Consider the following 72,089-nt stretch of genomic DNA (forward strand, 5'->3'; position numbering starts at 1 on the left):
TAGTGAGTATGCATTAGATACCCTACATGATAACATTGAGAATATTTTCTCTACTTTCCCAAATTTATCTAAAGTATTAGCCACCATGTGAGATGATTTTGATAAATTCATGACAGAGACTAGCCTTAAGCCCAATGCGTCATCTCTCAAAAATCCTCCCATCATTATTACCACAACATCACCTATTGTGACTACTACTTCTCAAGAGAAAACACATTCCTCTCAAGATTTAGTCATAGGTATTGATGATGATTCCTCCTTGCCACCATGGTTGTTCTCAAATGCTCCTAAGAGGAAGTAACAAGTTGTTTCTCCAGATGATTTTGATTTCAGTCAGGTCATCTCCACCAAGCCTAAGACTACCAAGAAAGCGAAGACCATATCAAGGGTGAAGGTGGATAAAGCTAGAAACAAATATGTAGAAATTGTCATTCCTCCTCCTGATAAAGACATTGATTAGATCCATGACTCAAACTATATTATCAACAGGGTTGAATTGGGAAAACAAACTCATGATTTTGTCGTAGGAGATGTTCAAATAGCTTTGGATTCCCTTGTTTATTAGAGGTATGATAAAGAAAAAATAAAGAAGGATAAGCTCAAAGTACATGTTGAGAATCTCACTACTGTGCTAATCAAGGTGACTACGTCTTTAGAGGCCATTGAACCAGTGACTTCATCACTGGATGAACAAGTTATGAAGAGAGCCAACCAAGCAACTTCACATAGTAGAGCAATCGACAAATGGATGGATAGAATGATTAGCCAAGTTATACTGATCTTGAGTTTAGTAGTTACCTTTGTCAACAATCTTGATACTGTGAAGACTGAGGTAGATAACACTATAGAACTCTTTTCTCGAGAGTTGGAAATACAAGAGAAAGACTTTGATGCAACTCAGATGTTCTTGTGGAAAATGGTGTTATTCCTTCTCAAATTATGTATGTTAAGTAGTGAGAGGCATTAGAGCATCAAATGTATACTCTAGGGCAACTTATCAAAGACATGAGAAATACTCAAAAAGAACACAGATAAAAAGAAAGAAATTGTTGATAAGATATCATAAATTTCTTGTACCTTCCTTTATAAAAACTTGAGAGTGCTTGATGTTGATGAAATAATCAAAGAGTTTAGTTTATTAATAACTACTGGAATTGAGAGAGATGACTTCTCTTTGTCCTGCATTGACAAATTGGTTGATCTATAATTTATCCTAGATTTTCTGGATTCTCTTCTCAAGAAACATAAGAGATGTTGTGTTGATTTAGGAGATTCTCTTACATGGGTCAAGGTCATCACCAATCGTATTTAGGTACCCGATGAAGCTCAAATGAAGATTACTCTACAAAAGCTTGAAGAAGTCCCAAAACAGGATCAATGTGAAGAAAATGAAAGTCATTTTTTATGCTTTTCCAGTGGCATTTTATAATTCCAATTGACACCTTTAGTTTCATTTCATATATGGTCTATCACACATGTAGGACTAAATGTGTCCTAAGTCAAATAGGTCCTATATGCAGGAAAAGTGGGCTGGTAGAATTTAATATGTGAAAATATTGTAAAATAAGTAGTCCACACACACACACAAGACTTCTTGGTGCAAGCTATGGAGTAATAACATATTACTCAGCTTCCCAAGGAGGGTCCCATGGTTCTCTATCTCACAATGTCCCTCAAACCAATGTTTTGCTCTCAAATCACTCAGCAAAATGGTTCAGGGATGGCAAATGTGAGAACGAGGGATGCTCTGATAGATTTTAGTATGAGATGCGTTATAGGCTAGGTATGATTCTAAAATGCAATAAACTAAATGATAAGATGACAAGATTAGTATGAATACTATCCTAGCATACTATATTTAGTCTATGATAGAACTAAAATGATAAAGAAAACATGCATATTTAATCTAATTCTTGATCTAAAAGAGGCTAAATGATGAGCATATATGAAATGAGAAAGCTTGAAAGAATTTGAGCATAAGTGTAATGCTTCAAATTTGAAAGATGATTGTTAAAAATGGAGGAATGAGAGCTCTATTTATAGCATAAACAGGGCAATGGATGGTCAAGATTGAAAGGTTTAATCAAGGGTTGAGTTTGAAAGTTGGGGATCCATGTGCACAATTGGCACCAATGAAATGGTGACAAGTGTCAACATAGGGTTGGGTGGAGAGAAGAGGTTGGAGGCATTAAAGGCCTGAGAAGACCTCATGGTTATCTAGAGGCTAAGGGTCAAGTCTAAATTAAGATTACCCACTGGATTAAGAGTTAATCCAAGGATACACCTTTGTGCAAATGATTAAGAGATAATCATGGTCAAAGAATTAATGGCCTGATGAGACCTTTGGGTTGGGTGGAGGTTGAGTCAAAACAAATGTTTTAACCATGTAGGAGGGTTTGAGTTAACCATTAATGGTTATTGGAGACTTTGGGGATTAAGTGGTTGAAGGTTGAAAGCCTTCAATGGTTATCAAAGACTTTGAGCCATTTAGTGGTTGAAGGTTGAAAGCCTTTAATGGTTATCAAAGACTTTGATGGTTTGAGAAGTGACTTCCCTTTGCTTAGGGATGTGACAAAGTTTAGAGTAGGGTTAGGTTAATTAGAAGTGATTAGAAGATTCTAGAAGGGATTAGGAATAGGTTTAGGATTTTGCAAGTGGATGGAGGGATAATAGGATTTAATTGAAATAATTTAATTCAATTTGGTTGCCATTTGGGGAAATTAAATAAATTAGATTTATTCAATTTAGGATAACTATTTAATTAAATTTTGAATTTAATTAAAAGTGGATAGGGGGGATTTAATTGAATAAAATGATTTATTCATTAAATGGTATAGTGAATTTATTTAAATAAATTGAGTAATTTATTTAATTAAATAGAGGAATGTGGATAATTTAATTAAATTGGATTTAATTAAATAGAGAAATGAACATAAAATATTCATTTAGGAATATGGTCATTTTTATATGTCTACATTTTGCCCCTCTTTGAAGTGACGTGTTTGCACATGTTATTTCAAAGAAAATGATGCCTTATCATGATTTATGGTCAAAATGCAATTTTTGTGTCGTTCTTTTGATTTGCCAGTCGTGCCCCAGATTTGATGTGATGCTCCAGATTCGATATTTGATGGTGATGCCCCCTCGGGAGATGAATCAATATTTTGAAAAAAAAAATAATTTTTTTTGATTTAATGTGATGAGTTGCGTATGATGTGTATGATTTCGTGCATGTAAAATGTGTGTGAATCAATTCATCTCCTGATAAGTTACAAATTTTATGGTATAGAGGAGACCGTGACCATATTACAGGTCCATTGGGCTAACCCTAATTTCATTTTCCTCCTATAAAAGGGGAAAAGGGTTTGATTTAGGTTCATTTGTGCTTTATTGACTTTGGAGAAAGAGAATTGGTCTTGAGAGAAAATGCCTATTCCTTACCACAGACACTGTTTCGAGTGCGTCCGGAGATACCAGAGACCTGTAGCGCGTGGACCACCAGTAAGTCAACGTTTTTGACCCTTTTTTGATTTTTTGTTTTGTCATTTTTAGTCAGTTTTTGAATTTTAAAGTTCGGGTTTAACGGTTTAACACGTCTAGGGTTTAGTTTAGCACATACGAAGTTTAGAGTAGCGCATCAATGTCAAATTTAGGGGTCGCGTCCGAAAAAGATAGGTTAGCGCATAAAATTATTAGGTTAGTGCGTGCATGTAGAATAGCGCATGGAAAGTGTTGGGTAGCGCGTCGCGTCAACAGGTTAGCGCATAGGGGTGACCTAGTGCATAGGGGCCCCAGGGGTTCGCATAGGGAAGGGGGTTTAGCGCGTAGGACTAACCTAGCGCATAAGGCTAAAAGGGTAGCGCCCAGGAGGGGTAGATTAGTGCGTAGGTAGAGTCTAGCGCATGGGGTGGATTAGGTAGCGCATAGACTGAATCTAGTGCATAGGTTAGATAGAATAGCGCGTAGGAGAGACAGCCTAGCGCGTGGGGGTTTTTTAGCACATTGAAGATCTGTTTTAGCGCATCTGAAAAATTTTGTATTGGTCGATTTGAAAATTTGTATTGTTTGCCTGTCGTGTTTTGATGAATTTATCCAATATGAGTGTTTGTATAACTTGTTTTGATTTGCGATTTGCCAAGTTATGTATAGATATCAACGTGTTTTGTTAATCAGAATATGATGTATTTGCGTGTTCTGTTTCAAATTCAATGTGTGGGAAGCTTGAGTTGTATTACAAGCCAATATGGGTTGGAAACTTGAGTTGTTTTACAAGCTGATATGGGTGGGAAACTTGAGTTGTTTTACCAGCTGATATGGGTGCGAAACTTGAGTTGTGTTACAAGTTTTGATATGGTTTTTTGAGAACTTGAGTTGTTTTACAAGTTGATATGAAATGATAGGATTTTGAACTTTGATAGAGATGAGCAAATTGTTTCATGTTGTTGATGTAAGTTTGATTTTGATATCTTTGTGTTGATGTGGAAACTGATATTGGATATGTTTTGTTTGTTGACAGGAGCGATTGGGTGTTGTACAGTCAAGGGAGAGATTCCCGAGACTGTGGACATTGATACCGCGGTTGTCACAGGCAGATTTGGACATTATTGAGAGATTTGGATTGACTTCTCTCCTGGATATGCTTCGGTTCACTGTGAACCGAGTGCTTTTGATAGCTTTGGCAGAGAGGTGGCACAGTGATACGAACACCTTCCATTTTGCCACTAGAGAGATGACAGTCACCCCGGAGGACTGTTACCGGATTTTGCGCATCCCTGTAGTAGGGGCACTACTTCCCTATGAGTAGTCAGAGGAGGGTGGCACAGAGGCACTGTGTTGCATATTCCAGGACGATACAGTTTGTGGTTATGAGATCCCCTGGCAGGAGTTTTTGGATTTGGATTATGCACCGCTGCCATCTGTATTGGCAGGATTCATTGGGGGATTCCTTTGTCCTGATCGTAGGTCGAAGGGATTCTCGGTGGGATGGGGACTAGTTTTGGAGGAGATGGTTACTCAGGGCAGGAGGTTTGCATGGGGGTCAGCGATGCTGGCTCATTTATACAGGAGTTTACATGAGGTAGTATACCTCGGGTACGACAGTTTGTCAGCTAGTGTGACCCTATTACAGGTATGGTGCTGGGAGCACATTCCAGCAGCGAGGCCACTGGCAGACAAGGACAGGCCCGTAGGTGCAGCATATGCCTACGGTTATAGAGGGCTAGTTGTCCAGCGTAAGCTGGGCAAACTAGAGCATTGGAGGAGGGTTTTTGATGACATAGATACGATCACTTGGAGACCGTATACAGGCTGTGAGGTATGGGCAGAGGATGGGCTGGAGATGCCCTTTGTATTTTTGACGAGGTATCTGATTGGGAGGACCCCATTCGTCATTGAGCGGTTTGTGGTGACCCGAGTTTTGAGGTAGTTCGAGTGCCAGCAGGGGATTCCTCAGGGAGCATGCCTGTATGCATGGCGGCAACAAGATGTGGCCGATTGGGGGTCGACTATTGACAGTGCGGTGGCAGTGGAGGAGTTTGTGGGGTTGGCTGGGCAGATCTGGGATTATGCCCCAGAGATTCAGGATGTAGGCATGATAAACGAGTTCGCTCGATTGTTTGCGGCGCGGGCGGTGGCTAGGATCTCTAATCCTGAGGAGATGAGGCCATCGTTTGATTTAGATGAGGAGGAGGGAGACGGGGGAGATGATGGAGATGATGGGGAGGATGGAGGAGGGGGAGGAGTTAGAGGAGCCAGAGGAGCCAGAGGGGGGCGGGGAGGTAGAGGTGTGGAGAGAGCGGTGCGGCAGGGGAGGATAGACAAGGGGAGAGGTGGATTGGCTATCGGAGCTAGGAGAGAGGGGAGAGTGGGGGAGGTGTTAGCTGCAGTGGGGGGTGAGGAGGAGGTCATGCGACCAACTCAAAGGAGGAGGACAGATGTGCTCCCACCTCCAACACTCAGGACAGGCCGCGTGGGAGGGGTTCCTCCAGAACAGGTACCGCTGCGAGTTCGAGTGCCAAGTCATGTGGAGGATGCGCAGATCCGGACCTTGCAGATTACCATTTAGCAGCTGCAGGCGTAGATTTTGACCTATCAGCGGTAGATTTCTCAGTTGACCACTGAGAGAGATACCGAGATAGAGCGGCGAGGACGAGCGGAGGAGGTGGTGGCGAGTGTGCAAAGAGCAGCGACGGGTGGTCCGATGAGAGACACCCTTAGAGAGTTGACGCTGAGAGTGCAGGAGGCAGAGTATTATAAGCAGCATTATGAGGCTACAGTACCCAGGGATCGGCGAGTGGAGAGTTTTGCTCAGTCAAGATCCAGCCGATCTCGAGCTACTGGGTCACGGTCGGAGAGCCGAGGTGTCACTGGTCCACCGAGACAGGACCCTCCTGGAGATCCAGGGGCGGGTGCATCTGGAGCGAGACCATCTCCGTCAGGAGATAGTCATACTTGAGAGACATGGTCTCTGTTGTATTGTTGGATCATTGTTATCCTTTGGACTGGACACAGTGTTTTTACACATTTTGTAGATGTTGATCATTTTTGAGATATATATATGGCACCATTTTTGATCTATGTGATGTGTTTATATGGATGCATGTTATGTGGGTTATCTTATGTGATGATGCAATATATGATGTAATGCATGATGCAGGATGTATGTTTTTTATATGCTGTGAGATGTATCTTGAAAATGAGATGTATGTTTTAATATGCTGCTAAATGTATCGGGATATGTAAATGATGTTAAAATGATATGCAAACTACTTGTAAAATGATAGGCAATGATGTTAAATGATATGCAATGATGCTTTAAATGATATGTAATGATGATATGCAACTAATTGTAAAATGATGTGCAACTAATTGGAAAATGATATGCAACTAATTGTTTTTGGAGCATCCCTCATTCTGTATTTGCCATCCGACATAACCATATGTTTGCTTTCTTTTTAGGTTTCATCATTGAGAATTGATTTGTTTTAGGATATGTTGAAAATTTATATAAGCATAATGGTATAATTGAACCATAATGACCTGAGAAAAATTTACATGATATTTAATTTTGCAAGATAGCACAAGCGTCAAGGTATAATTAAACCAGGATGACCTGAGTGCGTATTGCGTAAACAGACAAGATTAGATCATTTGTATGCGTGAAGTGGAATCAGGCCTTCAGTGATATTGAATGTATCACGTCCCGAGGCATGTATCCACACAGTACAAGTGAGTGCCTCCCAGACAAAAGACTAAGAAAAAAATTGGAAGTTCCCCTTGACCTCTAGCTATGAAGCATTTAGTGAGACAAGGAAGAGAATCCAAACATTCAAAAAGTTCAAAATGCAAAACTAGCTAAGATTTTATGCTAGAGTGCAACATTCAGTACTTCAGAAAATCATCCATCCTTGGTCTTTTTGTGATTTGTTTTGTTCTTGTTTGGCTATGAAGCGTAGTTTGTTTGGTTTTTGTGGTTTGTTGGATGTCATGTTTTTGAGTTTTGCATCTAGTCTTAATGTTTTGAATGTTTGCAATATTGATACGATTTACATGCCCCTAGCTGAGTGTGCCTCTTGATGTGAATATATACAGTGATTCCAAGCCATGGTGGATTAGTGGTAAGAGGATATACATAGACAAATCAGGATAGTGACTATGCTAAGTATGTCCTGAATGGATATTTGCTAAGTGTCGGGCGATGGCCGATAGTGTTTGTAGGGATAAAATGGTATGGATATAGATGGAGGAGCCATTCTTTCACAAGAGCACCTGTTTACCAGGTTTTTAGCCTTTGTTTTTATTGTACTTTGTTTTTGCTTTTTCTGGATTTTTTGATTTTTTTGTTTGTTTTTGGCTTTTTCCGTGCACTAGGCTACTTAAGTATAGTACCTTTTCAGATGGATGTTGTTAGTTGTTCGTCGAGCACATCGCCTTTAGAATTTGTTAGCTGATAGGCACCTGATCCATAAACTGAGATGATGACATAGGGACCTAACCAGTTAGGCTCAAATTTCCCTTTCTTTTCTCGATCTTGCTGATTTCTTGGATTTTCTTTAAGGACTAGGTCACCAACTTTGAAGTTGCGGGGAATGACTTTGTGATTGTAGCTCCTGCACATGCGTTGCTGATATGTTTTGAGATGAGTATAAGCATGTTGGCGTCTTTCATCTAATAGCTCAAGTTCTTGCAGGCGGTTAACTCGATACTCTTCATCTGGGATTAAGCCTTTCAAAGAGACTCTGAGAGATGGGATCTCTACCTCCAGTGGTAAAATAGCCTCTGATCCATATACCAATGAGTAGGGTGTTGCTCTGGTAGGTGTGCGGATGCTGGTTCTGTATGCCCAAAGTGCTGGATTGAGTTGTATATGCCAATCTTTGCCTGCATCATTCATTGTTTTCTTGAGGATTTTTAGTATCGTTTTGTTAGATGCTTCCGCTTGACCATTGCCCTTTGGGTAATATGGTGTAGAGAACCTATGTTGGATTTTGAATTTTTCACATACCTCCTGGACATCTTGGTTTTTGAAGGGCCGTCCATTATCTGTGATGATTGAACTTGGAATACCATATCTGCAGATTAGATAATTGAGGATAAAAGAGGCAATTTGTTTCCCTGTCACTGTGGTCATGGGAACTGCTTCTATCCACTTGGTAAAGTACTCTGTTGCTGTTATAATGAACTTGTGTCCATTTGATGATGAAGGATGAATTTTGCCAACGAGGTCCAGTCCCCACTGACAAAAGGGCCAAGATGTTGTGAATGGCTGCAGTTCTTGGGCTGGTGCATGTATCAGATTGCCATGGATCTGGCATTTAGGACATTTCTTGGCGAAATGATATGAGTCTTTCTCCATTGTAGGCCAGTAGTATCCCATCCTTAGAAGCTTTTTAGCAAGAGTAGTGCCACTTGAATGTGTGCCACAAATACCTTCTTGAAGTTTGTGTAAAGCAGAATCAGAATCATTATGATCAAGACAACGAAGAAGAGTACCATCGAGACCTCGACGATACAAAGTATCGACGGTGAGGGTATAACGGGTAGCTTGTCGGATAAAGTTACGTTTTTGGTTACGGGATTGGTCAATGGGTAAGATATTATGCTTGAGGTAGTTGTATATTGGTCCATATAACGGAGAATCTGAACCAGTCAAGGCATAGATAACATGGGATTCAGAGTGGTCATAGGCGGGGGAAAATAGTTGTTCTACCAAGAACTCATAACGACTTTGTTGCTCTGGAATTTGTAGTAATGAAGCGATTGTAGCCATTGCATCGGCTGCTTTGTTGTTCAACCTTGGTAGTTGCTTGAAAGTGATGTGTATAAAATACTGTTTGAAGTCATCCACCATCCACTTGTAGGGTAGTAGCTTGTCATCCTTTGTCTGATAGTCATTGTTGATTTGATGGATGACCAGATGCGAGTCCCCATAGACTTTTAACTCTGTGATTTTCCATTCGACAACCATTTTGATGCATATGACCAATGCCTCATATTCAGCCACAAGCAAAAAGAGACTACACCACCACTGAGTGAGAAGCCCTAGCCATGGTCTATGCACTACATAAATTTCAAAACTATTTTCTGTCCACTCCCTTCACATTTTATATAGATCAGGAGCCCTTAAAATTCATCCTAAACAAGTCGTTGATATAAGGACATATATTTAAATGGATTTTATTATTTCAAGAATTTAACTTCACCATAACAGTTAAACATGAGAGAAATAATCAAGGCCTAGACTATCTGTCAAGGCTTGATATTGGAGAAGAGATCAACAAGGCTGATGAAGAAGACTTGTCTAGGACATACTTTTTCAATATCACAATAGTTATAGAGGAATTACATGATGTTGTTGAGTTGCTTTCAGTTGGAACATAACCTTTGGATATGAATGTCATGAAAAATAGTTACTACTAAAAAAACCATTGTCGTTAACTCTAATTGAGGGTGTTCTTTACAATAGAGGAAGAGATGATCTACTTTGAAGAGTTGTCTATGCACTTGAAAGAGAAAAAATTCTGAGGGAGGCACATGAAGACATAGTAGGAGGACACAACAATGGATATGATACAACTCAGAAAATTATATTAACAAGATTATGGTAGCAAACAATATAAAAATAATGAAAACAATATAGAAATAAGTGTGATATTTGTTAGAGAATTGGACACATTACAACCTAGGATGAGATTCCTTTACAACTATAATCTGCACAAAATTCATTTGAAAAATGGGCGATTGATTTCCTTGGCCCCATTGACCCTCTAGCTAAGCTATCCAAAGCAAGATTTATTATTACTAGTGTGGATTACCTAATTAAATGGGTAGAAGCAGAACCAACTAAATATTGCACTACAGATGGCACTACTGAACTCCTCTACAACAATATTATCACTAGATTTGGGTGTCCCTTAAGCATCATGAGCAGTCAAGATAATTATTTGTTAACAAAACTATCAAGGAGTTACTATAAAACTTTATGATTACATATAATTGAAGCACTTCCTACCATTCACAAGAAAATAGGCAAGTGAAGCCTTGAATAAGATCCTACGCACAACTCTCACCAAGATATGTAATGTAAATAGAATTGATTGGGATATCAAGTTACTGATAGTAGTTTGGGCTTACTAGACTACATATAAAAGGGCTACTTCACGTACACCCTTTGACCTAGTTTATGGCATAGAAGCTATCTTATGAGTAAACTTCATAATCAATAATTTGAACATGACCCTCACTCTTAGGCTAACTAAATAAGAATATGTCAAACACTAACTAGAAGAATTAGACAAGTTGGATGAAGAAAGACAATTTTCTAAATCACACCTATGGGTATAATGTAGATAGAGGAAACCCACACGATCAGAACCCATGGACAAGATAATTTAAGATTAGACATATTGTACTTTTATATTATACAAATTTAAAAAGAAAGGCAAACTCAAAGTTTGATGGCTAGGGCCTTACAAAATCAACAATATTCTTGACTCTGGAGAAATCTAATTGAAGACTTTGTATGACAAGATCCTATAGTGCTATATTAAGAAGCAAGGTTGAAACACTTTCATCATGACTTTGGACAAGGTTGACTTGAGTGCAAATTAAAATTTCAACTTGGGGATGATGTTGGATGGAAAATGGTATATAGACACCAGTCCAGAGATATGTCATTGTAAACAAAAATGAGGATCTAGAATATGTGCTTTAAAATCTATAGGTCATAGTTCAAGGATAATGTCTAAGGGCCACACCCCTTTTAAGAGATATAAGTGGATAAGATAGATTCATGTATCATAATAGATTAGAGATATATGAAGATAAGATAAGAGATAGATAAGATATATTTATAAAGGAGATATAAGGAATGTAATGATAATGCATTGATATATGAATGCAATTTTTTATTTATTTTGGGTCTATTATATGTATGTGATATATTATTATAATTTACAACTTAGATAGGATCTAAAATACCTTTCTTTCTAGCTTAATAGGAGTGGGTATAGGTTATCAGACTACAACATAAAAAATCCTTTAGGCATAAAAAATCCAGTCTGTATCCCTTAACTTATTTCTAATAATTGTTGTAGATGAAGAAATGGAAGCTTTGAAAAGAATGATACATGGTATTTAGTACCATTGTCGGAAGGATATAAAAACCTATTGGTTGCAAATGTGTGTTCAAGAAAAATATTAGTTTAGATGGAGGTATTGATAAGTGCAAATCAAGGTTTGATGTAAAAGGCTACTCTCAAGTCGAGGGTGTTGATTATGGGAAGATATTTTATTTTGTTGCAAAAATGATAACCATTAAATTTTTTCTCTTTGCAACTATTGCTTATGATTTAGAGGTTGAGAAAATGGATATGAAAACTGCTTTCCTTCATGGTGATTTGGAGGAGGATATTTATATGACATAGGCAGGGCACTACATGGTAAAAGGTAAATGCAATTTGGTTTGTAAATTGAAAATATCTTTGTATGGCCTCAAACAAAGTCTTAGGATGTGGTACAAACAAATGATACATATGTGTTGAGTTTGGGATTTAAGTGTTCCAAATCACATCACTGTGTTTATTATATTTTTTATGGTGATAATTTTCTATACATTGGATCATATGTTAATGATATGTTATTCATTGGTAAAGGGAAAGGAATTATTTTAGAACTAAAATCTTAGCTTGTAGTTAGGCTTGAAATGAAATATCTTGGTGCAACTAAACACATTCTTGGGATGGAAATTGGAAGTGACAAAGTGAATAGAAGGTGATGTATATACAAGAGTAAGTATATGAATTTGGTTATATAAATTTTTGACATGCATGATTGTATACCACTATATATTTCTTTTATAATTAGAACAAAGTTATCTACTTCAAATTGTCCTATCCCCATCAAAGATGTAATATATGAGTAGAGTGCCTTACCAAAGTGCACTAGGAAGTTTGTTGTATGTTATGGTTTGCACTAGACCAAATATTGGCCAAGTAGTTGGAGCTCTTTCTAGATATTTGTCTAATCCTAGTAAAGTTTATTGGGATGTTGTTAAAAGAGTCTTTAGATATTTTAAGGGTAACTCAGAGTATTCTTTGTGTCATCATTGTAATTTGATAGGAGACAAGATATGGTTGAGGGTGGTAAGATGAAGTTGGTTAATGTATGTAGATTTTGATGAATGCTGCAGATAATTTAGGTAAGCCTATGAGCACAAATAAGATCATATCATGTTTGTAGTTTATGGGACTCATGGCAACTAACAATTAAATTATGGTGTAGATACTTCCTTTTCTCTTGCAAGGTGTTCAACAGGTGGGAGAATGTTAGGAAAATGGTGTTTCAACCTTGTATTTAAAAAAGGTTACTATTTATAGTACTTTTACATCTAAGCATGGATTGGTCCAAAATTTCCCCCAAAGCTACGAATTGGTTAAATAAGTATGTTGATAAATTTTCATTACAATATCATGTTTATATTTGAAGATATTTAAATAATTTATATTTTTGAAAGTTTCAAAGTCAATTTTGAAGGCCTTAGGCATTTTTTTTGGCATGAAAGTGGTTGTAACTATTGGAATCAATGAACATTGAGAGGGGAGGGGGGTGAATCAGTGTTTTTCAATTCACAAACTTATTAAACTGATTCTTTAACCACCAGATGCATAGGGATGAAAGTAAATTGCATAAACATAAACCAATCAACCACAAAACCATAACACCAAAATTTTTACGTGGAAACCTAGAAAGGGAAAAACCACGATGGGATTTGAACCCACAATATTATTATACTATGTCCAGGAGTATGATAATATTACATAAGGGGAAAGCACTTGCATTCAACCACACCGGGCCTAAAGGTCATTGCTCAAATACAAAGGAGGGATACAACCTAGAGGAAGGCTCACTGCCTTACAAGTGATCATAAATGATTACAATAATGAATGAACTAAAGAATAACATCTACATATGCCAAATAGCAGTTATGATTAGGCTCAATTTGACTTCTGCAACTGTTTTGTCTCTCTGCTCTATTTTCTTGCTCTGTCGTATATCGAAGCACCAAGATCTTCAATAAAATTCACCAAAATTTGCACATTCTCTCATATCGACTTCTCATACTCATGACATCGGCCAAAATTCTCAACCAAATCAATCTTATATATCAACACCAACAAGATAGATCAATTCTCATGTCGACTTCCAAAAACTGCATAACACGCAACATGAAACGTGTAACCAATGAGTCGGCTCAATCCGTCCACAAATCCATATTCATACATGTAGGCCCAATCCCCTCAAACATGAAACCGATCACCAAAATCATCCCAAAGACTCTACAACACACGTTACACCAAAATATCTTTGTTCTAACTGAATTATCGGATACCAGACCTTCAATCTTCCTCATGAATCAACACCAAATACCAGGATAACAAAATAATCTTCCTCAAATGTCAAATCATCCGCCTTTATCACCACAACCAAAATCAAGATATGCACACTATACACGTGTTCTGCTAGTTACTATGTTCCACCTTTCAGACTTATGTCTCATGAACAATATGACTCCCGGTAAATCAAATCTATGTACACAGGATATGATTTCTGAACTGAGTTACCATTAATGACAACTCCTAATCATTCCTCATGCATCAATCTTCATTAGAACAATGTCTCTTGCCAACAATATCCCCCTTTGGAATTGATAGCGATACTTTGAAAAATGAACTGTACACTCAAAGCTGCAAAACTTCAAAACTTCAAAAATCTCCAAAACTCAACAAACTCAACAAGCTCCCCCTGAGAATTTGCACCATTTTTCACTTTGGTCTCTCCCCCTTTGACAACAATTCCAAACATAGGAATCCACCAAAATCTATATATAGGGATATATATATACAGTTGCTTACAAAAACTCGAAAATATCTGCAAAAATTGTCCTTAGGGAAACAAGTGATTATCCCAATCCTTCTTCAGACTCTCCAAAATGATGATCATCCCACTGAAAAGATAGGCATGCATCTATTCTCCTCTTCTATCTGCTGGAACACTCTTGTTCAGAGCATCCTTTTCATCTTTCATACTACTCATTAGTGAGTCTATCCATGGAGTGATAAGATTCCTCACTTCTCCCACTCTACCCAAAACTCTGTCCTTTTCCTGATTTAAACTTTTAATCTTATCCAATATACTTATAACATGTGGTTCAAAATTGCTAGTTGAGACTGATTGAGGTGCATATGACTGAGATATGCTAGCAAGTTGGCCTTTACATTCCCTTATTTTCTTGTCAGTTTTAATAGTAAACTTTGGCAAAATTAGACATGACTTGTATATTTTGCCACCTTCATCTAATGCATCTTGTATACTATTCATAGCAGTTACTAAGCTTATATTATCATCCTCAATCATCTTCAAAAAATTTTCAGTCTCATAACATTAAATTGATTCAAAACTCTAGTGTCTGTTACCTTTTCTAAAGACACAAAATAAGATTCTACAACATTCAACATACTTCTAAACTTACCGGAGGAAGTATCAGTTGTGTCTGGTTTAAATGATGGCAATATTTTCTCAAATAGCTCTACTGCCAATGTTATTAACTCTTTGTATGTGGTGTGGGACTTGAGTAAGTCCTCATTGGCTTTTTCTTGTGCAAGGGTTGGTAGCTTCAATGCTTGAATAGGAGATAGTGAACTAAGATCAATAGGCCCTTGCGTGAAATCATTTAGATCGGTGATAACCTGTTTTCCTTTGTCAGTGTCTCTTGCCACTGTCATTGGAACCTGATAATCCTTCTCTTCTCCTTTTTCCTTCTCTACCACCTCTGTACTCGCATCCTTTTCACCCTTTTCAACATTAACTGTCTCCTCAGCTACCTTTTCTAAAACAAATTCTATAACCAGAGGGTCTTGTTCAACTTCACCAGAGTTATCAACCTTAGCATTAACATCATCAACTATTGTATGCACATGCTGGTCTGATATACTGGAATGGTTTTCTTAGAAGATTGATCTTTCTGCAAATCAATAACAACTGCACGCACTTCTAGAATTGATGTATCTTGTGACTTCTCTTCCGGTTGAGTGTCATCATGTGCCAAATTTACATCATACCTCTTCTCTATCAAAAATTGTCTCAAGATTGCTTAGGTCCCTTTAGTCACTTCATCTATTTTCCTGAGCATGATTTTATTGACTCTCTTCTTGCTTCAAAATGTTTCCTTAGCAATCTTAATAAGTCTAACAACTTTAGCTTTATAAATGATAGAAAATAAATTTACTAATACATATTCCTTTATCCTTTCATCCTCTAAGTTAGTTGTATGCCTCCTTGCATCCAAAATGTCATATAGGCTCTTAGGTATCATGGATGATAATTCTATTAGTGCTTTAATATAAACATCCATATACTGTACACCTACTTCCTCTATAGCTCTTTGATATTTATCATCAAAATTTTCATATTATACAGGCACACTCTTCAAATTCCCTTAAGCACTTCATCAATTATTTCATTCAAAGTCATTGGGGGCACAACATCATAAGTACCTTCAACTTTGTCAAATTTCAGAGCTTCATCCAACTGAGATTTTTGTTTCTTGTTTTCTCTGGTTCTATTGGATGGCTTAGCGGTTGTCATTGGCTTCTTGGTTGGCTGGGCTCCATCAGATTGAGGCTTCTTCACTACCCTGTCATAGGTAGTTGTCTTCTTCACCTCTTTCACCGCTTCATCAGATTTTGTTTCTACATCTTCAATAGTGGCTGCAACATATTCTCTTTGAGGCTTCTCCTTCTTCCTCTTCACTAATCCACCAGTTGACTTGGCTTGTGACTTGAGTGGAGGGACAGGATTCTAAGTACCAGAGGTAGGTTCAGATTGGGCTTCCCTTGGCTTGGATTTCCTAGGATGATTGGAGACTGGTTTTGTCTTTTTAGGCTTCACCATGTCCTCCACCTTCAGTATATTATTCTCCCTAGCCCTTTGCACAACTTCTTTTGTAATACCCATTTATTCTGCAAGCTCATCAACCTCTTTTATGACTTTCCTATTCCTTGTCGGCTCAGTGAATTTATTGTGTAGGTCCAAGTCTTTCTCCTTGTAAGTACCAAACCTTTCCTCCTTCTCATCTACCAATTTACTCAATAGGTGTTGATCATATGCATCAAGTGTATTTCCATCCACCTCATACCCCATGGGCATGATCCAAACTATTCTTGGTTCAACTAACTCCATATGACATTGATCTTTGTCTACCATCAAGAAAATTGTATCCTCATATTTTTTAACAATGTCCTTTGGGATCCTCTCTCTTCTTTGTATCATTGCTTGAAATGATTTAAAGTATCCCCACAAAGCTTATTTTTGTGCTACTATATCATCCAATCCCTGCAAACCTTCTTTAATTTGGGCTACAACCAATTTATCATAAGCCCATTGAACTTTTCCTATACCAAGGATTTCATTCAGAAAGTAAAGTGCTAAAGAGACAATCAGAGAACTGAATTTGAAAACATGTTTCTTATCTTGCTTTATCTTCTTCAAGTTTCTCATTAGCTCACTAAGAAGTACTCCACACAGATAATATATTTTGTCCTCCTTAAGCATTTGATAGGTTACAAATATTGCAGTACTGAATATTAAATTTTGTCTACTAGACTGGTATACCTTGTATCCTATCACCATTGAGGCAAATCTCACATCATGCTCTATGGTATCACTTATTGTCATTAACTGGTTATCATGCTAGGATATAGTAATGACTACCACTGTTGTGTTCTTGACATGTCTGAGACTGAGGATCTCACTGGTTGCACACAATCAGGTTACCGCTTGAATGACTTGCTTCATGATCTTGTGAGGTCTATCCAACCATATAAACTCATCATGGATTTGGATCAAGACATACCCGACCCATTTGGGTTCATTGAACATCGGAAAATGAACAAACTGGATAAAACCCTTGTCCTTCTATGACTTGTATTCACTCTTCAAATTCCCCATTCCATCCATCATATTCTTGGTGTAGAGTGATAGGATGTCTACATCCCCAAGCTCTTTGATATTACAATGAATCTATGCCCTTATATCTTCATTGTGCAACACACCATACAACACAGGAAAATGCTCCTTCTAAATCATCTTCAACCAATTTGAATGGATGTTTCTTGAATAATAGCCTTGCCCTTTTAGTAATATCAACTACCAATGGGGTTGCAATACCAGATGAAGATGCCATATCAAAATTAGGGTATAAAAAATAGCTCAAACACGGATAAATACCTTTTCAAATTCAACCAGATGCTAAGAATCACTGTAGGACCGCTTCAAGCTCTGTTATTGCTGCTCAATCTTGCTCTCCTTGCTCTTCTACTCTTTTTATTCATTCACATTGTGAAGAATGAATGATAGAATGCCTTTTTATCCACCGAAAACCTAATTTTAAGTTGTAATAAATGCACAACCCTAAAGGCTTTCCAGATACCCTGCATCTTCAAGAATTCATCACCATATACTTAGATAGGCATGAAATCTTCTATATATCAATTGCACAACTAATCTCAATCATCTGCAACCATCTCCTGTTGGTTACAGATATCTGAAATGGGGTTTTAAAGGATCTGCAAGAAAAGCTTACCCCTAAGGCCAAAATACCTTAGTTACCGGATGAGGTTCTAACACTGGAATCAGGTGTGGAGACATTTTGACCATTTTAATCTTCCTTCTTAACCCAAATCTTCTTATGATGCTCTCTGACTTCTTCAACCTTTTCTTTTCCTTTTTCATTGGATTTGTTCTTATCTACCAAAGCATTCTTGCCAACATTCTTGCTTCTGCAATATTTTGCAATGTGACCGGATTTGTTGCATGCATGGCAAACAACATTTCCCTGCATAGGTCTTCATCCTACATTGGTTAGAAATGTATCCAAATATTCCACAAGCATAACATCTCTTATTTTGGAATTTATTCATCGCTTTTCTGCACATGTTTGACTTATGACCAAAGTTGTTGCATATAAAACATTGACTGGAAAAGGTAGGAGCATTATTCATCACCCTATTCATCATCCTATTTTTTCATTGACTTAGCATATGACTGAATTTACCACAAAGAAAACATTTTCCATTAAATTTATAAGTATTAGGTTTCCTTACTAGAGGTTTCTTGTTCTTCTGATGATTGCTTTGTCCAAAACCAAAGGATTCTCCTTTCTCATATCCAATTCCTTACATGTCTTTTCCATGTCTCTAACTTTTCAACATCTCATCTAACTGGGGTGAGTTAGCTTTGAATTTTTATTTGGATTAATTAGTAGTGGAAGGTTCATCTCTTATAATTATGACCTACCTTTCAAGTTCTTGCCCATCATTCTTGCATTGCACCAATTCAAGTTTCCACTGATCATTCTCATAGTTCAATTTGAAACATTCATCAGATCTATCCTTCAATGACCGAGTCAGATTTTCCTCATTCTTCTTCCATTCTTCAATCTCCTTTGTCAGTTTCATCATAATGGATTGCATTTCATTCTCAAGGGCTGCATTATCTCTAGCAAGCTTCTCACATTCACCCGTCTTGTCTTGTAGGGCTTGATTATCAATGCTTTGCTCTTATTTCTCCTTCAGTTTATCCATCAATTCCTTTCTCTTTTCTCTTGACGTGTTCAATTATTCTTTCAAAGATTTAATGAAATTTTTAGCTACTTCCAGACTTCTCCTCAAGCTACTCTTCTCTTTCATAGTTACATCAAGATCTTCAAGTGCCACAGTGATTTGCTTCTGCAAACTGGAGTCCACTGATTCAATCTTCTGGATCTTCCCCAAGTTGTTAGGCTTCTTCTAAGGAACTAAGCTTTGATACCAATTTTTGGAATCAATGGGCACTGAGAGGGGGGCTGAATCGGTGTTTTGCAATTCACAAACTTATTAAATTGATTCTTTAACCACCAGATGCATGAGAATGAAAGTAAAGTGCAGAAACATAAACCAATCTACCACAAAACCATAACACCAGAATTTTTATGTGGAAACCCAAAAAGGGAAAAACCATGATGGGATTTGAACCCACAATATTATTATACTATGGCCAGGAGAATGATAATATTAAATAAGGGGAATGCACTTGCATTCAGGCACACTGCCTAGAGCTCACTGCTCAAATAGAAAAGAGGGCTACAACCCAAAGGAAGGCTCACTGCCTTACAAGTGATAAGAAATGATTACAATAATGAATCAAATGAAGAATAACATCTACATATGCCAAATAGAAGTTTTGGTTAGGCTCAATTTAACTTTTGCAACTGTTCTATCTCTTTGCTCTGTTTTCTTGCTCTATCATATATCAGAGCACCAAGATCTTTAATCACATTCACCAAACTTTGTACATTCGCTCATACATACTTCTCATACTCATGACATCATCCAAAATGCTCAACCAAATCGATCTTATATATCCGCACCAACAAGATAGATCAATTCTCATGTCGTCTTCCAAAAATGCATAACACACAACATGAAACATGTAACCAATGAGTAGGCTCAATCCATCCACAAATCCATATGCAAACCTTAAAAAAATGATAAAAATATTCATACATGTCGGCCCAATCCCCTCAAACATGAAACCAATCACCGAAATCATCCCAAAGATTCTGCAACAGACGTCACACCAAAATATCTCCGTTTTAATTGAATTATCGGATACCAGACCTTCAATCTCGCTCATGAATCAATACCGGATACCAGGATAAAAAAATAAGCTTCCTCTAACCTTGAATAATTTTCCTTTATCACTGTAACCAAAATTACACAACCAAAATCAAGATATGCACAATGTACACATGTTCTGCCGGTTACTATGTTCCACCTTCCAGACTTATGTCTCATGAACAATATGACTTCCGATAAATCAAATCTATATACACTAGATATGATTTCGGAACTCAGTTGCCATCAATGACAACTCCTAAGTATTCCTCATGCATCAATATTCATCAGAACAATGCCTCTTGCCAACAATAACTGGTGTAGTCAATTATAGCTTCATAGAGCACTTCATGAGCTTTCTAGCACTTTATATAGTTTGTCTTTCAAACTCCTAGATGAAAAGTTATGGCCTTTGAAAGTTGGGTATCTTGACATGGGAAATATAAAAAATGTGTTGGACATATAAATGAGTTGTAAATGGAGTTACATTTTTTGGTGTGTGTTTTTACACATCATGGGGCATTTGGGATTGGAGATAAGTTGGGTGCCACTTTTTGAAGGTTTAAGCTCATGGTTTTATGGTATCGTTTAACGGTGTGATGTATTTGCATCTTCTATATATTATGCATGTAAGATGGAGGTTCTAAGTAATATATTCCTAAATATTTTGAGTTTCCTATGGATCTTTGGTGGGTGATACTCTTGTGAGAAGCTTGTTCTACAAGTATATTGTATTTTGTTGTTGATTTTTAAATAATATATTGAGAAACATTTGAAATATTTTTTTCATGTAAATCATTGTGTTGAGGTATGCATGATATTTATGTTTATTTCTATTAAGTTTATGTAATTATTATTAAATTCTAGTAATTTTTTCATAACCCTCCTCTCAAGGTTAGTGTAGGAATTTATTCTACTACCTTAACTTCCTTAAATATCATAACTAGATTTTTAATCTAAAACATAGAATTCATAACATCAAGAAGTAATGGTTAAATTCAATTTTTTTTTTAGTAAAACGTGACCTAAGGGTCAAAGCTATGCTTTAAGGGCTCATCTATGATGAACTTACCCATGTAATATAATCAAAGGCTTTGTAGTTTGACATTTCACTCTTGCATCAACCGTCATGTCTCATATTTTTGGCTCGATTAATTAATGAAATAAACTATAATATTAGTTAACTATCTCTGATTATTTGATTATGGTTAAATTTTTCAGAATTAGTGTTGTAGTCACATAAATCTGTCCACTTAATTAAATGAATACTTAGTATTTATTTGATTATTTAACCATCAATTAATGAATTAATTAAATTAATATTTAATTAATTCATCTTAACGCTCTTCTCCTATTAATTAAATAAATTATTCAATTTATTTGATTTAATTCACTTAACCAAATTCAGACCATTAATTAAATAAATAAATCATATTTGTTTAATTAAATCTTCTCTCACATTTAAATAAATTAATATTTATTTAAATCCCCCAAAATTCCACCTCTCACATTTAAATAAATTAACATTTATTTAAATCACCTTTATCCTCTACCCACTTGTATTTTCCTACAAATGCAAGTTGCACAATTATTTTAAATAAATAATTTATTTAAATCACTTTTATCCTCCACCCACTTGTATTTTCCTACAAAAGCAAGTTGCACAACTATTTTAAATAAATTATTTATTTAAAATCCTATTTATCCTCACCCACTTGAAACCTTTAATGGTTTCCCTTAAAGTATTCAAACTTGATGGCTTTAAAGTCTTCAAACTTGATGGCTTCCTTCTATAGTCTTCTTAAGACTTTAATGGTTTTCCTTAAAGTCTTCAAGCCTTTAATGGTTTCCCTCAAAGTCTTCAAGCATTTTAATGCTTTATCTTCATTTTTCTCATTTAAATAAATTAATATTTATTTGAATATTTATCCAAATGCAAATTACACCATTTAATTGAAATAAATGATTTTATTTTAATTGAAAATACCAAAATTTCTCCCACTTGCATTTTCCTACAAAATCCACTTGCATGCCTAAACCCCTTCTAGAATTTTCTAATCACTTCTAAATAACCTAACCCCTTCTCTAAACTTTGTCACATTCCTAAGCAAAAGGGAAGTCACTTCTCAAACCCTCAAAGTCTTTGATAACCATTAAAGGCTTTCAACCTTCAACCACTAAATGGCTCAAAGTCTTTGATAACCATTGAAGGCTTTCAACCTTCAACCACTTAATCCCCAAAGTCTCCAATAACCATTAATGGTTACCTCAAACCCTCCCACATGGTTAAAACATTTGTTTTGACTCAACCTCTACCCAACCCAAAGGTCTCATCAGGCCATTAATGCTTTGACCATGATTATCTCTTAAACATTTGCACAAAGGTTTATCCTTGGATTAACTCTTAATCTAGTGGGTAATCTTAATTTGGACTTGACCCTTAGCCTCTAGATAACCATGAGGTCTTCTCAGGCCTTTAATGCCTCCAACCTCTTCTCTCAACCCAATCCTATGTTGACACTTGTCACCATTTTATTGGTGCCAATTGTGCACATGGATCCCCAACTTTCAAACGTGGCCCTTGATTAAACCATTCAATCTTAACCCTTCATTTCCCCATTTCTTCTATAAATAGAACCCTTCTCCTCAAGCAAAAAAGAAGGAAGCATTAGAGTATTGTTGTTATACTGGCATTAGCATAGAGCTTTCTCATAGCATCACTATCTACACTTGCATAGCATTTGCTTATCATATTCAACTATCTTGAATCTCCATATGGCATCCATGGCTAGTGCTAAAAGCTGAGAGCTACACTCACTTGGGACTTGGAGAGGAGAGGAACAAGGGAGGAGCAACTATGAGCATCTTGATTAGCTATTTTATTTTATGTTTATATGCTTTCTATTTCATGCTTAATATCTCTCTTGATATGCCTATTTAGGATAATCTTTTGTTGCTAACACTAATGTTTGTTTCTTGTGCTCTTGTGTGTGTTGCCATCAAACAGATTTTCTAATCCTTTTTGCAGAGCATCATTTGGTGAACCCGATGTGAATCCAAACACCAAACAGATCAACTTTTTTTTTTTTAAACCAATAACATGTTTGAATGTTGAAAATGTCACACAGGTTGCGTTTTTGACACTGTTTTGGTGCGTTTGACATTATTTTGGCGCTATTCACCCTATTTCAGTGCTTTTGCCTTCTCTTGTCTTTCCCTTTCTTTAGTGCGTTTCTGTTAAATAGCGCCTCTGTTCAAACACAGACTAGCACTATTGTAACAGAACGTTGTACAAATCACCTTGTAACCAAAAAATAAAATAAAAATTAGGCTTGTAGAAGCCCACCAAATAGGCGGATTTTACTAACTATTTTTCTCTTTTGTGCAGATTTAAATTAGATTAAAAAGTGATTTATATTTCTTACTAACTTGATTTTGAAGTTGGTTTTAAAAAAATGAATTCACTTTTTATTTTGGTTTAATATTAACGTCACATTTCAAATTTGGGCTTTTAAAAAAAGAATCACACATTTGTTTGGGGCTCTTAAAAAGAATTTCATTGTTCCAAGGTAAAAAGAACCACAAACTTATACAAAACAACTTTATTTCTTGCAAGTTAGGAAACAAACTTCGTTTTGGTGCTTAAAATCAACAAAACAAAATTTATTTTCTTGCATCAATTTAAAAGAAATTTACAATCAACACTTTGTTTTGGGGGCAATCTAAAAAGAACAAGCCATTTTTCTTTCAAGCTCAAAAACAATTTTACTTCAAGCAAGATGTGTTTTCAATTCAGTTGACTAGGATTTCAAAGTTCCTAGTTTACAAAATATTTTGCCTTTGAAGTTTAAAAAAACACCATGACTGTTGGAGCAACATCTCCAAATAGTTAGATCACATTGCAATGACAGATTAAAAAGAACAAGTGTTTTTCGTGCTTGGCACACTTGTGCAAAGAGTTGGTCGAGTGGTCCTACTTCTAACACACACTATCCTCTCCCTTGGCTTTCGTGGTCCTAGGTGCAAGAGAAAAGTGTTAGTAACACTCAAAATTTTATCTTTTTAAGAGAGGCCTGCCAAAGGATCAATACTCTTGGGAATGACCTCGAGCGGTAAATCCTTCGAGCCGCTATGGAAATCAGGTGAGAGCGAAAGTTGTAGCTGTTCCTACAATGTAACTGGCCGAAAGGACAAATGGGCCCCACCACCAGTTACAAGGCTCTTAAGTGAGTCACTGCAGAATGAACTTATGTCCAAAAACATTGAACATGACTAAACGCCTTTTAGTAGTAGCCCACCCGTTCTATTGATTGAGGATATTTGCGATATAATTTAGTGCAACAGCATAGATGGTTTTGCTCCCAAGATACTCACCATACATATTTCCTTGCGTAGAAACATAGCTTTTTGAAAAGTCACTTGTGGCTTGATAAAAGTGGTGACTCCCCCATCATAGGGATCATCTATTTGTTATGCTCGTGCAAGACTTAGTATATCACATCCTTACCTGCCACGGCAGGATTCATAAGGTATGTAGTACCAAAGTCGAAGAAATATCAAGATGTGGGCTAAATTTATCACAACTGGCCATTTGACCTTAGGGATAAAAAGTGTTTGAAGTGTGTTCGTTTTAAAGACCAAGTGCAAATTGAGCCGACTTCAGGCTTTGGAAATACACCTTAAAATACATCTAAAGGAAGGGTCATATACAAGTCCAAAGATTGGGTTGATCTAGACCCATACTCATTTGTGCCTTTTAGGCAACATTCTTGTGTTTGTGTGCTTGCTTTGTTTTCTTGTCAAAGAAAAATAAGAAAGTCAATCCCAAAAACAAAGTATTCATCCAACCAAACATCTGTCAAAACAACCCCAAAACATCAAAAACAAGGTACAAACAACAAAAAAATCAAAATTTTATGACCATTCTTCACATCTTGCGAAAGAAGAAGCGTCATCAAAATATCAACTTGAAAAGAAGACAATTAAGCTCAAAGACTTTGATCAAACGAAGGAAATTCTTTTATATCAATAGACAAATCTTTGTCTCCCATAGAGTTTTCTTGCGTCACATGTGTCTCTATCTTCAAGGCAAAACAAATGAATTTGATTCCGAATCATTGAACCGCATAGCTTTTATGCAATATAGAGCTCTGAGTTATCACAAAAACCAAGGAGGAAAGATTAATCCCAACTTCTTCCCAAACGTCTGTATCACATACAACACAGCTCGAGAAATACCACCAACACCCGAAAGGGAAGAGATAGAGTTTGTCCCATTTGTAACACAAAGTTTTTATTGAAGTTGAAAACATTTTCATCCATCATCTCACTCATACATCATCACTTCATCATCAATCCGTCCCAACTCTCAAAACATTAAGAGGTTCTTGTCCCAAGTTCTTTTTTAGATATTGCTTGAAATCAAACACATCACATCACTTTTTAGATTGTTTCTACATCTAGGATAAGCTCATCCTAAGAGACACATCTACGCAGGTTAAAACTAGTTCATGAGTGAATCCTCTCATTACTAGGTAGTTAAATCTGTAACACATCTCATATTTCTCTACACCTTATCACATCAAAACTTATCAAACAAACAAGCAATTCAAAGAAGGAATTTTGGTTACATCCACCTTAAAAGTGCTAGAGATCCACGTGCAACATAATTCACCAACCATCAACCTTTCATTTCATCAAAAACTCAGCATTATTTTCACACAACTTCAACAACAGCTTGCAAGCAAAATGGCTCAAACCCGATCACAGTCAAGGCAACGAGAAATAGAAAGGGAAGAAGAAGAAGAGGAAAATCTCAATGAATTTCAAGAAGCACTTGGAGGAAATGCAGATGACGAAAACCCAAGTACTCCCACTCCTGCAACAATAGAAAGGGCTCAACATTACCCTCTCTTTAACAGACTTTTTGACGAAATACTTAGGAGCAATGCGGATGCTCACTTCTTAAGACTCGCTCAAGAAGGAGAAAAACTCCCCTCTGACTTTGATCTTGCCCAATTAAGACAAGCATCAGAAAGACAAAGTCGCCATGAAGAGGAAAGAGGTAGAGATCCCATCAGATATAACATTCCTCGAGGTAACCCACCACCTCCTCCTCCAAATGAAATGGAGATGTTGCGGCAACAAGTCAAGAATCTCGCCCAACAACTTCATAGTGGTGTCAAGACTAACCAATTCTCACTCAATGACATCTGTCCCTATCCTTTTAATAGGGATCTTTACATGCCACCATTTCCACGAGGATTCGAAACACCCAAATTTGAAAAATATAGAGGAAAGGGAGATCCTCGTGATCATGTCAGAGAATTTCATTCTGCTTGTCTTGAAGTGGCATATGAAGACACCTACCTAATGCGCCTTTTTCCCCAAAGCTTGGGAGGAACAACCACATCATGGTTTTCCCGACTACCAGGTGGCATTAGAACATTTGAGGAACTTATCCAAAAATTCCTCGCTCATTACTCTCATAACATCGAACGCGATGTCACCATGGCTAATTTATGCAACACCAAATAAAAACCAGGTGAGAAATTCTTAGTATTCCTGCAATGATGGCGTCAAATGTCTAGCAGATGTTCTCTTCAGTTACCTGAATGAGAACTAGTGGAAATATTCATTTCCAACTTAAACGAAGAAATGGAATTTCACCTGGATGTCAAAGACACAGACTCTTTTAATGATATGATCACCAAGGGTTTAAAATGTGAACGAGCACTCATCAAGAAAGGACTCATAAAAATCTTTAATGAACCAAAAGATGGTCCTCGCCCACGCTTCAACAGCGATAAACCAAACTTCTGGAATAAAAACAAGAATATCGTTAATGATGGGGTTGTGGATGCCCGGACTATCCAAAATGCACAACCTGTGGTTCAGTTTGCAGGACAAAATCCTCCACCTTAGAATAACACAAATGTTCCGTCCAATCAAGGTCGCATCACATCTCATGATGAACCTAGACCTCGTTAGCAAAAACATAAACGCACATACACTCCCTTAGGGGAACCCATTGAAACAGTGTTGCGACAACTCATTTCTCAAAATTTGGTCACTCTACCTAAGCTATCAAACTATGAGCCTCAGGTAAAACAGGCATGGTGGAGAGATACTGAACACTGTGAATTCCATCAAGGAAGAGGACACAAGACAAGTAATTGTCACCGATTGAAAGATCTCATTCAGGATCTTATTGATCGAGGAGAAATTGAAATTGAAGGACATAACCCAAAAACAACCAATAATGATCATCTGATGTTCAAAAATCCACTTCCATCACAAGATCAAAGGGATCCTTCCACTTCCAGACGAGGCACTGATACCACTGATTTTATGCAGGCTGCGTATAATTACACTGTAAATCATCTGTATGATGCCAATGAACAAGTTGCAACCATAACCTTCAAAAATCCCAACTCAAATTGCAATGTTGTTACGCGTCGCGGCAAAGTTACCATAAAGGCAGCTCCACAAGGCACCACCTCCATCCCAAAGCAGTACAATCTTGTGGAACAATTAGACAAAACCCCTGCGCTTATATCCATTTTAGAGCTTTTGCGCCTATCACCCTCTCATAAAACTATCTTGGATCAAGCACTCCAAGAAGCGTCGGTCCCTGCAAATCTGAATATGGACCAATTTCAAGCCATGGTTGGAAGTCTAAAGTCATCACCTTGTCTCACTTTTTTTGAAAGTGACAACTCTTCCTTCCAACAACCTCATAATGCCTCACTCCACATCGAAGGATTTATTAACCAGTATAGGATCAAGCAAGTCTTGATAGATAATGGAGCAGGCTTGAACATTTGTACACTACAGTTGGTCACAGCATTGGGCTATGCGGTAGAATCAGTGGATCCTCGTAAGAAGATCACAACCAAAGCCTATGACGATGCAGAGTGTTCATCCAAAGGAGCTATGGTACTACCAATCCAAGTGGGCCCCATGGTGAAGCACATCATCTATCAAGTTCTAGACCTTCCTCTGCCATACAATCTACTGTTAGGGAGACCTTGGATACATGCCATGCAAGCCGTTCCATCTACCTACCATCAATGTATCAAGTTCCCACATAACGGTGTAGAGATCACAATTCTGGGCGATGCAAACCCCTTTGCATTTTGCCATAATATCAGCCATCAACCAGAGATTATTGTTCCTAATAATAGAGAAGCCGTTTCCTCCACATCATATATAAGTCCAGCCTCTCTTGCCAGTTCGAACACCACTATACCAAAGCAAGAAAAGCTTAAGATGAAGACCGCAGAGGAAGGTCCTGGGGAATACAACCTGAGTCAACTCTTTTGTGTGGGACAAATGCCCACTTCTCCTAGAACTCATGGTAAACCACAGCAGGTACTCCAGCAACCACTAAACATACTAGCATGTGCTTTGATGCCTTTCATTCTTGGAAAGAGTCAAGAGGAAGAAACACAAGATGAGGACCTGGCGAAATGGATCTATAAGGATCCCATCACCACCGATATACCGCGAGTTACACTTCCTACGGACCAGTATGGCAAAGGCCTCCTCATTATGCAAAGAATGGGGTATGATGGTCAGAGTGCTTTGGGATATTGCAAACAAGGACGACATGAACCCCTACTGCTAGAATTCAAGCCCAAAGGAAATACAGGCCTCGACTTTGAAAAAGAGATCTTCCCTAAATTAAAATTCAAAGGGAAACCCAACAAACCATTATGTCAGCCTACTGCCAAAAGGCCACCTTTCATTCTCAAAGCTGCATCAAGCACCATCCCAACTGCCCCATCGAGGCTCAGAATCCCAACACAGCCATCACCAATGCCACTCATCCCACAAAGCGAACTCGTAATCCCATCAGCAACACCATTAGCAGCAGCAACTGTATCAGAACCTGCACCAGCATCTATAACACCAGTAGTTCTAGCAGAAGCCACTGAGTCAACATTACCAACACTCCCCGTGCCAGATTCCTTTATCCCCATCAATCTTCCTGCAACACCGATCACTACAAAGGTACATCAACCAATCACACCTGCAGTATTTAACTCAAAGGACATCCCAGTATGGTATAGTAATCGGATGCTAGAAAGTGACTCAGAGACCGACTCACATGAGTGGGAATTTGATTCTGTACAGCTTAACACTTCAGATGAGGAAGACACATCACCACCTCCGCCACGCAAAGACATCCTTGTTTACGGAGAAGTGTAGATAAAGACCACTTGGGTTCCTGAACTAGAAACATCTTCCACAGACCCTACGTCTCATCCTACGCCTGATTCTGACAGGGAGAGTACCATTAACGACCTTCACCATAACGTCTTAACCTTCACTGATACATCTAAGGCACTTAACCTAATCGACGAAGTAATGCCCATTATCCACCCTGAACTCATCGAATGGAACCAACCAAATCCCCCATGTCTTGACTTCTTCCAAAACGATGAGGCCATCATTGACTTTTTGGAATTAAGGGATAACCTACCAAGCGGGGATCACAAAGTTGGATTCGCCATAGAACTAAATAGCGCAGCATACTTTGGGGCGGATGCCAAACCTTTCAGCTGCAAAAAAATAACAATAAAACATGGATCTTCCAGTGAAAACCACACTGTGGCACTGTTTGATCCGACAAAAGTAAAAAGAAAGAGCGTATCCAATGGTGAAAACCTCTCTGAGGCGCCTGAGGATGAAGGGTTTGACATTCTCCCTGATAGTACACAACAAGAACGATTAACAATTCTCATCAAGGAAACCAAAGAGTACAATGTGGGGACTCGTGAAAATCCTCATATCATACATCTGGCATCTCTTCTCACTCCAGAGGAACATCCTAAATTTATAGAGTTCTTCCAGAAGCGTCAGATCAACTTCGCATGGTCATATGCAGACATGCCTGGGCTTGATCCTGATTTAGTCATGCATCACCTCACCGCAGCAGATGGAGCCAAACCTGTCAAGCAAAAGCTTTGTAAGATGCATCCTCAGATTGCAGTGCTAGTCAAAATAGAACTCAAGAAACTCCTAGATGTTGGTTTCATTAGACCAATTGATTATGCAGAATGGATCTCCAATATTGTGCCTGTCGGCAAACCAAAAGGGGGCATCCGCATTTGTACTGACTTCAGAGATCTGAATATGGCATGTCCTAAGGATGACTTCCCCCTTCCAAATATCGACATCATAGTGGATCTGACAGTAGGACATGCCATGAGGTCTTCTTAGGCCTTTAATGCCTCCAACCTCTTCTCTCAACCCAATCCTATGTTGACACTTGTCACCATTTTATTGGTGCCAATTGTGCACATGGATCCCCAACTTTCAAACGTGGCCCTTGATTAAACCATTCAATCTTAACCCTTCATTTCCCCATTTCTTCTATAAATAGAACCCTTCTCCTCAAGCAAAAAAGAAGGAAGCATTAGAGTATTGTTGTTATACTGGCATTAGCATAGAGCTTTCTCATAGCATCACTATCTACACTTGCATAGCATTTGCTTATCATATTCAACTATCTTGAATCTCCATATGGCATCCATGGCTAGTGCTAAAAGCTGAGAGCTACACTCACTTGGGACTTGGAGAGGAGAGGAACAAGGGAGGAGCAACTATGAGCATCTTGATTAGCTATTTTATTTTATGTTTATATGCTTTCTATTTCATGCTTAATATCTCTCTTGATATGCCTATTTAGGATAATCTTTTGTTGCTAACACTAACGTTTGTTTCTTGTGCTCTTGTGTGTGTTGCCATCAAACAGATTTTCTAATCCTTTTTGCAGAACATCAAGTGTTGTATTCGTATATGCAAATGAAAAGAAGATGATTAAATTAAGATGTTATTATTGATTCCTTACCATATACATTCTTCATCTATGGTTTTGAGAGCTAAACTATTGATGTGTTACTGAGTGCACCTAAGTGTAGGTGTGAGTTGAAGATGGGAACATGGTTGAGGAGAAGTGATCTAGGCACTTGGTAAAGAATTGTCATGATGGATACCTATTTTACACCATGTAGTCTCACTTAGATTTGCATTTCGAATGACATGATGGTTGCATTTCGAATGAATTAATGGTGTCCATGATTATTGTTTTCATCATTATGATTCAAATGGTTGATAGAAAAAATAAATTTTGCATACCTTGTTTACAACAATGTAATCATACATGTATGCATTTGCTTTGATTTCAAATAAATATTGCATTTCTTCAAAAAATAAGGTAATATGTATCCATATATACATATATATTGTTGGCAATTGACACTCATCCGGTGGCTTTTGATGGTTGATTATTGGTTTAGGGTTGTGATTGATGGAAACTCTTCATGAGATTCCCATCCAATAATCACAGATCTTATTTTCCGGAAGTGGACATCAACCGGTAGCCAGTTAACTATTATTTCAGGATGAACAGAGCAGTTTTGGTCTGGAAGCTTTCCAGTGATAGCAGAGCTATGAATTGAGATTGGGATGATTGGGCCGACATAGAGACATCATTTTATTGTTGTTTTGGTGATCCGGTCAAGCCGACATATGATTACACATTACATTAGCAGGTCGACATGGTAAATGATCTATTTTGTGATTGCAAATATATGAGACTAGTGTAGATGATCTTTTTGGTGGATGATATGGGTATATACAAGTGAGTGGTGATCAAGAATTTGTTTTGGTGCAGTTTCACGTGCACATTCTTGATTCGATAGCTGACTGAGACAAAGAACAAGGCAAAACAAAGCAGAACAACATAGGTGATTCAGTTGATGTATTTGGCACTTAACCGAAACTCATCCAATCATTGTAGATACTATTTTGGAGTTAATTTTGCTGTAATTCATCATTGTAATTAATCGGTAAGGTAGTGAGCCTCTTATTGTATTTGAGCAGTGAACTCCAGGAAGTGTGCTTGAATGCTTGTGCATTCCTTATATTGTAATATTGTTTTGCTATTGGCCATAGTACAATAATATTGTGGGTTCAAGTCCCACTGTGGTTTTTCCCATTTGGGTTTCCACGTAAAAATCCAGTGTTATGATTTTGTGGCTGTGTTTTATGTTCCTGCATTTCAATTTCATATTTATGCTTCCAGTGGTTTAAAGTTAAGTCTGAAAATATGCTAACCTGTAGATCATTGATTCATCCCCCCCCCACCTCTTTGTGATCCTTGATTCCAAAAATTGGTATCAGAGCCTAGTTCCTCTGAGGAAGCTTAACTGCTCGAGGAAGGCCTGAGAGATTGACTCAATGGATTCTAGTTTTCAGAGACAACTCAGTGTGGCACTTGAGGATCTTGATGCAATAAGAAATGAGATTAGTTCTGTTGGTGTAAATAATTATTCATCATGGATATTATTACACTTACTTAAGTTTACTTAGGATAATGCATTTCATAGTAGTTTGGATATGAGACACTTGGGTGTTTGTGTCACATTGGGATAGTGTGTGTAGGAGAAATTCCACCTCTTATGGTGTTGATCTTGTTATTACACTATCATATCCACTTATTGTGGAGTGATAATTCCACCTTCGGTGGGTGATCCACCTCATGTGGAATATTATATTATTTCTCCTACCTACCCACACCTATTTCCTACCTACCCTTGTTTCTTATTGAGCCACATGTCATATTTGTGTGCTCATACATATCCCTAGCCTTGCCTATATAAGCAGGCTCATCTACATTGTATGTAATAACGATAATCCAGTTGATTGTTGATCATTTTCTATTGATGAGAATACAGTTTATTCTTGTCCCATATTATGTCTCTTTCTTGTACATTTCATTGACCTCTTCATCTTGGCAAAATCCAACATGGTATCAGAGCTATTTGGGGCTTCATTGATTCGTCTTGAAGAGGCATTATTGTGACGTCAAGAGGCAGATCTGAGGAGCATCATCATTTGGAGGCGTCCTAGACCAGATCCGACCTTACCATTGCGTCCGGAAGGCCATTTCCATGAATTTTGGTTATAAAGTTGGCCTATTTTGGTGAGAAAAATTTTTCCTCCATTTTTGCCCTATTCGTACGGATTTCGAAATTTTTTTATATTTTTCGAAAAATTTTATTTATTTTTCTGAAAAATATTTTTTTCAAAAATTCAAAAATAAAAAAAAAAATTGAAAAAGATCAAAAAAATTGAAAAGCAAAAAAATCAAAAAAAAAAAAAAAAAAAACTGTTTTTTGGGGGGTCTGCAGACCCCCCCCGCGTGACCCATTCTGCAGGTTGGAAGATTTGGCAGACGCCGTACCTGTCAGCGCCTGCCGACGCCGTACCTGTCAGCACCTGCCGACGCCGTGTTCCCGATAGCGCCCGTACCGTCTGCGCATCGGCCCCCGCGAGCGTCCTCCGTCCCCGTCGTGACCTCCCCGACGGCGGCTCCCCCGTCCGCCGCTGCGCCGTCTCCAGGAACCCCCACCTCCTCTTCGGCGCCGCTCCTCCGCGGCCCACCAGCTCGGCGCCCTCACCGCCTCATCTCCTCCAGCGCGGCCTCCGGTGCCGCTCCCACCTTCCTCTTAGGCAACTCCGCTCCACCGCCTCCGCCGGCCATAAAAACCTTCCGGCACCGCCAAGTCGATTAGACAGCGCCACGTGGCAAGACACGCAGCTAATCCATATGCCACATCAGCCCGCCACGTTAGCGATTTCGTATAGTATGGCCTGTACAGTCAGCACGCCATGCAGATTCTCCGTACAGTGACACGCAGAATTCCGTACGCACAGTCACCCAGACACGTCATCTGTCCGTACGGTACGGTACGCTCAGTCAGCAGGCGAAGTTTTGGCGACGGTCATATGGCCGTCAAATTTAATTGCATGAATTTCTGACGTTAGCGCCACATCAGCAGGGTTTGAAAATTTTTGGACCCCCTCTCATTTGCATTTTTGATTTTGCAGTTCAACTTCAAATGGCCATAACTTGCTCATTTTTGCTCCTTTTTGGGTGCAATTTTTTTTGAAATGGGCTAGAATTTCGTGCTCTCCATAGTGGTGAAAGAATTTTTTGATTTTGATACACGGATTTTTCAGAAAATGCAGTTTTTGGTGACTGTTCCTGAGTAATCCCAGTTTTTGCAACTTCAGAGGCTTCGTTTGGGGTCATCCGACCTCCTTTTTAGGTGCCGTTTTTTTTGAAAGTGCGTATTTTTTCGTCTACTTTCACATGATGCTATCAGATTGATGTCATTGTAATTAGAAATTGTACTTTCAGATTTAGGCCATTTTTGGCTTACTTGGTACTTGTATATTTGCTTGAATCTCAGTTAGATTCATTGCACTATTGATTGAAGTCTCTTGTATCTCATTTGAGAAGTTGTAAAATTTGCATCATAAGCCCACTCTGCCTTGTTTTGCAAGTGGCTCATTGTAATCGCACTAAGTATAAAGTGCCAAAATCATCACTTTAGGGGGGGTACTTTGATTGATTGAATTTGGGGGGTGTCTCTTGTGCTTTTGTGCTCTTATGTTCCTTCCTTTTTGCTGCTATGGGTTCTTCTAAGTTTCCTCTCTTAACTCCACATAACTATGCTACTTGGAAAATTGATGCATGGAGTAAACTTATGGAAAAAGGACTCACTCATTACATTGATGGAACTATTGTTGCTCCAGCTGATCCTAAGGCTGATCCAATTGGTCACTTAGATTGGCTCACTAAAAATATCATGGCAATTGGTACCTTAAGAAAGTATGTATCAAAGGATCTCATTTTTCATATTGAGAAATGTACTCTAATCAAGGATGCTTGGCAAAAGTTTCAAGACTTGTATGGTCAAGTTGATGAGATTAGGGGATATCAAATTGATAGTGATCTCACCATGTTAGATCCCAAGAACTTTGATACTATACAAGATTATGTCACTAAGGCAAATGAGTTGAGGGCACAACTCAAAGATTGTGGCATTGATAAAAAGGATACTCAATTGATATTCAACTTGATAGGAAAGCTTCCACAAGAATATGCAGCATTTGTTTCTAGTTTCCAAACTCATAGGATGACAATGGGCTCAAGCTACAAAATGCCTACATTTGATGCTTTCAATGAAATGTTGATGATGGAACAAACTAAGTTGATAAGCATGGGCATTCTTAAGGCTTCTTCTAAGTCTCAAGCATTAGTGGCAAATCAAGGAAACAAAGGAAATCAAGGAAAGGACAACTCAAACAAGAAGAAATGGCAATCAAAGCCTAAAGAAAAAGCATCATCTTCTCCACAACAAGGAGATTCATCCTCTTCCAAGAAAGATAATTCACCAAAGAGAGAGAGACCTACTTGTGCTTATTGTAAAAAGATTGGTCATGAGGAGCATCGTTGCGATACTAAGAAGATTGATGAGCTTACACATATCATCAAAAAGCATAACATTGATTTGCCTAAAGTCTACAAGAAGGATGATTCATCAACTTCCACTTCCTCACATTCAAAAGGAAAAGGGCAAGCATTCATGGCTTCTACAAGTGGAAAAAATCACTCTTTTGGAACAAGAAAAGGAAAAGCTCTATGTGCTACAACAAATCATACTTCAGAGAGATGGCTTCTAGATTCAGGGGCTTCTCATCATATGGCATCTTCGCAGTCTATGTTCTCTACATTTGAGCCTTGCACCATGCCACAGATTTTGATGGGCAATCATACATACATGGATGTGATTGGGAAAGGATCTATTGACATTGGGGATAACTCCTTCAATGATGTGTTGTGTGTACCCCATTTGACAAACAATCTCCTTTCTATCTATCAAATTACACATGGCACAACTAAGAGAGTTGTGGAGTTCACACCTGACTCAGTTTTTATTAGAGACATGGAGACTAGAGCTATCATTGCAACTGGGGTGGCTGATCATGCATCTCGGCTATACTCCTTTTCAGATTTTGTTGATGATGATGATTTCACATTTGATGATTCTACACATGATGATCACACTTATTGTGATGGTTCAGACTTTGAGGAGAACTTTGGACACTTGAACATGGGGATTCTCACATGTGAACCCATTCTTGAGTCTTGTATTTCATCTTCTCATATTGATATCACATCACCTATTGCACCTGATTATGTGGATAGTGCGACAGTTTTGCCTTCATGTGATTCAGTGCAGCAGGATATACATTGTCTTCTAGCTTCAGATTCATGGGATGATTACATGACAGATATTGCAGGTTTGTTTATGGAATCCTACATTGCAGATTTGGGAGACATCATTGATGACATTCATCTTCTCTTTGATGAAGATGATCCTTCTTCGATTGTTGCGAGGGCACACTCTGACCCTCTTGTTCATTCTCTACATGATCATTCTTTCGAGGTTGACATGATTGTGGATACTTATGTACAGCAGTTGGAGGAGGTCTCTTTATTCTTTGAGGAGACACATGAGTCTTTGGACATTGTTCTACATCCATCTCCACTAGATGTTGGAGTTCCTTTTTTAGTAGTGTGGAGCAGTTTACCACCTTTGGAAGGGGTATCTTTCAGCATTGACATGGGGACACTTGAGCAGTTTTCAGAGATTCCTTTCATCATGAGTTTTCTTCATACATCTTCCCTTCATGATTGGGGAGACTTCATGGATACACCTTTGGTTTTGTTTCTTCCTAAGGGGAGGAATGTTGTTCGACGTTCATGGAGCAGTTTCTTCATACATCGAGCTTCTATCATTGGTGCAGATTCTTCATTGAGGGATGATCATAGTTTGACTTCTCTTCTTCTCTCATATGGGGGGGACTTTTTCCTCACATGGGGTTTTGTTCCTCACATACTTCTTTGAGAGTTCTCTTGTATAGCTTTCATCTCTCTTTTGGGGGAGGGTTTTTTCCCATTGGTTTTTTCTCTCTTTCCCCACTTTGTGAGAGATTTCATTGCATTGGTTTGCATGCATTTGCATTTGTTCATGGGTACCTAACATGGCCTCGTAGCCGGGACCCATCTTGCATTGCTTAGTTGCATTGTAGACTTAAGTGCATTCCCCTAAGTTGCACTTAAGGGGGGGTGTTGGTGTAAATAATTATTCATCATGGATATTATTACACTTACTTAAGTTTACTTAGGATAATGCATTTCATAGTAGTTTGGATATGAGACACTTGGGTGTTTGTGTCACATTGGGATAGTGTGTGTAGGAGAAATTCCACCTCTTATGGTGTTGATCTTGTTATTACACTATCATATCCACTTATTGTGGAGTGATAATTCCACCTTCGGTGGGTGATCCACCTCATATGGAATATTATATTATTTCTCCTACCTACCCACACCTATTTCCTACCTACCCTTGTTTCTTATTGAGCCACATGTCAGATTTGTGTGCTCATACATATCCCTAGCCTTGCCTATATAAGCAGGCTCATCTACATTGTATGTAATAACGATAATCCAGTTGATTGTTGATCATTTTCTATTGATGAGAATACAGTTTATTCTTGTCCCATATTATGTCTCTTTCTTGTACATTTCATTGACCTCTTGATCTTGGCAAAATCCAACATGTTCCTTGAAAATAATTTTGAATGCTGCTGATGATTTCATTAATGACTTGATGGATCAAGTGAGAACTTCAAGAGACAAGAGGAAGGAATTGATGGATAAGCTGAAGGAGAAAGAAGATCAAATCATGGATAATTAGGGTAAAGCTGATGAAGTTGACAAGCTTGAGAGAGAGAATGCAACATTGAAAAATGAGATGCAATCCATTGTGATGAGGTTGACTAAGGAGATTGAGGACCAGAAGAAATATGAAGAGAATCTGGCACAATAATTGAAGGAAAGAGTTGATGAATGCTTCAGGCTTACCTATGAGAATGATCAGTTGAAGCTTGAGTTGACACAGTTAAGGAATAATGGTCAAGAACTTGAAAGACAAATTGTTGTCTTAAGGGATGAACTTGCTACTGCTAATGATTACAAAGACAAATTCAAAGCTAGCTTATCAAGGCTTGATGAGATGCTGGAAAGTCAGAGACATAGAAAGGACATGCGAGGACTTGGATTATAGAAAGGTGAATCCTTTGGATCTGGAGAAAAGCAATGCACAACCTAATTAGAAGAAGAGAAAGAATCCTTTGGTAAGACAACCTAATGCCCATAAATTCAATAGTAGATGATTTACTTGCAATAAATTTGGTCATATGGTGAATCAATGCAGAAGTAAGATGAATAATGGAATGAACAACATGAATAATGTTCCTATCTTTACCGGTCAGTGTTTCATATGCAATAATTTTGGCCACAAGTCAAATATGTGTAGAGCAATAATGAATAACTTCCAAAAAACAAGATGCTATGCTTGTGGGATGTTTGGACATATCTTTAACAAGTGCAGGATGAGACCAAATCAGATGAAAATCAGACCTGTGCAGAATGTTGTTTGTTGTCCATGCAATAAAATTAGTCACATTCAAAAGTACTCTAGAAGCAATAATAGTGCTCTGGTAGACAAGAATAAATCAAATGAGAAGGGAAAGGCAAAGGTACAAGATATTAGAGACAAAAATGAGAAGACGTGGGTCAGAAAAGATGAATCCAAAGCAGACAATGGATTTGCACCCGAAATCTGATGTAGGATCTTCATCAGGTAACTAGGGCTTTATGCCTCAGGGGGAATTTTTCATGGAGATTCTAAGAACCCCCTCTTCAGTGATCTGCAATCGATTCTAAAAGGTTGCAAATTTATTAAATCATATACACAAATGTTATCCAAAAGTTTCATAAAAGATTTGATGCTCCGATAAGTGACTCTATGGTTGCAGTATTTATTACAATGAAGAATTAGGTTTTCGAAGGTTAAAAGGGCATTTCAAAGCTTCATTCGTCACAATGCGATCAAGAGAATAGTACAGAGAAGAAGAGAAAAGTGATTTGGCGATCTCAACAATGATTTCAACGATCCTAAAGAGAATTCAAGTGCCCGGTTGCGAATTAAGGTATTTATCTGTTTCATAATATTTGTTTTTACAAACCCTAAAATCAAAATGGCTTCAGTCAGTTTTTGGTATTGCTACCCCATTGGTTGTTGATATTAAGGATAGAGCTAGACTTGTTTTCAAGAAATACCCTTTCAAGTCTATTGAAGATGATCCAGAAGGTGCATTTTCTTCAGTACCCTATGACGTCCTTCACAATGACGATATTAGGACATACATCCATTATGATCTTGAGGAGCTTGGTAATGCTGACATGTTGAATCTGTATAACAAACACTTGGCAGACAGTTTGGGAAACCTCAAAACAAAATATAGGGTTCTTCAGGACAAGGGTTTTTCACACTTTATACATTTTCTATTGTTTTCCGAAGCATAGTCGATCCGGTATATTCTCCGTCAAGTCCATGATGAGTTCATATGGCTTGATAGGCCAAACAAGATCACTAAACATGAAATTCAAGCCGTGACATGCCTCAGTGAAATCGGTAAACTACATGGCCTAATAAAAGTATTGAATAACACAGTGGTAGCACATACTAGTTCCAAGTTCGACAATAGAGCAATGACTATCAATGACATTCCAAAGCATGATGTGAAGTTTGCATCAATGGTGGTTGGATACAAAGTTTACCAGTCAAGCAGAGACAACTCCGTCTCCGAAACTGCCATATACTCTGCATATCAGATGTTGAAGAATGACATGAGGTATGATCTATGTACAGTCCTTCTGAATGAGTTGATGAGTAATTTGAAGAAAATTAAGCAAGACAAGAAGAACACTTTTAAATATGGAACTCTTCTTATTTGCTTGGTCTTATATTTCTTGAATGAGATACCTAATGTAAATGGAAAGGTCCAATGGGCCTATGATAGACCGATGGCAATGCAAATCAAAGAGGGATTATATAGGAGTTGAGAAAATACAACCCCACAGTAGCCTGAAGATCTTCTGCAAGCCGAATAACTTGTTACAAGGAGAAGCAATGAAGCAAAAATCTGAAGAACATACAAAACACAGAGAATATGCTCAAAAAGAGAGAGCTCAATATTCACAAAAATATGTAATGTGATTCTTCCAATGAAAAGAAAGAACTCAACCTTTAATAGGTCAAGAAACCCTAAAAAGGGAAAACCTAGGTTTGCACATAATAATTAATTAAAATAATTAATTATATGAACCTAAAGTTAGCTTAAGTGTAAAAGAGATAAAGGGAACTTAAATAATTAAACAAAGAATGTTTAATTAATCAAGTAAATACCCGAATACTCTAACACCCCCCCTTAAGCTAGACTTAGGGAGAAGCTAAAACCTAGAACAGCTACTGAAAGCAATAAAGATGGGTCCCGGCAACAAGGCCTGATCAGGTACCCAAATACAATGAAATCTCTATGAACTGGAGAAATAGAGAAAACCACATGGGAACACAACTCTACTCCAAAAAGAGATGGAAAAGAATATCACTGAAGCATGAAGACCCTGCAAACTCTGTCGAAGAATAACTACTGATTTGAAGAACATCCACTGAACTAGAATATGACCAGGAGAGAAGACTGTAATCTGCATGAGTGCCCTCAAATGACACTACTCGAATCAGGAGGCAAACAAGGTAAAACAACTGAAATCAAAGATACAGATGGCATGAGAAACCAAAGCCTGAAGAGCTGATCAATCGAACCATGGAAGCATTAGAACCAACAGGATAAACCTCCCCATAATGCGGAAGTGGGAGAGGGACAGGAACACTGAAAAGGATAGCCAAAAACAACTGCATGACGGAGAACCAAGAACATCAAAGGTGCTAAGACACATCATCATGAGGAGAATGTCATGGAAGGAACACTCACTTGACAAAGGAAGATGGCAAACAAAGGCAAACATCAACCCCCTCATGGCACTTGATCAACAGTGCATGTACAACAAGACACAAGATATGCAAGATTCCAAGTAAACAATGCATGATGGCACTTTATCTTAGTGCATTTGCATAATTACAAGCTACAATGATAAGAAGACTAGAAATAGAAACGAGAATCAAAACAGAGACACCCTACTCAGAAAAGAGATCCCAGGACCTGAAACAACCACGATATCCACCAGAGTGCTGAAAAGGCAAAAACTGAATAAAATATGCATGAAGTAGAATCTGGAAAAAAAAACTCATATTTCTAGAAAGTACATAGAACATGCTTTCCGAAAATATAAAGTTTTCAAAAAACGGAGGTCGGATGCTCATTCTACGTCTCCCAGAGTGCAAAAAAGAGACCTCACTTTGACTATAAAAAAAATAGTAAAATAGAAAAATTGGAAAAAATTACCAACACCATGAGGTCGGCCTTGGAACTAGCTTTCCGATGCCTATTTGTTCTCAAAAAAATGACTCCGTATGCCCAAGATAGGGCCAAAAAACCAAACCCCCCCTGAAAAAGCCAAAAAAGGGGGTCTGATTGCTTGTTGGTGGTCCGGTGGCCAGGGAGCGGAGCTCCGGTGGCGGCTCGGTGGCAAAGCAGTGGCCGACTAGAAAAAAGGGCTGGGGAGCCGGAGCGGCGACCGGGGACTGAGCGGTGGGGGCCAGGGCGGAGGTCGCAGGCTGAGAGGCGAGCCGAGGCCGCAGGCATGTGGCGGCGAAAGGCGGCGAGCGCAGGGAGTAGTGGCAGCTGAGGAGGCGGTGCTGTCGGGAAGCGGCGGCCAGGGAAGCCAGCGGCTGAGCGCGGCGGCGGGCGGAGGGGCAGCCAGGAAGTGGCAGCCGCAAGGAGGAGCCGACGGGGCCCGGGAAGAACCTGCCGCGGGGGCGGGAAAGGGTAGCCAATGGGGGCCGGAGGGGCCGGACTGACAGGTCTGACAGGCCTGTCAGTCCGGTACCTTGCGGTACCCCCAAACCCCAAAAAAAAATTTCCCCAAATTTTTTTTTTTTCTTAAAAAGAAACAAACCCCCTTTTTTTTTTTTGCTCTTTTTTTGAAAGATTTTTTTAAAAGCAAATTTCGGCCTGCATGCTGTAAAAAGGCAAAAAATATATATATTTTTTAAATTTTTTTCTCGATCTGCGTGTCAGGGTCGTACGGCCTGGATCTGAGAAAAAAATTCACCCAGAGGCTCAGGAACCAAAATAGGTCGAATTTTATATGACCATAGGGGTTTTCGGGCCTTTTGAGCATGATGGTGAGGTTCGTTTAGGCCCAAAGTGCCTAGAAAAAAAGCTCAAACCCTAGGTACACAAAAACATTCCTGAAACCCCAGATCTGCTTCCAAAGCCAAAAATCTCAAAACAAGAACAGGTAGCTGGAGATCTTTTGCTCTGATACCATATAGGAGTTGAGAAAATACAACACCACAGGAGCCTGAAGATCTTCTGCAAGCCGAATAACCTATTACAAGGAGAAGCAATGAAGGAAAATCTGAAGAACATACAAAACACAGAGAATATGCTCAAAAAGAGAGAGCTCAATATTCACAAAAATATCTAATGTGATTCTTCCAATGAAAAGAAAGAACTCAACCTTTAATAGGTCAAGAAACCCTAAAAAGGGAAAACCTAGGTTTGCACATAATAATTAATTAAAATAATTAATTATATGCACCTAAAGTTAGCTTAAGTGTAAAAGAGATAAAGGGAACTTAAATAATTAAACAAAGAATGTTTAATTAATCAAGTAAATACCCGAATACTCTAACAGATTATGGGAAATAGGAGATTCCACAATGAGAATATCTTCTCTCTGGGGATATTTCAAAACTTTTCAAGTTGCAATGAAGAACAAAGAAATAATCCCTAAGGATATTGTGGATAAGTATGAGAAAACTATTTGCTTCATGGTTGATAAGGATCAATATCAAATGGAAGCCATGGAGCCTAGGACATGTGGATCACGCCCATGGGGCATGAAGTTGACTCTATCATGCTTGAGGTATATGCTCAACACCTATTGAGCCAACTAGTTGATCTGAAAGAAGGAAGATTTATAACATTCAGGGAGAAAGACCATGAATTGCAAAAATAGTTCACTGCACCTGCTAGAAAAAGAAAAGTTACAAAGATGGCTGAGGAAGTGGCAGCGCAGATGGGATTCACTCAGGAGGAGGTGAAGCAGGAAAGAGAAAAACATGCACAAATGGAGGCCAAAGAGGAAACCAAAAAGCCTAAGGTCAATCCAGTTCCCTCGAAGGCTAAACCAAAAGAGACCAAGTCTGCACCTACTCCAGTGGCACCATCTTCTAGACATAGCTCATCTAGAAATAGAGTGTTGAAGAAAAGGAGAAGTCCAAGTGGACTTATATTGCTATGTCTTAGGTGGCCTGTGAGATAGAATCTGAGGAGGAAGTAGGCAAAGCTAAGAGGAAGGGTGAATTTGTAAGAGTGGTTAGGAAGCCATAGTCTGGTGGAACCCTACAAAGCCAGAAAGCCAAATTTGATCCTTCCCCTATCGGAAGACCTAAAAGAGGTAGACAGATCAAGATTCAACCTGATATAGATCCAAAATCCGGTGATAAGCAAGGTAAATCTATATTTGTTCCTCCATTATCAACAAATCAATTAATTGATGAGGTAATTGTGGATGGTAATTTGAAGAATATTGGAGTGTATTATGAAAAATTGAATGAGGTTGATCAAAGAAAAGTAGAACAAACTGTTGTTTTATATGTGCACAATTTTAGTAAAACATTGATTGAACTGGAGAAGAGCATTCCTAAAGAACCATACAACCTTATTGATGCAAGGAGAGTGACTGCTAGCAGAACAAATAAGGAAATGAAAGAAAGAGAGTTGATAAATGTTTGCACCTATATCACCCAAGATAAAGTCAAAAGACTCATTGATGAAGCTAATAAAAAGAATTTAGAAGCAAAAATAGGGTAAACAAGTTGATGATAGGCAAGGTGGACGAGGTAAGAAAGGAGACAAAAGATATATGGAGAAAAATAATTGTGAATGATCCTTTGTACAAAGACGCATTTAAGTCTTCTCAGTTGGAAGAAAAAGAAGGTATTTCCGGTGATCAGAAGGATGAAACTCAGACTGAGGGACATCCAAAAGATCAAGGCAACACAACACTTGATGCTGAAACTGGTGATAATCCTCTCATGGTAGATAGTACAATAGCCCCAAAAATTCAAAAGGATGATACTGCACCAAGTGGCAACACTGGTGCATAAGATAAAGGGGATGAAGCAAAGAAAAAGGAATTTGAGAGTGTAGAGGTAAATGTTGCTAAGGTAGACAAAGGCAAAGGAGTTGTTGATTTGGAAATTGACACTCTTGTAGTCACAAGGACCGCACCTCAAATCTCCATTAATCTATATTGTCCTCTTTGTAAAGTTCTGATGCCAATAGCTAACAAGATGAGAGGGGGGGTGAATCATACAAACTTAATCTTCCAAAAAATCAATAGATTCAACCTCAGTAACTTATACTACAACAATATAACCAAAAACTGCTAAACATGCAAACTCATAAACATCATAACACATATAACACCAGATTTAACATGGAAACCCAAATAGGGAAAAACCACTATGGCATTTCGGACCCACTAAGAAATATACTCTTCTAGAGTATGCTCGGTTAAAAGCAAATCCTGTTAAAACTTACAAACACATTGTTAGATGTGACCCGGTTAAGGGATTTCCCTCAGATCTGTTAGGATCTTCACTTTGTTAGAAGTGACCTTGTCAAAGTATTTCAAACACTCATTTAGAATGTCACCTTCCTAGAGGGTTTACAAATAAGACTGTTAAGTCCACTCGGTTAAGAGATTTTCTGTCACTTACAAAATAACAGTAATAAAAATATATCTGCAACTTCACATCTAAAATGTTAAAGCAGATTCTTATTTGCTCTAAACAATCTTGTCATAGGACTTATCTTGTCCCTCTACTGGGCTCCCTACTCTGTTATTCAAATAGGTCTTCAAACTTCTGTTGCTCGGTAATCACTATGTAGCATCCCTGTGCTTACACTTGCCTGCATACATTGTTCATCAATAATTTCTTATTTATAAACAATTGCTAACCGCTTAATCTCCTTGATCACATTTCCCATGATCAATCTTAGCCATCAGATCTTCAATCTTGACTAGGTTCAATGTATCCTTCGATCTGAAAATGTTTTACCTTGCATTGGGACTTGCATTCCTTTCTTGGAACTTGCACAAGGTTATTGCAGTTCAATCTGTGTTGTAGATCTTCCTGCCGATCTTCCATTACCATAGATCCTTAACAAACTTCATGCACTACATACCAATCATTTATATATCTCCAGCTCATCATTGTCTTTCATTCAATAATGCTTTTATCCATCCAATGTGATCTGTCATAACTCGGTTGCAACTCGGTAAATACTAAACTTTACTCGGTAGGCATTCCGCCTTCATTAACGGATATTGATAACCTTAGGGTTTACCGACTAGGTTCTTTGCTCGGTGACATAATATAGTATTAACCTTACAATCAACAACATATGTAGGATATCAAAACAATCTAAACATTATGATCTCATCATTGTCTAACTCGGTAATAGTTTCCTATTGAATAACTTATTTCTCCCCTTATTCATCACATTTTTTCTGTGTCTTTTACCGACATCTTAATTCTCATGAAATCAATCTTCTCAAGATATGGCAACATCATACTGAATCAGAAAATCAATTTCTTGACATCAATGACAAAATAATGTTATAAAGATAGTTATCATCCATTTTTCAGTTATATCAATAATCTTCAACAACCTTCTCAAAATCCTTAATGAATATCAACAATCTCCTTCTATTGAAATGCCAACAATCTCCCCCTTTGGCATTGATGGCAAAACTAAATTTTACATGGTAATACCAACAAGATATTCAAATTGATTCGGATTCAGATTGTTGTTAGACTTCTCTTGTCATCCTTGAGCTGTTAAAAATCTCTCGAAGTCTTCTCCCTTTTGTATTCTTCTCCCCCTGTCATTAGTCTTCAGTTATCTTCTTCATTTAGGATTTTACCATTTAGTCTTCTCCCCCTTTGACAACAATGCCAAAAAGTAAAAGAAATAAATCATGATTTCTTCCTCTGTGAAGTGATTTGCCTTGTTGTGTATAATCTCAGTCTCAGTTAGAGCAACTTGTCTCTATTCACTATTTCCTGCACCTTCTAAAGTGTGTAAATCAACATCAATCCACACATAATATTCTGTAGATTCATTGAATTGATGCTTTCATTGAACTTTGTCAGTGAGTAGAAGATAAGGGTAGGACCCCTAACTTGCTTATGAGATACTCAAAAGTGTCCCTTGGCAGTGGCTTTGTGAAGATGTCTGCTAATTGTTCCTTTGAACTAATATTTGCCAGCACAACTTTCTTCTCTTGAACTTCTTCTCTGAGATAATGATACTTTATAGATATATGCTTTGTCTTAGAATGCATTACCGGATTCTTTAAAATGTTAATGGCACTAGTGTTATCACAGATTATAGTTACTAACTCGGTAACCTTCTCATTTATACCTTCAAACAGTTGTTTGATCCATGCTATATTGGTACAATTCAATGCTGGTACAATTCAATGTTGCAGCAACATATTCAGCTTCTGCTGTTGACTATGAAATGCATCCTTGTTTCTTGCTAAGCCAACTTAATAGTCTTTCTCCTGAAAAGAAATCTCCACCACTTGTGCTTTTCCTATCATCTATGTTGCCTGCCCAATCAGCATCAGTATAAAATTTTAAATCAAAATCAGTTTTTTCATATACTAAGCCATAATCTTCACTGCCTCTCAGGTATTTGAAAATTCTCTTGATTGTTGTCATATGGGTTTCCTTGGGATCTGCAGAGAATCTTCCAACAATACCTACTGCATGCGCCATATCCGGTCTGCTATGCACAACATATTGCAACTTCCCAATCATAGATCAGTAAAGTGTCTCATCAAGAGATGCAGATTCATCATTCTTTGATAGTTTACAGTTAGTAGTCATAGGAGTACTTACTGGTTTAGAATCCTCCATTCCAAATTTCTTCAAGATTTCCTTTATGTACTTGGATTGAGTAATGAAAATCTCATCTTTCACTTGCAGTATCTGTAGACCTATAAAATACTTTATCTCACCGATTAATGACATCTCAAATTCTTTGCACATTTCATTTCCAAAGTTCTTGCATAAGGAGTCAGTACCACAAAAAATAATATCATCAACAAATATAGCTAATATCAGTATTCCATTGTCCTCATCATTCTTCATGTACATGTTGTTGTTTTCACTTGTCCTTATAAAACCAATCTTGATTAAATAAGAGTGCAGTGTCTCATACCATGCTCTAGGTGCTTGTTTCAGACCATATAAAGCTTTGTTTAGTTTGCATACCTGATCTTTACTTTTGCCTTCAACAAATCCTTCAGGTTGTTCTATATAATCTTCTTCTTCTAGTATACCATTCAAAAATGCAAATTTAACATCCATTTGATATACCTTGAAATTTTTGAAAGTAGCATATGCCAACAGTGTTCTTACTCCCTCAAGTCTAGCCATAGGTGCAAAAGTCTCACCATAATCTCTTCCTTCTTCTTGAGCATAACCTTTGCAAACTAGTCTTGCTTTGTTTCAAATGACCTCACCTTTTTCATTTATCTTGTTTCTGAAAATCCACTTTGTATCGATTGCATTTTTGTCCTTCGGTCTTGGGATTAGTGTCCATGTGTCATTCTTCTTGATTTGATCAATCTCTTATGTCATAGCATTTACCCAATCTTCACTATTAAATGCCTCTTTTACTATTCTCGGTTCAAATTCAGATATCAGACATGTGTTCTATCTCAGTTTGTTTCTTGTCATCATTGGATCATCCTTATCTCCTATAATCTGACTTGATGCATGATGTCTTCTGACATATTTGGCCAATATAGGCTCGGTAGGTTCTGTATGATCTTCTTCATCACTTGGTAACTGGACATTATCTTCATTTTCTTCAACAACTTTCTCAGTTGAACATAAACAAATTCTTCATAATCTTCTAGTTCTTTGGAATTTCCTTCATCATTTCTTTCTGCAAATTTATCAATTTTCACATTTGCACTTTCCACTATTTTGTTAGATGATTTGATCAGACATTTAAATGCTTTACTTCTAGAAGAATAACCAAGAAATGTTCCTTCTTCACTTTTCTGATCAAACTTTCCATTTTTGTCATCTTTGTGAACATAGCATCTACTTCCAAAGATTTTAAAATAACTTGCATTAGGTTTCTTGTCATACCAGATCTCATATGGTGTCTTCATAGTTCATTTCTTCAGTTGAACTCGGTTCAGGGTGTAAACTGCAGTGCTGATTGCTTCTCTCCAAAATGTTTGAGGTACCCTCATTTCTATCATCAAGGTTCTGGTACAATCCACAATTGATCTATTTCTTCTCTCGGCTATACCATTTTACTGAGGTGTTCTCGATGCAGATACTTGTCTTTTTATACCATGATCATTGCAGAATAAGTTAAATTCATCAGAAGTGAACTCTCCTCCTGTATCAGATCTAAGACATTTCAATTGTCTTCCTGTTTCATTTTCAACTCTTGCCTTGTACCATTTAAACATTTGAAAAGCTTCTGATTTTTCTTTTAAAAACATAACTGACATCATCCTTGAGTAATCGTCCACAAACAATATGAAATACTTATCACCATAATAACTTTGAACTTTCATGGGACCACAAAGATTAGTATGTACTAGATCTAAAATTCCTTTAGAAGTGTAGGACTTACTTGTAAAGCTTGATCTTGTCATCTTACCCATCTGGCATCCTCAGCATATAGAATTCTCAGGTTTTTCAAGACTCGGCAGACCTCTTACTCAGTGCTTCTTACTTATTTTGATCAGATTATCAAAATTTACATGACAAAACCTTTTATGCCATAACCAGGTATCATCTATCTTTGCATAAAGATACTTGTTCCAAGTTGAGTCAAGATGAAATGTATTACCTTTTGTTTGTGTCCCGGTAGTAGCTAACTTTCCATGCTTGTCATGAACTTTGACAATTCCTTTCTAAAATTCTATTCGGTATCTTGTATTGTTTAGCTATGCTACACTCAACAAATTATATTTCAATCCTTCAACCCAGTATACATCATCACATTTAGCATTGTCAAGAAGTGTTATATATCCTTTACCTTTCACCGGACATGGTGCATCATTACCAAATCTTACATAGCCTCCATCATAGTCTTCTAATTTAACAAACTTGTGTTTATCACCTATCAGGTGATGTGAGCATCCACTATCTATGATCCAAGAATCATTATTATTTATGTGAGATATTAGGGTTTTTTCTTCATACCTTTCTTCATCCGATCCATCTTTAATAGCCACATAAACAATTTCCTTAGTATCCGTTTCATCAGATTTATCATCGTTGGACTCCTCATCAGCTACTAGGCATGTCTTTTTGTCTCTCCTTTTGAAGTCTCGCTGTCCTCTGTATTGATTGTCTTTCTGCCTATTATCTCGGTATTCTCTCTTTTCACTAGATTCTTTGTCAAGGCAGTTAGAAGCCATATGTCTTATTTTATCACAATTGAAACATTTTAAAGGTAGCTTTCCTTTATACCTACCTTTTCCTTTCGGTAACCTTCTGATAGATCTGATACTTAATGTTAAGTATAGATGCCAAGCTAATAAGATGAAGGGGGGGGGGGGGGGGGTGAATCATACAACCTTAATATTCCATAAAAACAACAAATTCAACCTCGGTAACATATACTTCAGTAATATAACCAAAATTGCTAAACATGCAAACTCAAAAGCATATAAACATCATAAAACTCATAACACCAAATTTAACGTGGAAACCCAAATAGGGAAAAACCACTGTGGGATTTCGGACCCACTAAGAAATATACTCTTCTAGAGTATGCTCGGTTAAAAGCAAATCCTGTTAAAGATTACAAACACATTGCTAGATGTGACCCGGTTAAGGGATTTCCCTCAGATCTGTTAGGATCTTCACCTTGTTAGAAGTGACCTTGTTAAAGGATTTCAAACACTCAATCGGAATGTCACCTTGCTAGAGGGTTTTACAAAGACTGTTAAGTCCACTTGGTTAATAGATTTTCTGTCACTTCACAAAATAACAGTAATAAAAATCTATCTGCAACTTCACATCTAAAATGCTAAAGCAGATTCTTATTTGCTCAATACAATCTAGACATAGAACTTTATCTTGTCCATCTGCTGGGCTCTATACTCTGCTATTCAAACAGGTCTTCAAGCTTCTATGCTCGGTAATCACTATGTAGCATCCCTATGCATACACTTGCCCACATACATTGTTTATGAACAGTTCCTTATTTATAAACAATTTGCCAACCGCTTAATCTCCTTGATCACATTTCCCATGATCAATCATAGCCATCAGATCTTCAATCTTTGACTAGGTTCAATGTATCCTTCGATCTGAAAATGTTTTACCCCACCTTGGAACTTGCATACATTTCTTGGAACTTGTGCTAGGGTATTGCAGTTCAATCTGAGCTGTAGATCTTCCTGCCGATTTTCCTTTACCATAGATTCTTTAACAAACTTCATTCACGACATACCAATCATTTAATCAGTTCCAGCTCATCAGCTTCCTTCATTAAATAATGCTTTTATTCATTCAATGCATTCTGTTACTACTCGGTTGCAACTCGGTAAATACTAAACTTCACTCGGTAGACATTTTGCATTCATTAACCGATAGCGATAACCTTAGGGTTTACTGACTAGGATTCTTAGGGTTTACCGACTAGGTTCTTTGCTCGGTAACATAGTATAGTATTAACCTTACAATCAATCAACATATATAGGATATCAAAACAATCTAAACATCATGATCTCATCATTTTCTAACTCGATAATAGTTACCCATTGAATAGCTTATTCCTCCCCGTATTCATCTCATTCCGTCTGTGTCTTTTACCGACATCTTTATACTCATCAAATCATACTTCTTAAGATATGGCAACATCATACTGAATTAGAAAATCAATTTCTTGACATCAATGACAAAATAATAATATTAAGACAGTAAACATCCTTGATCAGTTATATCCATAATCATCAACAACCTTCTCAATATCCTTATTGAAATGCCAACAATCTGTCCTTGTCTGTTATAATGCCAACAATCTCCCCCTTTGGCATTGATGGCAAAACCAATTGATTTGACCTAACTGATTCAGATTGTTGTGATATTCTGAAATGCTGAAATGCTCTCCCCCATACATTAGTCTTCTCCTCTTTTCTTCAGTCTTCTCCCCCTTTGACAACAATGCCAAAAAGTAAAGAACTAAAACATAATTTCTTCCTGTATGAGTGATTTCCTGCTGTTATGTGTCCACTTAGTCTCGGTCAGAGCATTTTGTCTTCAATTCCCGTTCCCTGTATTATTTCCTGTACACCTTTAGAAAACATCCTAAAGTGTGTAAATCAACATCAACTCCTAAAAGATATTTTTTACAGTCATCGAATTGATGCGTTCACCGAACTCGATCAGTGAATGGAAGATAGGGGTAGGACCCCTAACTTACTTCTGAGATACTCAAAAGTGTCCCTTGGTAGTGGCTTGGTAAAGATATCTACTATTTGTTCCTTTGTGCTAACATAATCCAACACCACTTTCTTCTTTTGAGCTTCTTCTCTAAGATAATGATATTTGATAGAGATGTGCTTTGTCTTAGAGTGCATAACAGGATTCTTTGAAATGTTAATGGAACTAGTATTGTCACAGAATATAGTTATTGGCTCGGTAACTTTTTCATTTATACCTTCCAATAGTTGTTTGATCCATGCTATATTGGTACAATTCAATGCTGCAGCAACATATTCAACTTCTGCTATTGACTGTGAAACACATCCTTGTTTCTTGCTAAGCCAACTCACTAGTCTTTCTCCTAAAAAGAAAGCTCCTCCACTTGTGCTTTTTCTGTCATCAATGTTGCCTGCCCAATCAGCATCAGTATAAACTTTTAAATCAAAGTCATTTCCTTTCTGATATACTAAGCCATAATCCTTAGTGCCTTTCAAGTATCTGAAAATTCTCACTAATACATTTAGCCTAAAATTCCGACGGAGGTTTCCGACGGAGAAGGTATATTGTGATCAAACTTGATTTTTTATTTTTAAAATGCTCGATTTCATCGGAATTCTGACGATAATGCAATGACATTAGGGTTTTTTTAGAAAAAGTGCCCGTGTTCGTCGAAATTCCGACGACTGCGTGCATTACTTAAAAAAAAAGAAGAAAAGACCAAAATCCCGCCTCTTTACAAAATGTCGCCTCTCATTCATCCCGCCTCTGTAGCGATCATTGGTGTGACAAACATGGCCACATCGGGGAACGAGGGAACAAAGTGCCATGGGCACAAAGTGCCAAGGGCTGGCACATAACCAGTGAGGATGACCGCAAGGGAGCCCAAAATGGGTTGTGTAAATGGTGACGCTCGGGCCTCCGTCAACAACAATAAGAGCTACAGACGGAGGAAGAAGTTATCTTTGAGAAATAATTATGGATGCGAGCGCTCTTGAGGAATGGTTTTTTTGCGGTGAAATTTTCTTGAACTTGTGCTATAGTTGTATCAACAAAATTCCTTGCTAGTTAGGGTATTAGAACAGAATCAAGAAAATTTTCGGTTCATTTTCGTTACATTATGGTCAGAAAATAAATCTATATCCTGATACAAGATTGTAATCTCCTCTCCCATCACCCCCATTTCTCCCCGTGTAATACTTATCCAGAGAATCCAGACAAAGAGGTAGACACAACGATTGGCCCGGAGCAAGAGATAATATGTAAGTTGGAAAATATCAAGGCCACAACTAACAATTTCCATGAAAATAACAAGCTTGGAAAGGGAGGATTTGGCACTGTATACAAGGTAACATAATCCTTAGTGGCCCTCTTTTCTATAGTTCCAGAAATGGTTATAAATTTATATTCAGATATAAACATAGGATTAATGAGTTTTCCTTAGTGGTCCTCTTTTCTAATCTCGATTAATTTATCAGAACAAGTTTCAAGCAGTATTTTACTCAATTTATAGTTCTGGAATCGGTTATAAATTCATAGTGACAATGCCAAATGGAATACAAATAGCAGTAAAGAGACTTTCCGTTCAATCAATGCAAGGAAAGGAGCAATTTCTAAACGAGGTTAAGCTGGTGGCGAAAATACAAGATAAAACAATTTTTTTATATTATATATCTCATCAAGATGAGTATTAGTCATTCTTGTTTAGGTATGGAAATCTTTTGCGAGAGGAAATATTGTGGATGTGATTGACAAAGTAATAGTAGAAAGCATATCCAATGAGTAAGTTTTAAGATGCATTCATGTGGGCCTTTTATGTGCACAAGTAGATGCATTAATTCGGTCATCAATGATCGATGTACATGCAATGCTTTTAAACTCTCCAACCTCTAGAATTATAGGCACAAATTCAACTACTTCACAGATCACTCATTCAATCCATCCATCTATTAATGATGAAACCGTAACAGATTTAATTCCTAGATAATCTTGTTTATTCTTTGCACATTAGAATAATAATAAATTTAATATCAAGTAGGTAGTGTTTTTTACAATTTTAATTATGTAATACTTTATCATTATATATCAGTGAGTCATATGAACTCACACTTCATGATTAGTATGTAATATCTCCAGTTAGAATATTAAGTAATATTTCACTAAATTTCTCCACCTTAATGATAGTTAATGTTAAGGATTGAATGAAACAAACTCTTGTTCATGGATCACCTTCTTAGCCTCCTATGGAAGTCATTCTTTGTGAACATAATCAGGGTCTTAATAAATGTATTAGATACTCTCTATTATCAATAAGAGAGTTATCATAATATAGTTGTGGCGAGTGGTTACAAATAAGATTAGTGGGTCCATAGTTCCCACTTGGTTTGTACTTAGAAACATTATCATTTCTTAGTTGAAAGAGGATTGAAAAGATTCCTTGAGCTAACATTGTCTCACTTATCCAAAATATGAGGAAGGATTCATTAATGAAATTGTCATTAACAAGATGGAGAGAATAATAATTAGGAAGAGATAGATTTCACATGCTACTAGGTGACTAGATTGGAGAGAAACTAGAGGCAAATAATTTAGCTTGGCCATGACACAAAGTCTTAGAATAGATGCCAACCTTGGTGAATGGAATGAAAATCCCAAACAATTAATGAGTGGTGAGACAAGTAGAGGCATCTATAAATTTTGTTTTCAATATATATAAAATAAAGAAAAAATGGGACTAAAACCAAGGGAAATGCACATGGAAAGGATATGATGAAAATCAAAATAAATAGTTTGAAGATAATATTAGTTACCTAACGGATATTCCACTTGATTATTTGGTATATCATAACTATTTTGACAAATTTTGAAACCATTAGAGGTACCTTTTACTTTTGTAGATGAGGCATTCATTCATGTTGAAGTTGTGATAGCTTATTTGCCTCTTTATAGACAACAAATTATCCATATGAATTATCATATATACTTGTAACCTCCATCCCAAACCACCTATTTCACTCTTCTTCCTTTGTGTACCTCTTTTATTCTTCCATTACCTCTTCGCTTACCTAAATTCAATCCAAAAAATAGTGTATATAACATCAAAAAAATTCCATATTTGATTAATATTATCCACAACATATCGAAAAGACAAATTACTGTGTCATCAACCAAAAATAATTTACTTACATATTCAAAGAGTTCAATAATAGAGAAACATCCATGCAGTGCTCTACACATGTCCTTGAAGGTTCAAGAAATACTTATCCTCTATTGGTCCAAACTTTAAATCACTTTCCATGCATGAAAATAATTGCAACCATACACAATTTCCCACCTAATAGATTCTCTCAAACTAGTTTACTATCTTAACATAGGGTCAAGGAAAAGCGGGCCAAAATAGGAATCCAAGTGTCTTAAAAGCCTTCAAGACCATAGTGGTGAGGATTGAATTTCTTTCTTTAGTGGTATCTTTCTGTAGATTAATTAGTTGGGGATTCTATTAGGACCTTTTCCTAATTAAAAAATATATATAAAGATTACATCCCTAAATATTGCATTCATAATAGAATAAATTTCTGTAATATTGAGACTATATTCATAATAGATTTATAGTGATGAATAAAGAAATATTTAAGATTATCAAAAAATTGATGTTTTCTTTCTCCCAACCATCATTGGATTTTGGATAATCTTTGAGGCATTATGTCAAATAGTTCATGTGCCTTATCTAAGCTTACATATTTTGCATGCATGTGTACCTGGGTAGTTGCACTACAACATCTATACTCACTAATCACATTTGGTTGGAAGTTTCTAAATCCATTTCAAACACATCTTGTGCATATCCTGCAATCTATACTTCCACATTTTCCAAACATGTCAAATAGAGCATTTCCAACCGTAAGCATCTGATATTAATTGCCCTTACCTTCTGCTTTGATGGAAGCCCATACTATGTTCCAAAGCTCCCATTTTGGCACAGGTAGAGAGTACGTTGGCAAACAAAACTGATCAAAATGGAAATCTATTTGTTGCATTGACTGCATTGTGACGACGCTTATGTATTTCATCGACAACATAAAGCAGGAAAGGACATGAGAATATCTCCTTGGGGAGGTATTCTATGACAGTTGTGAGGTAGATGAGAGTTTCTTATGCCATTTGCTTTTTTCTATGCAGTCAAACGCGAGAACACTGTTTGAATTCAAATGCTAATGGTGATTGTCTTTTTAACAGAAACAGACGAGAAGGGACGTCAAGGGAAGGAATGGGCCCACAACACACCTAAGCAGTCAAAGCTTAGTGTGTGTTGTTTAAGGCTGCCCCATTAAGACATCATAATTGATTGGCTCTTCTCTCCTAAGACCTTCAAAAGTCTTTAATGGCTTCATTGAGTCCTTTTGTCTTCCAAATTCACCTACACCAACTTGAATTCTCCTACAATGCTTGATTGCCTGTTCACTTGGAATTGAATTGATTTTATAACTAAGAGATCACTTGATTTTATATGTCTTGAAATCATTTTATCCCGATGGCTTTAAATTAAATTACTTTCTCTTCTATCTGGTATTGGTGGAGCAGATCCTTTTATGATATGTAAGTTGAGAATATTTTATGAAAGGTCCCTAAATGAATACACTTTAAACTGATTTTAATATACCTTGAAGTGTGCAATATGGAAGGTTTGTATTCTTAATCTCCTGCCCATTTCTTAATTTAAAAGATGATATCTTTATTAAATATCTTTATTAACTTGATTTCTCCTTCAATTCTTGATGAATGCTTGATTGCATGTTCACTTGGAATTGAATTGATTTTATAATTAAGAGATCACTTGAATTGTAGGTAAACCCCTTCAAATGACAAGGTAGGCATTTTATTGCGATGGCTTTAAATTAAAGTACTTTCTCTTCTATCTGGTATTGGTGGAGCAGAGGTTGCATTGCATCGTCCTAGGATACGTATTTCCATAGATACAACACAAGTTAAATGTATCCCAGGTCGATGCAAAGCAACCTTTGCTCCAGAGATCACCAAAAAATAGAGAAAGAACTTTAATTTAATGCCATCAGGATAAAAGTCTTTAATCAAGACAGATAAAATTTGAGTTTGATTGTCATCATTTACTTTGCCAAATTCTTCACACGTAACTCCTGAATCAATTTCCTACTCACAAGAATTTTATTATGTCTCAAATATAGGGAAACAGAAGGCTTCAAATAGAAAACTTGAACATGTAACTAAATCCATTGACTAACCAGAAGAACAAAATTAAGAAACGGTTTGATCATCTGAGAGATGTTGTAGACTTGCAACTCGCCAGCTAAGTTTTTGTGGGTAAGAATTTTTTTTGTTTTGGTTATGGTTGTGGTGTTTATAGGGAGACATTTACAAATTTATATCAATTTTCACTATTTAATGGTTTATGGGTTTGTAATGGTAATTTAATATTCTTTCATATTTTTGTATATATTCTTTATAATAGCCTATTATATTGATTTGTTCTATTATGCATAATGGTGTGGGTCAGACGACTTTGTTGTCGATGCATGAAAGCATTGAATGAGTTCTACTTTTAAAAATTACATGAAACATTTTTAATTTATTTGATTTAGTGTTATTTGCAAAAAATGATTATCAATGATGTTTCCTTTCTCTAAGAATTGTCTAGGATCTTTCCATCAGATAATATGTAACATCGAATGACTAAATCTTTTCATTACAAATGCTTATTTTATTTAATCATTATCTGAGTGTGAATTAAAATTTATATCTGTACGAAAGTAGAAAATACAAGTTGAAGAGTCATGTGCAAGCAAATTTCCTAAAAGAAAGCAAGCAGGCATTATCTTGAATGACATGGAAACAAGCTCATCAGCTGCCTAGAAGAGAGCAATTGGAGAATGGCAGAGGAAAGTGTTTAAGGGTGATAAATAGATAGATAGTATGCAATACAAACAAACAATGTCTGGAGTGTTTGATGTGACATCTCTAATTTATGTCCGGAGGGTCTAACTGGTTTTGGAGTTCCTGCGAAACCTATTGTGCCACGCTTGGAGGAAATCAATGTGTTCATGCAAGGAGCACCTTTTTTCTATTATGAGAATGATACTTTTGCACCGAGGGATATTTGGAAGTCAATATCCAAAAATTTCTATAGTGTGGAACAAGAGTTGGCAGACTCAAAGTATAATTGTCAGCTTTCAGAAGACCAAGAGGTTATGTACACAATCTCCCAATAGAAGAGCGATTTCAAGAATTACCTCTCCCCCCCATGACTATTCAGGAAGCACTTCCTCAAACAAAGGACTATTGGCCTCCATGGGATCAAAGAAAAAAATTAAAGCATAGACTCTAGATGATGTGGTGGTGTCCTTCGTGAAGAACTCTACACTATAATTGAAAATTCACGAGGGAAACTGCAAGATAGTGAAGAGAAATACAATCTTGAAAAGTAGGAAGAATGGATCTTGGTTTGGGTGGGGCTAAGTCAGGTGGCTCCTCTAGAGGTTGACGAGATAGAAATCATATTAGGATTTGAAAAAGATCACTCGTGGAACTTCATGTGTGAGTGATTGATTGTGGTGTTTGGGTAATGCATTCCAAATAGATACAGTTGCATGCCATCAAGACATTACCCATTTGGAATGCAATTCTATCTATTTGGAATGCATTACCCAAACACCGCAATCGATCACTCACACACAAAGTTCCACGATTGTGATCTTTTTCAAATCGTAATATGATTTCTATCTCGTCAACCTCTAGAGGAGCCACCTGACTTGGCCCCACCCAAACCAAGATCCATTCTTCCCACTTTTCAAGATTGTATTTCTCTTCACTATCTTGTAGTTTCCCTCGTGAATTTTCAATTATAGTGTAGAGTTCTTCATGAAGGACACCACCACATCATCTAGAGTCTATGCTTTAATTTTTTTCTTTTATCCCATGGAGGCAAACAGTCCTTTGTTTGAGGAAGTGCTTCCTGAATAGTCATGGGGGGGAGAGGTAATTCTTGAAATCACTCTTCTATTGGGAGATTGTGTACATAACCTCTTGGTCTTCTGAAAGCTGACAATTATACTTCGAGTCCGCCAACTCTTGTTCCACACTATAGAAATTTTTGGATATTGACTTCCAAATATCCCTCGGTGCAAAAGTATCATTCTCATAATAGAAAAATGGTGCTCCTTGCATGAACACATTGTTTGTATTGCATACTATCTATCTATTTATCACCCTTAAACATTTTCCTCTGCCATTCTCCAGTTGCTCTCTTCTAGGCAGCTGATGAGCTTGTTTCCATGTCATTCAAGATAATGCCTACCTGCTTTCTTTTAGGAAATTTGCTTGCAAGAGACTCTTCAACTTGTATGTTCTTCTTCCGTACAGATATAAATTTTAATTCACGCTGAGATAATAATAATTAAATTAAATAAGCAATTGTAAAGAAAAAATTTAGTCATTCGATGTTACATATTATTTGACGGAAAGGTCCTAGACAATTCTTGGAGAAAGGAAACATCATTGATAATCATTTTTTGCAAATAACACTGAATCAAATAAATTAAAATGTTTAATGCAATTTTAAAAAATAGAACTCATTCAATGCTTTCATGCACTGACCGCAAAGCCGTTTGACCCACATCATCTCTCGCCATCGGAATTCCGACGACAACTAATGAAATGCCCGACAAGGATGTTGTGCATCTGACGGCACTCCTCTGTCAAAATTTTATACTTTGGAGTTGGAATTCTGACGACAGCTCAAGATGGCAATGGTATTCTTTCATGGAATGAGCATCTATGGTGGTCGTCGGAAAGGTTGGAGGTGATGTCAGAATTGCGACGACTACAAGGATAGTCAAAACTTCTGACACAAAGTTTTTGATGGCCTTTTTTGTCGGTAGTGCGATGAAATGTGGTCGAAATTCCGACAATTGGCCGTTGAAATTTTGACCCAAATCTACTAGTGTCTCTTGATTGCTGTCATGTGTGTTTCCTTAGGATCTACAGAGAATATTGCAACTATACCTACTACATGTGCTATATCTGGCCTGTTGTGAACAACATATTGTAGCTTTCCAATCATGGATCAGTAAAGTGTCTCATCAACAGATGTAGATTCATCATTGTTTGATAATTTACAGTTGGTAGTCATAGGAGTACTTACTGGTTTTGAATCTTCCATTCCAAATTTCTTCAAGATTTCCTTTATGTACTTGGATTGAGTAATGAAAATCTCATCTTTCATTTGCAGTATTTGTAAACCTATAAAATACTTTATCTCACCGATTAATGACATCTCAAATTCTTTGCTCATTTCATTTCCAAAGTTCTTGCATAGAGAGTCATTTCCAAAAAATATAATATCATCAACAAATATGGCTGAGATCGGTATTCCATTTTCATCATTCTTCATGTACATATTGTTGTTTTCACTTGTTCTTATAAAACTAATCTTCATTAAATAAGAGTGCAATATTTCATACCATGCTCTAGGTGCTTGTTTCAGACCATATAAAGCTTTGTTCAATTTACATACCTAATCTTTATTCTTGTCTTCAACAAGCCCTTCAGGTTCAATAAAAACTTCTTCTAATATACCATTTAGAAATGCAGATTTGACATCCATTTGATATACCTTGAAATTTTTGAAAGCAACATATGCCAACAATGTTCTTACTCCTTCAAGTCTAGCCACAGGTGCAAAAGTCTCACCATAATCAATTCCTTCTTCTTGGGCATAACCTTTGCAAACTAGTCTTGCTTTATTTCGAATGACCTCACCTTTTTCATTCATCTTGTTTCTAAAAATCCACTTTGTATCGATTACATTTTTGTCCTTCGGTCTTGGGACCAGTGTCCATGTGTCATTCTTCTTGATTTGATCAATCTCTTCTATCATAGCATTTATCCAATCTTCACTATTGAATGCCTCTTTCACTATTCTCGGTTCAAATTCAGATATCAGACATGTGTTCTGTCTCAGTTTGTTCCTTGTCATTACTAGATCGTCCTTATCTCCTATAATCTGACTTGATGCATGATGTCTTCTGACATACTTGGCTAATACAGGCTCGGTAGGCTTTGTATGATCTTCTTCATCACTCGGTAACTGGATATTCTCTTCATTTTCTTCTGCAGTTCTCTCGGTAAGACTTGTCGGTTGAACATAGACAAATTCATCATAATCATCTGGTTCTTTGGAGTTTCCTTCATCATTTCTTTCTGCAAATTCATTAATTTTCACATTTGCACTTTCTATCATTTTGTTAGATGATTTGAACAGACATTTAAATGCTTTGCTTCTAGAAGAATAACCTAGAAATGTTCCTTCTTCACTTTTCTAATCAAACTTTCCAGTTCTATCATCTTTGTGTACGTAGCATCTACTTCCAAAGATTTTGTAGTAAATTACATTAGGTTTTTTGTCATACCAGATTTCATATGGTGTCTTCAAAGTTCCTTTCTTCTGTTGTACTCGATTTAGGGTGTAAACTGCTGTGCTTATTGCTTCTCTCCAAAATGTTTGTGGCACTTTTTTTAATCATCAGGGTTCTGGCACAATCCACAATAGATTTGTTTCTCCTCTCAGCTATCCTATTTTGCTATGGAGTTCTCGGTGCAGAGACTTGTCTTTTTATACCACGATCATTGCATAATAAGTTGAACTCATTAGATGTGAACTCTCCTCCTCTATCTGATCTAAGACATTTCAGTTCTCTTCCTGTTTCATTTTCAACTCTTGCCTTGTACCATTTAAACATTTGAAAAGCTTATGATTTTTCTTTTAAAAACATTACTTACATCATCCTTGAGTAATCATCCACAAATAATATGAAATATTTATCATCATAATAACTTTGAACTTTCATAGGACCACAAAGATCAGTGTGCACAAGATCTAAAATTCACTTAGAAGTGTAGGACTTACTTGTAAAGCTTGATCTTGTCATTTTACCCATCTGGCATCCTCGACACATAGCATTCTCAGGTTTCTCAAGACTCGGTAGACCTCTTACTTGGTGCTTCTTGCTTATTTTGATCAGAATATCAAAATTTACATGACAAAACCTTTTATGCCATTACCAGGTATCATCTATCTTTGCATATAGACGCTTGTTCCGAGTTGAGTCAAGGTGAAATGTATTACCTTTTGTTTGTGTCCCGGTAGCAGCTAACTTTCCATGCTTGTCATGAACTTTGACAATTCCTTTCTGAAATTGTATTCAGTAACCTGTATTGTTTAGATGTGCTACACTCAACAAATTGTATTTCAATCCTTTAACCCAATAAACATCATTGCATATTTCATTGTCAAGAAGTGTCATAGATACTTTACCTTTTACCGAACATGGTGCATCATTACCAAATCTTACATAACCTCCATCATAATCTTCTAACATAAAAAACTTGTGTTTATCACCTGTCATATGATGTGAGCATCCACTATCTATGATCCAAGAATCATTAGTATTTATGTGAGATATTAGGGATTTTTCTTCACACCTTTCTTCATCTGATCCATCTTTGATAGCCACATAAACTACTTCCTCTGTATCAGTTTCATCTGATTTATCATCATTGGATTCCTCATCAGCTATTAAGCATGCCTTTCTATGTCTTCTTCTAAAGTCTCAGTGTCCTCTGTAATGATTATCTTTCTGTCTATCATCTCGGTAATCTCTCTTTTCAAAGTAGATTCTTTGTCAAGATAGTTAGAAGCCATATGTCCTATCTTATCACAATTGAAACATTTCAAAGGTAGTTTTCCTTTATACTTACCTTTGCCTCTCGGTAACCTTCTGGCTAATAGTTCTTCAAACTCTTCTTGCTTTCTGATTTCCTCATACAGTTTGTGTACTCCTTCCATGTTCTTGCGAAATCTTTTACTTGCTCCACTATGATCCCCTTTAGTGTACTTACTCATTCTATCATTGTAATCATCAGATTCACCAATATGAAAAGAACTAAATGCAGATTCAACTTTATTTACCGATGACCCACTGTAATCAAAGTTACTTAACTCAAATGCATGTAGCTTACCAATAGTAGCATCTAAAGAAACTGGCATATTGGGTACAAACCTCAATTCTTTGATTGCAAAGACTCGGATTGCATAAGCTGGTAGAAGGGTTCTTAACAACTTACTTGTTATATCCTTTTCTTCAATAGTTCCACCTGCTCCTTTGATTTTATTGACAATCTCCTTTAGTCTTGTACTGTACTAGGTTATGTTCTCACTTTCATTCATCCTCATAGATTCAAGTTGTCCTCTTAGACTATCCACTTTTTCTCTTTGAATATGTTCATCTCCGCCATACACAGATATGAGCTTGTCCCACATTGCCTTTGCATCATTGCAGCCTTCTAGATCATTAAACTCTGAGTCAGTCAATGCAGATGTTATTTCAATCATCGCTTGGATATGTTCTTTCTTTGCTTTTATCTCTTCCATTGTCAATGGATAAGTGCTCGATGTAATGAAATCATTCTCCAGATAATATACAACATATTCTCCAACTCCTGATAGGTGCAGCTTCATCCTTTTCTGCAATGTAGAGAAACTTGACTTGTTCAGCTTCGGTGCATCCCTCTTATACATCTTTGGATCTTTGCCTCAAGTACCTTTAAACTTTTTCTTCTAGAGCCCAAAGCTCTGATACCAATTGATAGATCTGATACTTAATGTTAAGTATAGATGCCAAGCTAATAAGATGAGAGGGGGGGGGGGTGAATCATACAACCTTAATCTTACATAAAAACAACAGATTCAACCTCGGTAACATATACTTCAGTAATATAACCAAAACTGCTAAACATGCAAACTCAAAAGCATATAAACATCATAAAACTCATAACACCAGATTTAAAGTGGAAACCCAAATAGGGAAAAACCACTGTGGGATTTCGGACCCATTAAGAAATATACTCTTCTAGAGTATGCTCGGTTAAAAGAAAATCCTATTAAAGATTACAAACACATTGCTAGATGTGACTCGGTTAAGGGATTTCCCTAAGATCTATTAGGATCTTCACCTTGTTAGAAGTGACCTTGTTAAAGGATTTCAAACACTCAATCAGAATGTCACCTTGCTAGAGGGTTTTACAAATAAGACTGTTAAGTCCACTCAGTTAAGAGATTTTCTGTCACTTCACAAAATAATAGTAATAAAAATCTATCTGCACCTTCACATCTAAAATGCTAAAGCAGATTCTTATTTGCTCAATACAATCTAGACATAGAACTTTATCTTGTCCATCTACTGGGCTCTATACTCTGCTATTCAAACAGGTCTTCAAGCTTCTATGCTCGGTAATCACTATGTAGCATCCCTATGCATACACTTGCCCGCATACATTGTTTATCAACAGCTCCTTATTTATAAACAATTTGCCAACCACTTAATCTCCTTGATCACATTTCCCATGATCAATCATAGCCATCAGATCTTCAATCTTTGACTAGGTTCAATGTATCCTTCGATCTGAAAACATTTTACCCTGCCTTGGAACTTGTGCTAGGGTATTGTGGTTCAATCTAAGCTGTAGATCTTCCTATCGATTTTCCTTTACCATAGATTCTTTAACAAACTTCATTCACAGCATACCAATCATTTAATCAGTTCCAGCTCATCAGCTTCCTTCATTAAATAATGCTTTTATTCATTCAATGCATTCTGTTACTACTCAGTTGCAACTCGGTAAATACTAAACTTCACTCGGTAGACATTCTACCTTCATTAACCGATAGCGATAACCTTAGGGTTTACCGACTAGGATTCTTAGGGTTTACCGACTAGGTTCTTTGCTCGGTAACATAGTATAGTATTAACCTTACAATAAATCAACATATGTAGGATATCAAAACAATATAAACATCATTATCTCATCATTTTCTAACTCGATAATAGTTGCCCATTGAATAGCTTATTCCTCCCCTTATTCATCTCATTATGTCTGTGTCTTTTACCGACATCTTTATACTCATCAAATCATACTTCTTAATATATGGCAACATCATACTGAATTAGAAAATCAATTTCTTGACATCAATGACAAAATAATAATATTAAGACAGTAAACATCTATGATCAATTATATTCATAATCATCAACAAGCTTCTCAATATCCTTATTGAAATGCCAACAATCTCTCCTTGTCTGTTATAATGCCAACACCTTCTGGCTAACAATGCTTCAAACTCTTCTTGCTTCTTGATTTCCTCATATAGTTTGTGCACTTCTTCCATGTTCTGGCGAAATCTTTCACTTGCTCCACTGTGATTCCCTTCAGAGTACTTACTCATTCTATCATTGTAATCATCAGATTCACTGATATGAAAAGAACTGAATGTAGATTCTACTTTATTTACTGAAGACCCACTGTTATCAAAATTACTTAACTCAAATGCATGTAGCTTACCAATAGTAGCATCCAAAGAAACTGGCATGTTAGGTACATACCTCAATTCATTGATTGCAGAGACTCAAATGGAATAAGCAGGTAGAAGGGTTCTCAACAACTTACTTGTTACGTCCTTTTCTTCAATAGTTCCTCCTGCTCCTTTAATTTGATTGACAGTCTCCTTTAACCTTGTACTGTATTGGGTTATGTTCTCACCTTCATTCATTCTCAGGGATTCAACTTGTCCTCTTAGACTATCTACTTTTTTTCTTTGGACATGTTCATCACCACCATATACAGATATGAACTTAGTCCACATTGCTTTTGCATCATCGTAGCCTTCTAGGTCATTAAACTCTGAGTCGGTCAATGCTGATATTATTTCAATCATAGCTTGAATATGTTCTTGCTTTGCCTTTATCTCTTCCAAGGTCATTGGGTTGGTGCTTGGTGGTATGCAATCATTCTCCAAATAATATGTTGCATATTCTCCAATTTCTGATAAATGCAGCTTCATCCTTTTCTGCCATGTCGAGAAACTTGACTTGTTCAACTTTGGTGCATCTCTTTTATACATCTTCGGATCTTTGCCTCAAGTACCTTCAAACTTTTTTTTTCGGATTCCAATGCTCTGATACCAATTGTAAAGTTGTGATGCCAATAGCTAACAAGATGAGAGGGGGGGGGTGAATCATACAAACTTAATCTTCCATAAAATCAACAGATTCAACCTCGGTAACTTATACTACAACAATATAACAAAAACTGCTAAACATGCAAACTCATAAACATCATAACACATATAACACTAGATTTAACGTGGAAACACAAATAGGGAAAAACCACTATGGGATTTCGGATCCACTAAGAAATATACTCTTCTAGAGTATGCTCGGTTAAAAGCAAATCATGTTAAAGATTACAAACACATTGCTAGATGTGACCCGGTTAAGGGATTTCCCTCAGATCTGTTAGGATCTTCACTTTGTTAGAAGTGACCTTGTCAAAGGATTTCAAACACTCATTTAGAATGTCACCTTGCTAGAGGGTTTGCAAATAAGACTGTTAAGTCCACTCGGTTAAGAGATTTTCTGTCACTTACAAAATAACAGTAATAAAAATATATCTGCAACTTCACATCTAAAATGCTAAAGCAGATTCTTATTTGCTCTAAACAATCTTGTCATAGGACTTATCTTGTCCCTCTACTGGGTTCCCTACTCTGTTATTCAAACAGGTCTTCAAGCTTCTGTTGCTCGGTAATCACTATGTAGCATCCCTGTGCTTACACTTGCTCACATACATTGTTCATCAATAATTTCTTATTTATAAATAATTGGTAACCGCTTAATCTCCTTGATCACATTTCCCATGATCAATCTTAGCCATCAGATCTTCAATCTTGACTAGGTTCAATGTATCCTTCGATTTGAAAACATTTTACCTTGCCTTGGGACTTGCATTCATTTCTTGGAACTTGCACAAGGTTATTGCAGTTCAATTTACGCTATAGATCTTCCTATCAATCTTCCATTGCCATAGATCCTTACCAAACTTCATGCACGACATACCAATCATTTATATATCTCTAGATCATCATTGTCTTTCATTAAATAATGCTTTTATCCATCCAATGGGATCTATCATAACTCAGTTGCAACTCGGTAAATACTAAACTTTACTCGGTAGACATTCCGCCTTCATTAACCGATATCGATAACCTTAGGGTTTACCGACTAGGTTCTTTGCTCGATGACATAGTATAGTATTAACCTTACAATCAACAACATATGTAGGATATCAAAATAATCTAAACATCATGATCTCATCATTGTCTAACTTGGTAATAGTTGCCCATTGAATAACTTATTTCTCCCCTTATTCATCACATTCTTTCTGTGTCTTTTACTGACATCTTAATTCTCATGAAATCAATCTTCTCAAGATATGGCAACATCATACTGAATCAGATAATCAATTTCTTGACATCAATGACAAAATAATGTTATAAAGATAGTTATCATCCCTTTTTCAGTTATATCAATAATCTTCAACAACCTTCTCAATATCCTTAATGAATATCAACAATCTCCTTCTATTGAAATGCCAACACTCTTAACCTTGGACATATGTTTCCTACCGATAAGCTAATGCTTGTAGCAGTTGTTCAAGCTCAGGCAAGTCAGGTTCTAGTAAAGTTTGAGTCAGAAGATAAAATCCCATTTTGATGTCGGTTAATGTTTTGTAGAAATTGGCTCCAAATGTATAGTTAGATTCTAATGCTAGCCCCTCCGGTAAATTATTACAATTAATTAATAGTGTAAATAAAAGTTTTGATTCTTTAGAAAACTCTACTACTAAGAGAGTTTTGGATAGATTTAAGGATGTAAGAATTGTTAGCGTCCCCTCAATTTTTCATTAAAATTTCAAGCTTGCGGGTTGCCTTATGGTGTCTCTTTTCTTTTCGGTCTTTGTATTTGCTCGCTTTGAGCCTATGTCATTGAATCTTTTAACAGTTCAAAAGGTTTAAGGTTCAAAGCGTGTTTTAGGTAATGTCTTTAGCGACCTTTATCTTCACTAAAGCAAGCGCGTTGCCGTTATGCGTTTTGAACTTTAAACCCGTGAACCATTTTTGGTTCAAGGTTCAAATGGTCCTTTTACATGATTCGCGGTTCTGTAATGTTATTTAATGAGCAAGTGTAAATGTGTTTAAGTGGGTATTGAACTTGAACCTTGCACCTTTTGTATTATTGGTTCAATGGTTCAAAGTTCGAAGTCCTTTCACTTGTTAGTTATCGTTATTGCTCGTTCCCAGTATTGTTTTTGAGCCGCTAGTTCACTGTTGTTCTCACTGAATGAACTTGAACCATTGAACTCCTTGTGAGAAGGTTCAAGGTTCAAAAATTTCACTCTAAGCTGATTGTAAGGATTTTGATAACACTGGAGGCAACGCGGTAAGAAGGAATATTCCTGGCATCTAATAGTTTAAAATTCTAAATTTGGAAAGTATTCATAAGGACATTAATTATTTGTGCGGAGGTGATGGGAAATTAAGAAAGTGTCAGGTTTTCAGTCATATCACTGTTACTTCACACATTTGAATGAATCATTATGAAGTGAGTGTAGATTTCTCTTGATTTTCTTTCCCGTTTGCTTAAAAAGACATGTAAATTCATAGGCAAACTTGTAAAAGTTGTAGCTATTATAATTGAACGAACTAAAGACGCTGAAGGTAAATTTAGCTCTACTAAGAGGGTTTCATGGATTCATGGTGGTAACAGGTGAGTTCAGACAATTTCCCTATACTGTATTTATTTAGTTTAGAAGATTTGTTAGTGTAAGAAGAAAATCTTTGGTTTGTTGGAGTAGAATTCCATCCTACTTTAGAATTGCTTGATAAAAGTATAAGTAGGCATTATGAGGCCGATACTACCAAAACTGGGTCAGACATCATGTTTGGTGAGCATATTTCTAGAATTAGATGATACTTCTTTAGCTCATGCCAACCCAGGGGATTTCTTAGAAAGAGCCAAAAACCCTGAAGCGGGTTCAATGATGGAGAAAATTGTAAGAAGCGGTCTCATTGAAGCCGCCACATTTCCGCTTGCTGCCCCATGCCCAAATTTGGTAATAGCATGCATAAATAGGTATGATGCTGCAAATAGATGTATAAGAACCAGTAGTGGCAAGCTATTAGTTGATATTAATAGGGAAACAGTAATGGCAGTGATGGGAATCCTGCATAAGGAGTCATATGAGGACTAGTCAATTGGGACCTCATACGCTTTCTTCTCTGAGAAGAAATGTAAATATAGAAGCGTAATTGCAAGAAATTGGCTCCTCAAAGTTCAAAAGGGAGGGTCACGGCTGTCGAAGCCCCTTACCAGGGAGCACTTCATCACAAAAGTGCGAGACATTGTTATACTATTGAATAGGCTAAAAGGGAATTCACACTCCTTTTATTGGGAGGACTGGATGTAATTTTATATTCAAGTGCTTCTATCAGGTGACAAGTATCTTGACTGGGCACAAGTAATTGCAGAGAGACTCCATGAAGGTTTAAGTAATTTTGTGGGCATGTCCAACTTCTATATGCCTTCCTATCTATTCTACATATTAGCCTGTACTAGAGACTGGCATGGCTTGCTCAATGAACCATGGGTGGATGGTATGAAAGTCTATGATTACTATCCTTTATTGCAGCAACAGAAATATGTGGAACATATTGTTAGATGGAATGGTGTCTTTGTAGGAAGACTTGCTTTTGAGCTACAGGGTCATGTAAATAAAAGAATGTCAGTTGAAGGTATGGAATTGATAAGTATATATGGAAGCTTGTTCATTCAATTTCCTAGGTTTACCTATCTTTGGGTAGGTGGTTTTGAAGGTGAACCATTCAAGCTACCTAGGTACGCCTTTTATAGCCTTGTACTCATTGAAGTGAGAAGACAACTAGCTCATGTTGATAAAAGGTTAGGGGCAAAAGGTGAATCTGGAGTTGCCTTTCCCATTGAACTTGGATACTACAACTGTAAGTATGTGTCTGATGCTTTGAATTTGGAGTTGGAATTTAAGAAGATTAATTTGCAGCCCTACTTTGCTAGATGAAAGTTTGATAGCAAGGGGTATGCTATTGAAAACCTAAATGTAGATGAACACTTTTGTCATTAACCCCAGTTGGAAGATTACTGGGAAAATTGTAGTGATGAGTATGAAGTAAGAAAGAGGCTATGGTCAAGATTTACTCTACAACAAGTAATAACCATGAGACTTCCCATCAACGTGTTAGGGGTACAGGAGGAAACAAGGGAGGATGTTCTAGATCTTGAATTTAATAAGAAAGTTCAAGGGCAACCAATGCTTGAGATTGACTGGGATAAAAAGGAAGATGAAAATATTTAGGCCAGGACCTTCAATGTTATAAGGAGAACTAACAAATGGTTAAGGGATTAGAAATTTAGAAAAGGATCACTCATGTCTTCCCATGAACTAAGAGTTGGTTCGCATGCAACAACTCAACTTCCTATTTCAATTGCTAACAAGATTGTTGATGTTGTAGGTGGTACAAAGGCATTTGTTGAAGAAATTCAACCCAAAAGATTAAAATGGTCCCTACTGAGTTCCTCACTAGTTTGAGTGAGTCGAGCAAGAAGCAAGAAGAAGAGTAAAGAGCCAACATTGAGCCAAATCATTGTAGACCTGGATCCAAGTGAGGAAGTTGAAATAATAATAGAGCAACATGAATTAAATGAACCCTTGGTACAAGACATGGACACAGGTAAAGAACCAGAGGGTGAGCTGAATCCAATGAGAACCCTAACTATTGTCAATTCACCAAGTACTCAGTCAACCCCTCCGTCCAAAGAACCTTCAAGCACTCCATGATGGTTAGAGGCTTCCATTGGGAAGAAACACGGTGTGGTCCCAATCACAATTCCTATAGAAGATATGGTTAGTAAGTGTCTTGGAAAAGTGTCCAAGCCAAAGAGACTTCAAACACAGACAATTCTTGAGGTAGATGAGGCAACAGGTCATTGGACAACTTAGATAGCTAAACCTATCCTAGGCAGAGACTCAGATAAAGGGACTGAAGATGACTTCACTGTGGAGAAAGTTGATTTGGGTGTTGCTTCATGAGCGGTTGATGTCAAACACTTGGAGTTATCCACAAAGAGGATGATTTCCAGATCATGGAAGGATGAAAAAGATAAAAAGGAGTTGAAGCAAATCATCACCCAAATGGATGAATACATTAATGCCATACACCACCCAAGTCCCCAACCCTTGTCACAAGTGGGAGTATCCTTTGACCCCAAGTCTCCAACAAACCAAAAGATGTTAGATCAGGTTTAGAGGAACAAAATGGTGGCAGAGATGTTCAATAAATGGCTTAATCTCATAATACACTAAGGCTCAGACTATATTGTCAGTCTGGTAAAAGTATACAAAGATGTTGTGACTGTAAGCAAAGAATTGGAATTAGAAGTTGTTGCATGGGAGAAGGAAAGGACTAAGTGGGTGGCAATACTTGTGCGAATGAACGATGTCCAAAAATTTGGTGTGATGAAGTTCTTGGCTGAGAAACCTATGGAGAGTTTGGATGACAATGTACTATATGTGTCGAAGAAGAATGTAGAGTGGCGAAATTCAATCATCAAACAGGGCCATGAGGAATCTACAAGATTGCTAAAAGGATTGATAGATCTAATCGACACAGTTCAAAAAGATCTTAATTGCATTGACATCCAACTTATGAAAGAAGATGCTTGGAAAATTGAAGCTACTACAGATATGGCGAAAATATTCCAGGAAAGGATATAATTCATCAGGGAGACAAAATCTTTGACTAAAAATGATTTCTCAAAGGTGGATAGAATATAATCAATGCTCACAGTTTGTTCTGATCATCTGGAGGTGCACAAGGAAAGCTGTCACATGTAAATATGGCTAAGGAGGTCTAGAAGCAACGTATTGTGCATATTGGACTCCCCATTTTTGAGTCATCCTGAACTTCTCAGCTGCAAATTTGGAGTGGTGGGGCATGTGTAGTTCTGCAACAAAGTAGGATAAATCAGCGGCTTCCTCTGCCACGATGGAGTCCTAATCAACCAAGGGATGAGCTGTCAGCCGATCTATGGCTATTGTCTTAGGTTCTTTTGTTTTTAAGTAAACGGTTTCTTTAACCTGTGGTAAAAGTTAAAAGTTTGAAGTTATGATGTAACAAACTATTAGCCTGGAGGTGATTTATGTTAGAAGTTAGTTTTATGTAAGGGTCCAAAAAACTGTGATTTGGAGGAATAGTTTTGATTTCTTTGAACAAATATCTCTAGTATTTGAATGAAAAATGATATTTTGGATGCAATCTTTTAAATCTGTGTATTTGATGGATTAGTGATCTCTGTTGGGATATATGTTGATGCATGAAATTTATCATTTCATTTACCAATACTCTCTATGTTCTTGAATTCATTGATTTCATTATTTGCAAGTAAATTCATTGTGGATTAAGTGGTACTGGTCC

The sequence above is a fragment of the Cryptomeria japonica genome, chromosome 6 (genome assembly GCF_030272615.1).
Source record: "Cryptomeria japonica chromosome 6, Sugi_1.0, whole genome shotgun sequence".
Classification (NCBI taxonomy): Eukaryota; Viridiplantae; Streptophyta; class Pinopsida; order Cupressales; family Cupressaceae; genus Cryptomeria; species Cryptomeria japonica.